The sequence below is a fragment of the Lolium rigidum genome, chromosome 3 (assembly GCF_022539505.1).
Source record: "Lolium rigidum isolate FL_2022 chromosome 3, APGP_CSIRO_Lrig_0.1, whole genome shotgun sequence".
NCBI lineage: Eukaryota > Viridiplantae > Streptophyta > Magnoliopsida > Poales > Poaceae > Lolium > Lolium rigidum.
The window spans coordinates 276,741,664-276,813,752 of record NC_061510.1 but is presented as its reverse complement, the minus strand read 5'-3'; the positions used below and the strand labels follow the sequence as shown (position 1 = coordinate 276,813,752).

The window sequence follows — 72,089 nt, the reverse complement described above, 5'->3', positions numbered from 1 at the left end:
CTGGCTCGCACGCAGGCACGGTAGGGACGGGCACCCGGCGGTAGCTGAGCCGCCAGCCGACAGGCAATTGCACGCCCGACCAGGCGTCGCACGGCGTCCAGTTCCCGTGCACCAGCCTCCCCACCGTGACGGGCATCAGCACCCTCTGCGTCCGCTCCCCTTCTTGGTACCGTTGCCGGACGCCTTGAAGTCGTTCTTCTTCTTTCCCATGGTGCTGCGGCGGCGCCCGGCGGTGGAAGTGGGAGTGGAAGTGTAGGCGAGGGCAAGAACTGTGCCGGTCGACTTTTAAGGCAGCCACGTGCGGGATACGATGCCATTGAAGGCGGCGCAGAAGCCAAGCCGCCGCCCGCCAGTGCGCGCGCAGAACAGGCAGCCGTGACATTGAAGGCGAAGGCTGCGGCGCAGACGCGGAAGCGCTGACCACGGAAGCACTGGCCGCAGAAGCGATGCCCTTGATACGGGGTCGATGCCAGGCGGGCCCATGGGGAAGCGAGCGGACGCTCGGCGTGACCGCGCAACGTCCACGGAGATGCAAACATGCCGCATATTTGCGCCGCGTTTGGGTCACGGTGAATGCCCCGGACACGATGCGTCGCCCCGCTGGAGCTGGGTGCAGACGCATTTCCGGTCAGCGCGGACGCAAACGGCCGCACATCGCCTTTTCATCGCCCCGCTGGAGATGCCCTTATATCACAGCTCCAAAACGTGTTAAAAATCATAGGTGGCGGCTCAAAACAGAAACTAACATTAGAACCCCTACACACTCAAATACTCCGTTGTACTTTGGATCCTAAATTTAGACCATAAAACCAAGCCTTTCAACTCCCAATAAACCAAATACGTACTAAACCTCCATTGTACTAGTTCTAAATTTTACTCACACGGAAACAATTGATTGAATCATGGACCTGACTACCTGGCGGCGCCGCACAACTAGCGCTTCCGTGCGGCGGGTGGTAAACCAATTAAACTCAGCGAATAGCGCGCATGCGTGTTGTGACAGGCTGGCAAGCTTTTGCAGGCTAGGCTAGAAAATCACGCAATGACTTGGAATAAACAAATCACCACATGCAAGTAGCAGCGCATGCATGTGAGTTTCTCATGCTTAACTCCATTGGCTGTCTGACGGGCATGCAAAACGATTAGGGCATCCATAACTTTTTTGATGAAAAGCTACTAGCTCTTATGAAACGATGATCAGGTTATGTAATATAACTATGCAGATTAATTTAGAGGGTATTATTCATGTTTTTTATGCAACTGCCAGATTTAATGTAACTATCAGGTTTTTGGAGGGCAGTTACTAGATTTTAAATTTGGCTACATGTTATTTGACTCAAGTGCGAGCTTTTCCAAGAGCTATTACAAGATTTGAAAATATTAAATTTATTTTATTATGCTACCAGATTAATTTGACTAACCTATCGTGTTATATTGAGAGCAACTGCCAGATTTTTAAATCGACTACCAGATTAATTTGACTCAACAACTGGATTTTTTAAGTGCAACATTCAACAGATTTTTATCGGCTGCCATATTAAATTAACTCAACTATCAGGTTTTTTAGAGCAATTATCAGATTTTTAAATACAGCTCTAGTTTTGGAGAAGAATTATAGATTTCTTTTCGCAGCTACCAGATTTTTTTATACACCTACCAGGTTTTAACAATCCAACTCTCATGTTCTATGGTTACTACAACATACATGGAGCACAAATTTTCCATTGTAATAACAATCCAAAAAAATAACCTTTATGCTCGTACCAGGTACAGTACTAGTCTATTACATCTGAAAATATAATTAATAAAGTATTCTAGTTTAAACACTAATAGTAATTCTAGAGCTATCAGCTATGGACGTTAGGAAAGGAAATGGCATGCATGCCTACTACTTCACCCCACATGCTCCAGCTTTTCCTCCAGCGCACTGTTTACAGAAGAGGCACAATATAGCCAGCGTAGCACTGCAGAAGCGAAAAATAATCTGAACGGGACGCTCATGCCGCACACAAAAACGCAGGTGCTGCCCTTGTACATAGCGACGTACGCGCCAGCGCCTTATGGGCGCGATGCGAAGACGTGCAGCCGCACGCGCAAGCGACTGTGCGGCGCCTCTCCTTATCATTTTCCTTGAATCATACTACCTCCATTTTAGTGAATAAGACACACGAACTTTGACCAAGATATTAATTATAGTGTATGTTAATTAGTATCTTCGGATTTGTATTGGAAAATACTTCCTAATGATGCTAATTTTTTGTGAGTAATGTTTATATATTTAAAATATTTCTTAATTAAAAACACACAAAATGATAACGCCTTATTCATTAAAATGGAGGGAGCAAAATTTATCTGGGCTATCTCTTCCAACGGATGGCACGCCGACCATAGTATGCTAATCTCAGCCAGGGGCATGCAAGCAAATCACCAATAATAGTACAGGTGGTGGCATCTATCACGCTCAGGCATTATACAGTCCAGTATGGCGCACCAATCGTGTATTCATAATATGATAAGGACGCGCGCGAGCATCAATGTATGGATGTGCTCTTCAATAGAATGCGATTGAGATCACAATTAGGTGTGAACCGTTCAAGCAAGATGCAATTTCTCGAAGTGAATCCAGTAGGACCATTCCATAATTGATCGATATATCAATGTCGGTCTTCTGCAAAGCCCACAAGGATGAATTCGGCAACAAGATCTACATTGATATTTTCCAAGAGAATGCAACCTTTTTTTGTCACAAAAAACTACACATATTTCTATCATATGGTTGTCCATTGTTTTGTCAACATATTTTGTGAATACTTGTTCGAATATGGCATGCTTAAAGATATTTTACTCAATATGTTAATCGTATGATTCCTCTTGTATTGTGTTAAAACCTAGGCCTTTCGCATCGATGAATTTTTATCCGCTTCTTCATAACGTGGAAATGGTAACAACATTCCTCCACGTGTATGACCTAGGATTACCACTTTAGCGGTCAGTTTCACGTGAAACACTGATGACGTTGAGACTCCAAGTGTAGAGTATTGTGTCAGCAGAGAATTTTTTCCCCACAAGAATGACTCAAGGGTTTATATCAAACTCTCGGGGAACTGGGCAAAGAGCATTCTCTCCCTCTCTTTTTCTAGCAATTCTGCAAAATAAAATAAAAGCCTTGTGTCCCCAACTCCGCTGTGTGGTTGTAAAGCACAAGGTTCACGTAAGTAAAAACTAGATAGAATAAAGTAACTAAGTAAAGTAAAAGAAGTAAAAGGGTTGATTGTTTTTGGTGTTTTGGATGCAAATAAAAAAATATTTTTATATTTTCAGATTAAAATAGTGCAGCAAATAGAAAACAAGATAAAAGCAAGATAAATGTGTTTCTTATGACAAAAAGTGGACAGGGTTCATGGGTTCACTTGACTATTGTCTCTTTTAATTTGTAGTGGACAATAGCAATTCATCAATGAGATATGAGATGCAAAATAATAACATGTGAAAGATACACATTCATATGGGCATCACGCCATAAAATAGAGATGGTGCAACACATCTCTCTTATACTCCACAAGAAAGAGAAAACTTCATGCAATTTTGTATTAAAAATTAACAGATCATTGCCATAATTACTTTGATATGATGTTTGAATATCAAATAGGCTACTTTCAACGAACAAGATCATCACTGTTGTCACGTGACAAACATAGCACATGTATTCACTTTATCCCTAGTGAGATAGCAAAAGAAAAGGCAAAACCATAATAGATCATGAATTTGTTGTCACTATCCAATCACTAAAGCCATATAACTCTATTTAATACACACATCACCCCACACACACTCTTGAATATAAGTTGGATCAGAATACATACTGAAAAACGGGGTACATAATATGCATCTATCAATACTTCTTGCACATAATATGATTAGATCTCATAGCGCAATATTATAGAATAAGGATCCACTACATAGGTATTACAAATATAGTCATACATGTAGGGAAGCTCAAATGGCACTAAGAAGTATGAAGAACGTCAGAGAAATAGATCAAGCTACAGCCACAAACCCGTAGTCCAGAGGTGGACTACTCCCCCTTGATCATGGTGATAATGATGAAGACGCTGGAGAAGGTGGAGATCCCTCCGACGGTGATACCGGTGGATTTTCCTCCTCCAATCCTCGCTGTTGCAGTCTCTGTTTACGTGTGCTGCGGCGCTCTCCTCCCGAGAACGCTTCGGGGCCATATATATTGTGATTTTTAGGTCAAAATACACCGGTTGGCGAAAAAATCAAGTTGATTGGACGATCGACGGTCGAAAGAGGGTGGGTGTGGGCGTGCCACCTGACCTCTTTTGGGCCTCATGCCCATCCAGGTGTGCTTCCAAGTTCCAGGGTGCTTCTCCCGATGAAATAGTGACGCTCTAAAAATCTCAGGTCAATTTGACTTCGTATAGGTCTCTGAAAGTGAAAAATACGAGAAACTGGGAATTTCTATTCTACAAAGTTATAAACTAAATAAAGGGGATCATTGTAAAACATGTCATTATCATCATATATGTTGCAAATATGTGAGAATTTAATATCATAAAGAACAAAGTTCATGTATGCATTTTACATGCATCAAACACGTGATGAAACATAAAATAGGTACATAATCGATCGGTACAACAACTTGATACTACTAGATCCAACTATATAAAAATTTCGTCGCTTCATGACAAAATATCTCAGAATTAGATTTGAACCTAGGTTGGTTTCGATAGCCAAACACAATTTTATAACTCTAGAGATAGAAATAAATGTGAGTTTGGAGATGGAGTGAAGATGAGATGGGATGAGCTGAAGCTATCATAAACGGATCCTTTATGTCTATGAGTCTCTAGTGTGGACATAACACGAATTTTGCAAAATAACTTCTGTCTCCTAGCATGATTAAGACCATGTACGTGTTCAAATATGTGGCTAGATTGGAGGACGGCATTATTTTTTCATGAGGAGTACTTGGACTCCATGGTAAGGAATATTTACTATGCTAGCTATGGAGATGGAAGGAGACAATGCTGAACAAGAGTTTACTGCCAGAATATATCTCAACTGGCTTTTGGTTGAATGCAGAGAACTACGTGCCATCATGTGATAAATTACTTCATGCACGGGAGAGATACGTGACGGCTAGAGGTGTAAACGGATAGGATAATTTTTGTACCGAAACCAGTGCTAAACCCGTTTTAAGGTATCCATATCCGATTTTAAAGAATCCGGCGGATAAGGATATCCGATTTCGATGTGATGCTCCGGATATGGTATAGGATACGATATAGCAAATAGCATGCGGATATGAATTATCCAAAATTTAATTAGGATAATCCAAAGATTTAAAACCGGATAATCCGATTTTTGAGTCAAAAGCAAAGGCTAATCTTGGAATGTTAGTAGTTATTAAGTTACCAAATTCGTTTGGCGAGCATGTTTATATCTTAATTCCTAACAATGCTTGAGTTTTAGTACATTATGTCTCTTTCTTCTTAACTGCACAAGACTAAAAGTTTAAATCTCTCTCAAGGTTTGCAAGAACTATAACTACCTATCGATTAGACCATATATCCGACTATTTTTTTTCGGGTCTGAGTCCGCTCCATTTTCGATTCGAATCCGCACACCGATATATCCGCATTCGAATCCGAAATTGATCAATATCCGCTCCAATCCGAAACCGAGAAAAAAATATATGGTAGAGGATATGGTCAAGTTGCTGAGTTGAGAAAGAGATGGTTGAATCAAAAGAATTCCTTTTTTGAAGAGCAAAATACAATCCAATCCGTTTACACCTCTAGCGGCGGGTAACAGCGAGGAGTAAGATGGAGCAGGACAAAGAAAATGAATAGCCTGGGCATGAATACATGGTGAGTTGAAAGCCAGGTAGAAAAGGCAAAAAGAAGAAGAACTGTGTTCCCTTGGAACCAAATAAAACTTTTTTGCATAGTCACGTTCCACTCCTGTCTGGCTGTCCAACAATGCATCAGTGTTGAAGTTCTTTAGATTTTACCGTCAAATTTTTGACATGTTTTTTCTTGGCCTATTAGATCAGAGGAATACCAGTGGCGCACCAACACCCGTGAGCGGCTGTGAGCATAGACCGAATTATTAGCTCGATGATTTCTCATCCATGCCAAGCAGAGCTACCAGACATCACATCAGTCATTGATATAATAGTGATTGCTTAACAACATGCTAGTAACGCATGCGATATTTTCTTGGTTTGATATACTCATCACAAATGACCACATAATATGGACCTAATAAAGTATTATTCCCTCGGTTCACAATTGTCTCCCAAATAAATAGTGTTATTTTGATTAGTTAAAGAACATTTTGATACAAACCAGGGGTATCGCTCGCGGCCAATGTAGGTAGTTGCGGCTAGCAGGGCCAATGAGACTAGCAAACCCAGGAGATCGACCTACCCATCATGTCTTATTGGTATACCATGTCTAGCGATCAATTACATGCGAGGAGTTATATACTCCCACCATTCGCAATTATCTCACATTTCTGGATTTAGTTAGTGTCATAAAGTTTGACCAAGAATAGAACAAAGAAATATCAACATTCATAATATTAAATGCATATAATTTGAAAATATACTTCATTGTGATTTTAATACAATAAGTTTTATATTGTAAATCTTGATATTATTTTCAAAATATTTGGTTAATTTTTATAAAGTTTAACTTCAACAAAACCTAGAATGCGAGGTAATTGTGAATGAAGTAAGTAGGGAAGACAACGTGGTACCAGTAGGAATGATTTTTTCATTATCTACTAGGGCTGATTTATGGGGGCGGTCCTATCAGAAATACGGTCCTATCAGAAATACCCACTTAATATGACAGCTCCAAAAGGTGCTAAAAATCACATATTTCGGCACAAAACATGAAACCAACATTGGAACCGCACATTTCTACTTGCAGAGCTGAAGCTTGTTTCACTTCAAAAGACAAACTTGGTTTCAACTTTGACAATGATGTACCACTCTCAACTTTGAACCACAAAAATCATAAAATTCACCATAAACCCAAACCTTTAAACTCTAAATAAACCCAATATAACTCCCCGTAGAACTACTTCTAGACTGGATTTCCTACACACACATAACATCATTATATCTGGGCTATCTCCTCCAATAGAAGGCACACCAACTATGGCATGATCTCGGCCTGGGGAGTGAAAACAAACACACCACCGATCGAATAGGTGAGCAGCATCAAGCGAGGAAGCAATGCTTAGGGTGTTATCGGCACAAGCTTGACCGGTGTCACAAAATGAGACCGGTGACAGATTTAGACGTGGCATCGATGCGCAGAGAAAATGTGATGCATGATGGGCCATGATATATTTAAGAAGTAATGATGGATCAACCGATAATGATGTCTTAAGAATTTTCTTTAAAATTGAATTATTTGTTAATCATTTTGCTTAGACATATTTATATAAGTTGATGGAGAGAGCTGAATTTTGTATACCATTGGATAAACATGATATATTTGGGAGCATATGAAGAACATAAATAGTTCTGCATACCATCTTGATGATTATTTTAGAACTAGTAGGAGATACATGAGTATAGACATGCCAACATATGCATACACCGAGGACCCGCTTCACGGTAATGCAGATTAAACATACCGTGTGACACTACAAGGACACTTTTATCATGATGTAACTTGGTCTATAGAACAAAATTCATACTCTTAGCCATGTTATTATCCTATGTATTAGACTCTAATGGTTTACTGCCAGATGTTACACATTGATATATAGGATGTGAGCGTACCTCAGACGCTTGATGGAGGGGATTTATAACCCCACTAACAGGGTAGAGATCCGCATAGATACAAATTTGGTTTCCTGTTTACACTTAGCACTAGGACGGTGCTTCCTCTATAGTTTTCATTCGAAAGAAAATGTTACTCATTGATGAAAAAATAATTCTTAAAGGTCATTTTTCTATCATGGAGTATCTGGTGTTACGTGCTCAACGCATAATTGCATTCTTGTTCTGTGCGCTGTAATTTTCCATGATATAAGCCAAAATGATGACTAATTTTGCATCAAAACAATAGTACTCATGATAGATAACTAATGTTAAGAAAGTATCTAATTGCACTTGCACCATGAGATTCAATTGCAACTAATCTTACTCTGAAATAATCCCGGTGGGACGTGTCTCAACTCCCCCTTTCAACATACACATACATGTAGAGAGAGATAGCCGGAGAGGTAGATAGATAGAGACACTAGTAGAAAAAGAGGCTTCCGTCCAGCCCCATTAGTCGCGAAAATATAGGAACCGCGACTAATGGAGTCTTTAGTCGCCGTTCGGGAGGCGAACCGCGACCAAAGGCCTGGGCCCAGGGCGCTCGGTGGCCATCTGGTGGACGGTAGGAGCTTTAGTCGCGGTTGGCCTGGCCAACCGCGACTAAGAGTGCCGAAGGCCTTTAGTCGCGGTTGGCCGGGCCAACTGTGACTAAAGCCCCACCCCTATATATACCGTTCAGCCCACTGCACTTAGCCATTTGGTGCCACTTCTCTTCACAAACTTCACAAGGGGGTGTTAGGTTTGCTTTTGGCTCCTCTTATGCACACAAAGTGTTTGATGAAATGCCCCAAGAGCATGAAACAAACATGATATGAAGTGTCGGAGCCACACTTGAGCTTCCTCATTTATTTTTTCCTCCTCGATCGCGGTTAGCAACTTGAACCTTTCATATGTGTCATTGATAAAAGAAAAAAGTTCATTTTTCGTCCTTCAACTTTCACACAAGTTTACTTTTGATCCCAAATGTTTCATTCCGTCCAAAAGAGACCCTAAACTTTACCAACTTGTTCAAACGTCTGGTTCTGCCGATATTTTTTTGGAAAAGATACGAAACATAATCAACCAATATGAAAACCATGGTGAAAATACCCAACCTTTTGCCAAAATAAATTGTACCTAGCCGGTTTCAGCCAAAATAAATCCACAATCCTCTGGCTTGAGTAGGTCATCACAATTTATCTATCTACTCAACATCGGCATCTGTCGCTCGTCTGACATCCCAATTGTCCATTGCGATGCCCACCACTAGATCAAGTTGGATGTAACGAAAACGCACAACAATCTTTTAACTACCATTGTGGTTGAAAATGGAGATGATGTTCCTATCAGTCTGCAATTGTGATGAACAAAGCAGTTCAACCTCTCACTCCCTTTCTGCCCTCACATACGCCTAGTGGGTGCATCCGGCCGGGCGATATGCTGAGGTTGATGACGGCGCTACTAGGGTTGTTGCTGCCCTTTACGTGAGAATCGCTGAGCGGCAGAAAGACGAGGCTGCCAAGGCAGGTTAGTTACCATCCTATTTTTCTTTCTCACGCGTGAGTGGGATTCAAGGTTCTGGTGTAGCATTAGTTTTGTTCCGGTCTGATTTTTGTTCTTTCTTCAACCTGGTCTACATCTACGAAAGAAAATCAGAAGAACAAGACATGTGAACGGGATGACAAAGTTTAGGGTCTATTTTGTACCAAATAAAACATTTAGGACGAAAAGTGAACTATGCACAAAGTTGAAGGATGCAAAATGGACTTTTTTCTTGATAAAATATGCATGTGTGTAGTTCATTGTTTAATTTCTATTGTTTGTAGCTAGTTAGTTTAACAAATGCATGATGGTTAATTATATATTTTATATTATAATAATGCAAATGAATCGGCAATGGATGTACGGTAACCGACTCTCCGGCGAGTTCACTACGGGTTTGAAAGATTTCCTCGTAGTGGCTAATGCGAACAAGCAAAAGGGTTTTGTTATATGTCCATGTGTTGATTGTAAGAATCAGAAGGGTTACTCTTCCTCAAGAGAAGTTCACCTGCACCTGCTTCGGCACGGTTTCATGCCAAGCTATAATTGTTGGACCAAGCATGGAGAAAGAGGGGTTATAAAGGAAGAAGATGAAGAAGGGGATGATTTCATCGATGAAAACTATCTTGATCATTTCGGTGATACTTTCATGGAGGATGCTGAAGGTGAAGGGGAAGGTGAAGGGGAAGGTGAAGAAGAGGCATGTGATGAGCCCGTTGATGATCTTGGTCGGACCATTGCTGATGCACGGAGACGCTGCGAAACTGAAAAGGAGAGGGAGAATTTGGATCGCATGTTAGAGGATCACAAAAAGTCGCTGTACCCCGGATGTGATAATGGTCTGAAAAAGCTGGTTGCACACTGGATTTACTGAAATGGAAGGCACATGAATGTGTAGCTGACTCAGGATTTGAAAACTTGCTGAAAATGTTGAAGAATATGTTTCCAAAGAATAACGAGTTGCCCGCCAGTACGTACGAAGCAAAGAAGGTTGTCTGCCCTCTAGGTTTAGAGGTTCTGAAGATACATGCATGCATCAACGACTGCATCCTCTACCGCGGTGAATACGAGAATTTGAATGAATATCGGGTATGCACTGCATTGCGTTATAAGATCAGAGGTGATGACCCTGGTGACGATGTTGAGGGCGAGAAACCCAGGAAGAGGGTTCTCGCCAAGGTGATGTGGTATGCTCCTATAATACCACGGTTGAAACGACTGTTCAGGAACAAAGAGCATGCCAAGTTGTTGCGATGGCACAAAGAGGACCGTAAGTCGGACGGGGAGTTGAGACACCCCGCAGATGGAACACAATGGAGAAAGATCGACAGAGAGTTCAAAGATTTTGAAGCTGAGCAAGGAACATAAGATTTGGTCTAAGTACAACATGAATCCTTTTGGCGAGCAGAGCTCCAGCCATAGCACCTGGCCCGTGACTCTTGATACGTCCCAAACAAATCTATAATTTCTTGTGTTCCATGCTAGTTTTATGACAATACCTACATGTTTTGTTCACACTTTATATCGTTTTGATGCATTTTCCGGAACTAACCTATTAACAAGATGCCGAAGTGCCAGTTGTTGTTTTCTGCTGTTTTTGGTTTCAGAAATCCTAGAAAGGAAATATTCTCGGAATCGGACGAAATCAACGCCCAACATCCTATTTTTCTCGGAAGCTTCCAGAGCACCGAAGAAGGGCCAGAGGGGAGCCAGGGGGGCCCCACCCCACAGGGCGGCGCGGCCAAGGGGGGGGGCGCCCCCCTAGTGTGTGGGCCCCCGTGGGCCCTCCGACTCCGCCTCTTCGCCTATTTAGTCGTCCCTGACCTAAATCCTCGACACCGTTCGACGAAACCAGAGAAAACCTTCCAGAGCCGCCGCCATCGCGAAACTCCAATTCGGGGGACATAAGTCTGTGTTCCGGCACCCTGCCGGGACAGGGAATTGCCCCCGGAATCATCTCCACCGCCGTCTCCACCGCCATCTTCACCGCCATCGCTGTCTCCATGATGAGGAGGGAGTAATTCACCCCCGGGCTGAGGGCTCCGCTGTAGCTATGTGGTTCATCTCTCTCTTTATGTGATCTAGTTGAATATCATCTATGTGCTACTCTAGTGATGTTATTAAAGTACTATATTCCTCCTCCACGGTGTAATGGTGACAGTGTGTGCATCGTGTAGTACTTGGCGTAGGTTATGATTGTGATGTCTTGTAGATTATGAAGTTAACTATTGCTATGATAGTATTGATGTGATCTATGCCTCCTTCATAGTGTGATGGTGACAGTGTGCATGCTATGTTAGTTCTTGGTGTAATTGTGTTGATCTATCTTGCACTCTAAGGTTATTTAAACATGAATATTGAATATTGTGGAGCTTGTTAACTCCGGCATTGAGGGTTCGTGTAATCCTACACAATTAGTGGTGTTCATCATCCAACAACAGAGTGTAGAGTGGTTCTATTATGTGATCATTGTTGAGAGTGTCCACTAGTGAAAGCAGGATCCCTAGGCCTTGCTTCCAAGCATCGAATCTCCGTTTGTTTACTTGTTTTGTTGCATGTTTACTCGCTGCCATGTTTTATTCAGATTGCTATTACCACTCATACTCATCCATATTACTTGCATCTCACTATCTCTTCGCCGAACTAGTGCACCTATACATCTGACAAGTGTATTAGGTGTGTTGGGGACACAAGAGACTTCTTGCATTGTGATCGCAGGGTTGCTTGAGAGGGATATCTTTGACCTCTTCCTCCCCGAGTTCGATAAACCTTGGGTGATCCACTTAAGGGAAACTTGCTCGTTGTTCTACAAACCTCTGCTCTTGGAGGCCCAACACTGTCTACAAGAATAGAAGCACCCGTAGACATCAAGCACTTTTCTGGCGCCGTTGCCGGGAGGAAAGGTAAAAGGCACTCATACTCCGGTCCCAGGTATAAGTACTTTTCTGTTGTCATTGTGTGAGTGCTCGAAGCTATTTCCTTTAGATCCTGCAATTGCATCTTTTTGTTTCTTGTTAAACACTAGTAAGGCATAATGGAAAACATCTGTGAGCTTTTTGTACTATTTCCTGAGTTAAGATATGAATTGTTTGATGTGAAAATTAAAAAACCTATGGAACCTTATCTGCATGATAGTAGCAATGTTATTAGTATGAATGCAATTACTGCTAATGCTATGGAAAAGTATAAGCTTGGGGAAGCTAGTTTATATAAAAATAATCTTTTTTGCCCCTCAGCTTTGGAAGAAATATTTTGCTCTGATAATGCTTTATCTCCCATATGCGATAACTCTAATGATGCTTCTGATAGTTTAAATCCACCTACTGAAAGTGCTTCATATAAAATACCTATGAAATTATTGAACATGTTATGGATAACCGCTATGAAGGGGATGGAACTGTCCATCCTGGAGATCATTTACTGTTTTTGCATGAATTATGCGGGTTATTCAAGTGTGCAGGTATCTCTATGGATGAAGTGAAAAAGAAACTATTTGTCGCTGTCTGGTAAAGCGGCGCATTGGTACAAACTGCTGAGGGATGGGAATTCTCTTGATTGGAAGGATATTGTGCCTCTATTTTATTCTAAATTCTATCCTCCAAGTGAAATTCACAAAGACCGGAACCGCATATATAATTTCTGGCCTCATGATGGAGAGAGTATTGCCCAAGCATGGGGGAGATTGAAGTCTTTAATGCTCAAATGCCCCAATCATGAGCTTCCTGGTAATATCATTATTGATAATTTCTATGCAAAACTTTCTTTTCAGGATAAAACCTTGCTGGATACTACTTGTTCTGGATCATTTACACGCAATGAAGAAGAGTTTAAAAGGGACCTTCTTGATCGGATTCAGGAGAACACTGAAGGATGGGAGAACAACAAAGGTAAAGAGTCAGGTATAAATTATGATTATGAATGCATTGAAACTTTTATGGATACTGATAAAATTCGAAGTATGAGTGCTACTTATGGTCTTGACTCTCAAGTTGTTGCAAATCTTTATAAAGCTTTTGCCTCTCATTTTGAATTGCCTAGGAAGAATTTTGATAAGTATCATAAACCTTTTAAAGACACTTGCATAAAGGATGATTGCAATGAACATGCCCAAACTTTTGTTTCTTATAAGCATGTTAATTTTTGTGGAATGCATAGACCCTGTGGAATTAATCAAATCAAAGATGAATATTGCATCCATCATATTAATGAAAAAACTAGAAAGTGGTTTAGGGCTCTAGATGATCTTGGTAAAAAAGTTTGTGCCCTCTATCCTTTTATTTGTGAACTTTGCCATGGAGTGGGTCATTTTAATTTTCAATGCTCCTCCAATGATAATTTGAACCCCATGAGTGCTACAAATTTGTATTGTGATGATGAAATTACTCCTAATCAGCATGATGAACTTACTTTATTTTTGTGGTGTGAAGAGCTATCAAGAAAAATCTCTTTGTTACATATGAGTGATCTTGATATTGATGATGTCCTGGATGGGTGTTTTTCTTATTGCATTGATAATAGCCATACAAATACTTACATACAAAATATTTTAGAAGATGACACCTTGCCAAAATATGATAGGACCGTTGTGTGTTTTGAACTAATTAATGAAAAAGAGGAATCCTCCCAAGTTTCTTCTATTGTTTCTGAAAGTAAATCAGGTTATGCGGACAAGCCACCCTTCAAGCCTCTTCCTCCTAAAGAAGGGAACGAGGAGAAGGAAGAGAAGAAGAAGAAGAAGAAGAAGGGAACGAAGAAGAAGAAGAAGAAGAAGAAGAAGAAGAAGGAGAATAAAGAGAAAGAGGTAATGGCATATCCCCGCGTGAATGAGATAACGATAGGTAACCGTAAGTATGTTGCTCCTAATGATTATTATGATAATGAATCTGAGTACAATGATCTTCCTATGCCCTTTACCTACATTAGTGATCATGATTTGAAAGAGCACACTACTTTTGATATTGCAAATCTCTGGGAAACTAATTCTGAAAATGATGATGATAATAATTGCCATAGTATCAGTGCTATCCATGCTTCCTCCCATAATGATATAGAAAACTCTAAGCTTGGGGAAGAGGTGTTTGAAAATCCTTTTGCTACTGATCATTATGTGTTTGATGCATCTCCTTCTTGCAACAATGATGGTATGGTCACGGATGAACCTACTTGTGAAAGATAACTATTCTATTTCTTATGACGACATTATGCCTCCGACCTTTGATGATTATTATAAAGAATGCTATGATATAAGTTATAACTATCCTTATGAAACTTGTCATAGTTATGATTGGATTGCCAAAAACAATTCCCTTAATATGCAACTTGTTTACCATGTTCAAATTCTTGATAATAATCCTGCTCCAATTACTATTAATGAGAAGAATTCTTCTTGTGCCAAAATTAATGATACTTCTATGCATATGAACCATGATAAGAATGTTTTAAGTGATGGGTATATTGTGGATTTCATCAATGATGTTACTGAAAGTTATTATGAGAGAGGGAAACATGGTTATAGGCATCTTAATAATATTAAGTTTCCCATCTTTATGTTGAGAATCTTGAAGCTACTCGTGTTTTATCCTCTTATGCTTGTCACTTTGTTCTTCATGAATTCATTTGTGTACAAGATTCTTTTGCATAGGAAGTGGGTTAGACTTAAGTGTGTTTTGAATTTTCTTCTTGATGCTCTCTTTTACCTCAACTCTTATTTCTTGGGAGTGCATCATTGAAATTATTGAGCCCATCTTAATGGCTATAAAGAAAGAACTTCTTGGAGATAACCCATGTGTTTATTTTGCTACAGTAACTTTGTTTTATATTTGAGTCTTGTAAGTTGTTACTACTGTAGCAACCTCTCCTTATCTTAGTTTTGTTGCATTGTTGTGCCAAGTAAAGTCTTTGATAGTAAGGTTCATACTAGATTTGGATTACTGCGCAGAAATAGATTTCTTGCTGTCACGAATCTGGGCCTAATTCTCTGTAGGTAACTTAGAAAATTATGCCAATTTACGTGAGTGATCCTCAAATATGTACGCAACTTTCATTCAATTTGGGAATTTTCATCTGAGCAAGTCTGGTGCCTCTTTAAAATTCGTCTTTACGGACTGTTCTATTTTTACAGATTCTGCCTTTTATTTCGCATTGCCTCTTTTGCTGTGTTTGATGGATTTCTTTGTTCCATTAATTTCCAGTAGCTTTGGGCAATGTCCAGAAGTGTTAAGAATGATTGTGTCACCTCTGAACATGTGAATTTTGATTATGCACTAACCCTCTAATGAGTTGTTTTGAGTTTGGTGTGGAGGAAGTTCTCAAGGGTCAAGAGAGGAGGATGATACAAGGTGATCAAGAAGTGTGAAAGCTCTAAGCTTGGGGATGCCCCGGTGGTTCATCCCTGCATATTTCAAGAAGACTCAAGCATCTAAGCTTGGGGATGCCCAAGGCATCCCCTTCTTCATCGAAAAATTTATCAGGTTCCTCCCTTGAAACTATATTTTTATTCAGTCACATCTTATGTACTTTGGAGATCTATGTGCTTTTATTTTTGTTTGTGTTTGAATAAAATATGATCCATCATGCTTGTATGGGAGAGAGACACGCTCCGCTGGTTCATATGAACACATGTGTTCTTAGCTTTATTCTTGATGTTCATTGCGAAAGTTGAACTACTTCATTCATTGTTATATGGTTGGAAACAGAAAATGCTGCATGTGGTAAATGGTATAATGTCTTGAATAATTTGATACTTGGTAATTGTTGTGCTCATATAGATCAAGTTTAAGCTCTTGCATCATGTACCTTGTACCCATTAATGAAGAACTACAAAGAGCTTGTTAAAATTTGGTTTGCATGATTGATCTCTAGAGTCTAGATATTTTCTGGTTAAGGTGTTTGAACAACAAGGAGACGATGTAAAGTCTTATAATACTTACAATATGTCCAAACTAGGAGTAGATGCAACAATTTCTAGTATTTTCGTTAGTCTCTAACTACACTTTATCTCTAGTCAAATTACTTACCCGTGGTCAAACTTCCCGGTCGGTCACCCATCCTCACACTACTCCCGCACTAGCACGCTTAACTTCCGAGTTCCATCCCGTTCCACTTCCAAGTGCTTCGCGCGCATGTATGTGATAGTACTATCATATCAATCCTATTAACATGTTGGTCGATGTCACACTTCTTTATTGTTTAAAATCCAAATAATTCTTTTAATAGACAAAAGTAATGATGTAATAATAATGTTGAATAAATAAATTAAATTAAATTTTATAATTTGTATTATTTTTAATTATTTTTTAAAAAAATTAATATTTTTTTGCCAAACCTAAAACCTGAAAATTTGAAAATCTTATAATTTGCTAAAAGTAATAGTAATATTTTAGGACTCAAAAAATCTTATAATAATTAATTTTAAATTTTTTAAAAATAAAGAATATCTAAATTTCTAAATTTCTGGAAAAAAACTAAAATCTTCTTGCTTTCATATTTTCATTTGGAATTTTGAGAATCTAAAAATTGGCTAACCGGGTAAACCCAGGTGAATTCGGATGTAACTTTTTCTCGCGATGATTTTGATATATTATACGCATTTTTCCGACGTCGTATGCAAAAATTAATGCGATTTTACCATTTTTCAAACTTTTTTTGCAAAAAAAGTCAAAATTCGAATTTCTTAATTTCACCGAATAGTAGGTTGCATAACTTACAAGAATCTGAAAACATTTTATTTTTTGAATTTTCTTTCATTTTCATTTGTATTTTACAAAGCAAAAAAGGCGTGGGGAGCAGAAAAACCTTTAGTACCGGTTCGTGACACGAACCGGTACTAAAGGTCCTTACAAACCGGTACTAAAGGCCTGAGAAGTGCAACCGGTACTAATGCACCCTTTAGTACCGGTTCGTAAGGAAACCGGTACTAAAAGTCTAGACGGAAGCCCCTTTTTCTACTAGTGCAAGTGGCTTGTGGGAGTGGTGTGGTCTTCGAGGATTTCGTCTGGATGTGGGATCTTAGGATCATCAAGGAGCTTCATCGGCAGTTTTTCCTTCTTCTTCGTCTCTAGGGCGGATGTGGTATTTTGGACCCGTTCGGCGACTTTCCGTCTGTAACCAACAACATTAGGCCGACTCAGGGAGGAGCGGTAGCTGCGGTGTGTCGTCGACACGATCTGGAGATTGAAGATGAAGGGCTTCTCAAAGATCTCGTTGTAATTTTCGTTTTTCTTGGGGTGCTTTGTACTGTTCGTTGTTTCTTTTAATGCCACAGTCCTATTCGTAAAAATAAATAAATTACTCAGAGCATCTCCAACAGGCGCGCTATATAGGCCGTGCTGCAAAAAAACGGCTGGTATACCGCGCGCGGGAGGGAATCAGGCGCTCCAGCAGGCGCGGTAAACGGCGCAGCGCTGTAAAATTTTTAGGGCGCGCGGTGTTTTGCACAAACCGGAGCGGCATATGTGACGCGTCGGCTACAGCGCGCGGCAACGCTCCGCGCCCGCACGAAAAGCCAACGGCTGGAAATTTCCCCCACCCGCGCCCTCATTTCCCCACCTACCGCCGGCGCGAAATCCAGCCGCCGCCGGTCGACTCCGTGAACGCCCCCGCTGTTGCGCGCCGCCGCGGCGTAGATCCGCCTCGCCCGCACCCCCTCCTGGCAGCGGCGGCCGCTCCGCCGCACTGTGACACTCGCGCCGCCGCCAGCGACGGGCTGTAGTCGGCGCTCCTCCTCCGCGCCGCCGTCGACATGTCGCCGTCGTCGTCCTCGAGCTTGCTAACAACATGGCGCGCCCATGGTGCTCGCCCATTTGCTCGCAAGGTATGCACCTCCGCCGGCCGGCCTCCATTAGCATGTGATTTTTACTCACCAATTAGCTACAATAGTTAGTTATAGTTAAGTAATTTCATATATATGTTTGTAGAGTTCATCGTACGATTCATCGGACGACGAGTTTGACCAAGAGGAAGAGGAGAACATATCGCTACTATTAGCATACCGGGCCGTTAAGAAGCCAAAATTTGGTGGATCGGTGTTCGGTAGACAGAAGTTGTGGAGAGAAATGATTGAAGGGCATGAAAAGTTGATGCGGTCGTACTTCAATGAGAATCCGATATTCCCCGAAAGCTATTTTCGGCGACGTTTTCGGATGAGTCTCAACTTGTTCAAGCATATTGCAACGGAGGTGACCAAGTATGATCGCTTCTTTGAGCAAAGGAGAAATGCCGCCCGAGAACTTGGTCACAGCACATATCAAAAGGTGACCGCCGCTTTGCGTATGTTGGCGTATGGTATACCGGCGGATCTAGTTGATGATCATTTGGCCATGGGAGAGAGCACTTCTATCTTGTGTGTGAAGCGCTTTGTAGTTGCAATTGTCAATGTCTTTGGCTCCACATACTTGAGAGCTCCCAATGCTCAAGACACGGCAAGGCTTTTGGAGATCAACGCCAACCGGGGGTTTCTCGGTATGCTTGGTTCCATTGATTGTATGCATTGGAGTTGGAAGAATTGCCCAGCGGCATGGCATGGACAATTCAAAGGCTACAAGAAGGATGCCACCATAGTACTTGAAGCGGTGGCCGACCAAGAGACTTGGATATGGCATGCTTTTTTTGGAATGCCTGGATCTTGCAATGACATCAATGTTCTTCAATGGTCACCACTAATGACAAGACTTGCAATGCGAGAAGGTCCATTGGTGGAGTTTGAAGCAAATGACCACAAGTACAACTATGGCTACTTCCTCGCCGACGGTATATATCCAAGGTGGCAAACATTTGTGAAGCCGATTATTCAACCAAAAGGTAAGAAGCAAACTCAATTCCACAATGTACAAGAGGCGGCTAGGAAAGATGTAGAGAGAGCATTTGGGATTTTGCAAGCCCAATTTGCCATTGTTAGAGGACCGGCTAGATTTTGGGACCAAGAATGCCTTTGGTATATCATGACCGCGTGTGTCATCATGCATAATATGATTATAGAGGATGATCGCGGAAAAGATGTGGATCATACCCACTACGATTTGATGGGGGTTCCCGTGCAAGTGAGGAGGTCCGCACATAAATTGTCCGGTTCATTGCCTCATACCATGCTATTCGGCGCAACGACACACATGATGAGCTTCAAAAAGATCTGATGGAAGAATGGTGGAATTGGAATGGACAACAATAGTTGCATACTTGTTGTATTTGTTTGAAAAGTATGTGTTGTATTGTCTCAAAACTATGTTGTATTGTTGTATGTTGGACGTGTTGTATTTGGTGTGAAGTATTGTTGTGAACAATGTATTGTATTTGGATGGTACATTTTATTTGTGAATTTTTATATAATTGTTTGTTCTTGTTGGATGCATAGTTGTGTGTTTGTTGTTTGCGCCGCGCCCGCGCACTGCAAAATGGCGCGTCCGGTGAAGGTGCTATTTTACCGCGCCAACGCGCACTGCAAAATGGCGCACCCCGGTGGGGGGGAAACCGCTCCGCCGCGTGGCAACGGTTTACAGCGGCGGCATCGTCATATACCGCGCAATGTTTAAAATAGCCGGCTACAGGATATAGCCGCTGCCTCCCAAAACAGCTATAATCTGGCTATAGCCTGACTATAGCCGGCTATTTAAGGACTTTAACACCTTTTAGCGGGCTAATGCAGTTAGCCGCACCATGCGGGAAAGGCTATAGCCGGCTATTTTAAACTATGATACCGCGCCAACTTATAGCGCGCCTGCTGGAGATGCTCTAAGTAGTGTTTAAGCTCATGCATATACTCCCTCCGTTCTCTTTTAATTAACTCAGATTTAGTACAAAGTTGTACTAAATCTGAGTCAATTAAAAAAGGACGGAGGGAGTATAAGTTAAACAGCTATAATTCGCTCTAGCAAAGTGAGCCTTCAGTGGACATTCGTTCGGTTTTCCTATAAAGCTTACCCACAGAACCAGGCAGACCTAACCTCAAGTCGTCACCGTATAATCTCCTATGGCTTACGCCATTGTTGTGCTCGGGGCACTAGTTGCGTCGCTGGTACCTGCAATCCTCCTACTCCTCTACAGACGCAACAGGTACTACTCAGCCTACAACCTGCCTCCCGGTAGCCTCGGCGTGCCGATTATCGGCAGAACCTTCTCCCTGCTCCGTGCATTCCGCAGCAACACCGACGACCAATGGTTCAGAGACCGGATCAAGAAATACGGCCCTGTCTCCATCATGTCGCTGCTGGGCTCGCCGACGGTCCTGCTGGCCGGGCCGGCGGCGAACCGGTTCATATTCAGCAACGACGGGCTCATCTTGACGCAGACCACTGCGCTGAGAACCCTCGTCGGGCGGTCGGTGCTGACGCTCACCGGCGACGAGCTGAAGCAGGTCCGCGGCGCCCTGCAGGGATACCTGAGGCCGGACATGGTGAGGAGATACGTGCGCAAGATGGACGACGAGGTGAGGAGACACATCGAGCTCAACTGGGTCGGTCGCGACTCTATCACGGTATGAACGCTTTTCATATGAACGCTTTTCATATGGAATATATATTTCTGTTACTTGAACAATTTGTATGGGTTACTGGGAAATTACCAACACACTTATATAAGTTCAAGCTTAGCTAGATTTAGACAGGTCCTCGGCAATAGTAATTTGTGCACCTATTTTTCTTTGTATGCTTTTCTCTCCACTATGATATTTGTATATTTATATATGTAAGAGCTAGGTGGAAATTACTAACATATGTATTTTTCAAACCGGAAAATTTGATCGTCTGTTACAAATTTAATCCTTACGAAAAAACATCAGAACAACTGGGATCCTATACAAAAATCAGTGTCCATATTTGAACCGTTTTCATGTTTCTGTTACCTACACAAAAATCTTCTACTAATATGGATCCTATATTGGTAGGTTTCCTTAAATGTGTTCTCACATTATGTGTACTTCCCACATAAGCATGTGCACAATTACCTTGTTAGCGCTGGCATAACTAGGGTAAGACTTGGGGTACCAAGCTTAAAATCGGAGCCATGATTAGTCCAGCAATAACTCGTTGGGTCTCGACTCTGTGCTACATTATTTGCTAAAATGTAGAATAGCAATGTGGGGTTGGGTATTGGTTGATGAAAATTTAACTAATCATTTATTATCTATTATCTATTATCTACTAAAAGCAATATATGGATGTCAAATAGAGCCCGCACGTTAAGCCACATAAGCTTAAAATATATGCTACATTGATCTTAATTTTAGTGGTTAAGATTGATAATGTACATGTTTACGTAAAAAAGTGCCACTTACAAGCCTATTATGGACATACACTAGCATAAATAGGCATGCTCGCAGAATTTTTCAAATAAATAAAATAGGGAAAAAGAAGTGGCTCATGTGTTACATGCTTGTCTACCACATGTATCGGACATAACACGTCGGCAGAATTCGCAAAAATAAAATAGAGAAAAAGAAGTGGCTCATGTGTTACGTGCTTGTCTACCACACATACTGGAACCAACACATCTATTTTTATTTCTTGAATGGGACAATGCATTTAATTGATATTTGATCAGCGATTGACAACATAAAGAAGATTCTAGTTGCGTCATTTAATGTACATTAGTATGCTCTACCAGGGTCCGTTAAAATAAGAAATTGCATACGCAGTGCATGCGTTAATAAAAAATACTCCTTTTCTTGAATTATTTATTGCAGATTTGTCTAGATTATTCAGGTTCATTTATATACTAAAATGTGTCGCGTATTTAGATAAATCAGTGGCAAAAAAATTCATAAAAAATATAAGGATCTCTAATATAACCACCACCTTAAACCACATAAGCTAAAAATATATGTTACATTGATCTTAATTTTAATGGTTATGCTTTAAAGAGTACATGTTTTACAGAAAAAAGTGTCACATACACTAGTAGAAAATCGCTCATCAATACCGGTTCCAGAGGGTCTTTTGTACCGGTTAAGCAACCGGTACAAAAGGTTCGGTACAAAAGGCCCACCCTTTGGTACCGGCTCCTTACGAACCGGTATTAAAAGATCCTCCATGTGGGCACGCAGGAGAGCGCAGGGCGAGAGAGCTTTGGTACCGGTTTGTAATGTGAACCGGTACCAAAGGTTGTCTGCCGCGGCAGAGAAAATGCAGAAATCTCTGCCGCGGCGGAGAATTTAGGAGGGGTTTAGGGGTATCGGACCGTTTCATATCGCTTCGATGCGCCTGCTACGCGTTTGGGTTTAGGTAGTACATGAAGATAAAGGTGATGCATAGCAACTTGGTGCATATAATATAACACATGTAATTGCGTAAGATCGCAAATTAAGTAGTACATGCATGAAGATCGATCTTCATGCATATATATAGTGGTACTCTCCGAGGCATACTATCTATTACATGTAGCATAGTGGTACTCTCCGAGTCAAACTATATGTTACATGTACATCTTCATTCATAGTGGAACTCTCCGAATGGTGGTATGACGTCCCGAAGGAAAAATCCCGCCAATTCATCACTAATTGCTTTGAATCGGTCCTCGATTGAGATCCTGTCCCGCTTTCTTGCCAACTGCAAAAGAATGAGATACAAATGAATACATGAGCTATGTGTGTGTGCATATATATATCAAATCACAATCAAACAATTATTACTGAAACTAAGCACAACTTATGGTAACAAAATAAATTTGTGAATATTGTTTTCGTACCTCTTTATTTCTTTGATTATTCGTTCTCTCGCTGATAATTCTGTGGATGTACTCGCAAATGTAGTATCCACATAGATTAGTCCCCTCTGGTTGTTGCGGGTATTTCTGCACAAGAATATAATTCAATCAAACAATAATCAAGTATGATACAAGTGTGTGGACCTAGGTAGTACTACTTACTTTGTTCGCACGTCATATCAGCTTTGGTCTCCATTCACGGGACCGATCTTCCTTGATGAATATTTCCCATACACTGCCCGACAAAAGAAAATGCATAAAAGAGTTATCAATTAGTTGATATCAGGAAATTAACGAAAAAACCCGATAAGAATTAAAATTACTTTTTGAGCATAAAAAAGCCGTCTTGTATAGTATAGCCTCTTTGCTTTGTGAGTCAAAGACTTCAACCTCTCCTTCGTACATTTTAATGACGATAAGAATAAAGTGAAACATGCGCACATTTAAATATGCAGTGTCATATATATAAGTCATCAGTTAAAATTTGAACATCTCATGATCAAAATAGAATGTGTTATAAGGCAGTAACACTCACTTGAAGTTGTAAGGCCAAAGTATTATCCTTTTGTCAACGTTATCGCTTCAAAAATCTTAGCAAAGTCTCCGGTGTATCCCTTTTATAGATGGGATCCTCTATGGTTTTTCATGCATTGTATCCAGGTCAATGAACCCAATGTGCTTGATTTCATCCCTTTTGCATTCAAGCATCTTCGATCTGCATAATATAGCGCACAAAAGATTATAATTTGCAGACAATGAACGAGCTAAGCTAAAGACTTCTCAAATTACATAAATAAATCACTTACAGACAAATAGCAACTGATGATTGTTTTGTCGAGGGCCCGAAGATTGTATAATTGAAAAAGTTCGCAGAAGTCAACGCTCACAGAGTATTCTTGGAAGTAGTGCTCTTCCTTAACTCGCACCATGATAGACTCGATCCCTCTCTTTGTGGCATTACTGTACCACGCATGCAAATTACGCATAATTTCTGGTAGCTTCCTGAGATTCTCGACCAAATCTTTCCCTTGAACAAATTTATATTCTACTTCAGTGAAGGGGTAATCGATGTATTGTCGAGAACTTTGAACGGCCTTCTCGTCAAACACCATAAGAGGGGGGACCGATTGAACGAGTTGTTCTCCGAGCTGGTGCACTTGTTGTTTCCCTTTTTTCGCTGTGACACCCGATTGATTGCGTTTTTTCGCCTCCACCATCTCGTCATACGACCTTTCAATAGAACGTCTATAGTCAGATGGCGGCGATGGTATAGGGTTATATAGATTCTCAATGGTACGCACAACTTTCACCGGATCTAGTGTCTTCTCAAAAGGTATCTCTGGCACTTTCTTAGCAAAAAAAGATTTCAGCTGGGAGTTACATGTTTGCTCATTTTCCTCGATACTCATTTCCCAAGGTAACTTCTCAATAGGCGGCACTGGTTTCTCCTTTCTAGATCTCTTCCTAGGCGGTGTACCGTTCGCTTAAAGGATGTTATCTTACGCGGAGGATCTCGAGATGGTGGACTCACGCTGGGGTCCCTCTCATGTAGGTGTGGACTTTGCTGCTCCTGTGGACTGCTACCAAGAGGAGTCGATGGCCTTTGCTGCTCATGTGGACCGCTACCAAGAGGAGTCGGTGGCCTTTCCTGCTCATGTGGATTGCTACGAGGAGTCGGTGGCCTTTGCAAAAGGATGATGTATTTCTTGGGCCATAGGGTGAAACCGTGCTTGACATCGGCCATTGTCTTCTCATCGTCACCTCTAGGAAAATCAAGCTCCACTGTTTCAAAAACTGGAACAACTTCATCCACCCCGACACGAACACAACCAGGTGGAATGGACATATGATGGTGCGTTGCTCCATCTTCATTTGGGTAAACATAGCTGACCGCCACCTTAACAGACGCGTTCCTGAATAACATATGTAGCTCCCAATCTGTCTTCTCCGTGACATAATCCACGGGGTAGCTTCCTCCACATCCGTCAAGATGCGTGGAACCCACCCTATTTAACAATTCCGTTAACCTGTCTGACTCCTTCTTCTTCTTTCGTGAACGGCTTCTATAAGTGTCAGCGCACTCCGGCCACGCTTCCTTCAGGGTCTGACCTGGGCGACATCGAACCCATCCAACGTGTTCAGGATTCCCCAAAGCGAGTGTCAACTCGTCATTCTCTCTATCAGGAATGTACTCTCCCTTTCTGACCTTTTAAATTGCATCTACAAGCTGCTTCCTGATTGCTTCAATTTTGTCCTTCCATTTCCCCTGCGCAACGATCTGCCTTGTCTTTGGGTCCAACCCTGCCCCATGCGCGAACAACCAGAACTTGGACCGGTCGGGCCAGTCCCATGTCTGTGGAGTGATTCCTTTTTCCATCAGTTCATTTTCAAACGCTGTCCACTTCGGAATGGCAGTCTTGTAGCCACCTGACCCCAAATGATGGTAAAGTTTATTTTTTGAAGCATTTTTCGTATTTGTGACTGATCGGGACACAACAGTAGACGATTGTTTATACCTCTTAAATGCGGGCCAGTGATCTTTTATCTTCACTAGATTATCATCGACTACTGGATCTTCATGCTTATATATGTCTCATAAATTTTTCTTCCAGGTCTGGAGTTGTGTGGCCATCTTCTTGAGAGTCCATTCCTTGAATTTCTTCTTCTGGCCTTCCGTCATGTCTTCCGGTAGGCTGAAACGTGTCAGTAGACTGTCCCAAAGAATTTTTTTCAGCGTGTCGTTGACATAACTAGCTTCAGTCCCCGCGTTCTTCGGCTTATGCCACTCTTGAATGCTGATCGGTACATGGTCCCTAACAAGAACTGCAACTTGATTTGTAAATTTGCGGCAGTGCTCTTTGGGATGCACCGGTTCACCATTATCCTTAAATGCAATGAGGGCTAACCTACCCTCGCCCTTTAGCAGTTTTGTCAGGCCTCATTTTGTTTTAACAGACTTGCTCGATGATCCAGAAGGCTAAAAGAAAAATGATTCGTTAATAAGTGCAATACAAATAAATGAACAAATCTACTGATGAACATAGACTTGATACATAAATATACACCTCGGCGGAGTATGTTATGGACACTTCGTTGTCTCTTCTAATTTCTTCATACTCAAGTCGCTTACCGACATCGTTCAGAAATTGTGTGAACTCATAGTCATCTCCATCAGGTTCCGGCCCACGGGCACTCTCAAATATCAATTTCTGCACGGCTTCTTCTTGATCCTCATCTCGGACGAAGGTGCCATCCTCCATAGCTCAATGTCACTACAAAATTAAGAAATCAATTATTTCATTCATCATGTCATGATCATAACAGATTGCTAGATGGATAACAATTGAAATGAAGAAAGCAATAACCCTAACACTCGGCGCTCCTCCTCTCGCTCTTCTCTCTTTTTCTCGACCCTAACCCTAACACCCGGCGCTCCTCCTCTCGCTCTTCTCTCTATGTCGCGGTGGCACCGCCACGGACTCGGCACCACTACGGACCCTAACCCTAACACTCGGCGCTCCTCCTCGCTCTTCTCTCTTTTTCTCGACCCTAACCCTAACACTCGGCGCTCCTCCTCTCGCTCTTCTCTCTATGTCGCGGCGGCACCAGCCACCCCACTAGCTCCTTCCCGAGCTCCACGTCGCCGCCGTGCACCCTGCACGCGTTCAGCAGCGCGCCCAGCACATACGAGTCGGGCCTCATCAGCATCGCCCGCGCCAGACCCACCGCCTCGGCCAGCAGCCCCGCGCGGCAGAGCACGTCAACCATGCTCCCGTAGTGCTCCACGCCGGGCTCGACGCCGTGGACGGTGGCCATGGTCCGGAATATCTCCTTGGCGACGTTCACGAGCTCGCCGCCGGCACGGGCGCACGCGCTGAGGAAGAAGATGAAGGTGACCTTGTTGGGGCGCAGAATAGCTCCACAGCCTCACCGCAGCGGCCGTGGTCCGACAGCCCCGAGATCATGGCCGTGTAGGCGAACACGTCCCGCTCGCGCTCCGGCACAACCGCGAACACCTGCGTCGCCGCGTCCAGGCTCCCGCACTTGGCGTACATGTCCACCAGCGCTGCGGCCACCACCCCGTCCATCCCGCTCCTCCCGGGGCCGGCGACGAGGGCGTGCACCCACCGGCCCTGCTCTAGCGCCCCGAGCGCGCCGCACGCGGCCACCGCGCCGACGTCGGCCGCGTGGTTGGGTCGGACGCGGGCTCTGAGCATCCCGTAGAACACCTCGAGCGCGTCTGCGAAGCCGCCCGCGCCGACATGGGCGTTGAGCATCGCGCTCCATGCGACGGGCGTCCGGTGCGGCATTCCGTCAAACAGGGCGCGCGCGTCGGCCAGCTGGCCGGCCCTGACGTAGGCGGTGAGGAGCGCGTGAGGTTCAGGAGCAGGCGTCCATGCTATAGTTGTGGTTGAAGACGCCGCGCGCGGAGGCGAGGCGGCGGTTGCTGCGGCGTAGGCGGCGGCGGCCGCAGCGGCGGGAGGCGCTGCCGGAGGAAGAGGGGACAAGGGGCTAGGTGGACGTACCTCTTGTTGCCGGCGGAGGGGGGAGCCGCCGGTGACGGTGACGGAGTGCAGGGGACGCAGAGACGGCGTGGTGCGGCTTGGCGGTCACGACGGACGGCGGCGACGGCGTGGTCCTCGTGGCTGGACGGCGAGGGCGTGGAGCTAGCGCGCCGCGAGGCTGTGCGTTTTTTAGCAGTGATTTGGTGCCGCGTGCCTAAGGGAACACGGCGACCACCCTTTCGAACCGTTTGGTTCCACCAACCGATACGAAAGACCTTTCGTACCGGTTGGTGAATCAAACCTGTACCAAAGGGTTTTTTTGTTTTCTTTTTCTTTTGTTGTTTTCTTTTCTTTTGTTGTTTCTTTTCTATTTCTTTTTTCTTTTCTTTTCTGTTTCTTTTTTCTTTTCTATTTTTTTCTTTTTTCTTTTCTTGTATGTTTCTTTTCTTTTCTATTTCTTTTTCTATTTCTCTTTTTTTCTTTTCTGTTTCTTTTTCTGTTTCTTTTATGTTCCTTTTCTTTTCTATTTCTTTTCTTTATTCCCGCCGTCTGTAGGCCATGACGCTACAACGCAGGCGGGAGCCACTGTAGGCCATGACGCTCTGGAGAGTCTGACCGCACCACCACAGCCGACGGCCGGCCTCGTTGAAGTTCGAACGAGGCGGGCCGTCCTCCTCGTGCCTGGCAAGTGCACTCTCACGCCGATTGATGAAGAAGTTGTCCCAAGTTGGGCTGTAGTCGGGATGCCACTGGGGATTCCTCCGCTGCTCTGGCGTGAGCTCGAAGTAGTAGTGGTTCGTGATGGCCATCTGGCGTGCCACACCTAGAGGGACAGGAGGGATCGGTACGCCTCCGACGCTCAGCAACCAGCCGGTCGGGACGCGATAGCCCGGCGGGCAGGGGTAGTTCAAGGTGCAAAGCGCCTCCGCCTCCCGGGGGGTGAGAGATACGATGGAAGCCATGGGAGAGAATGATGAGGTTTGCAGACATGAGTCTAGATGTGATATGTAAATGGAGGCCAAGCCTACATATATATAGTGAAAAAATGGCGGGATGACGGAGGCGGGAAGACAGAGGCGGGAACCGGTGGAAAGCGCGGGAATAAAATAGGCGGGAACGCAATGGCGCGGGAAACTTTCATCCCGGGTGGAGGCTCAAACCATGACAAAAGATGGGGGGGTCTTATCTGGGGGGAGGCTTATCTGGGAGGGCCTTATCTGGGGGGTGGGTAAAGTTTAGTACCGGCTGGTGGGTGCAGCCAGGACTAAAGGTGATTTTTTCTGTCATCTAACAAAACTGTTGGTGGGATAAGGACGCGTCGGTAACCTTTAGTACCGGCTGGTGGGTGCAAGCGGTACTAAATGTGGTTTTTTTGTCATCTAACAAAACTGTCGGTGAGATAAGGATGTGTGGGTAACCTTTAGTACCGGCTGGTGGGTGTACCCGGGACTAACGCTGTCGGCAGGATAAGGACGCGTGGGTGGATGCACTGCTCGATGGGATAAAGCATGTAGCGCACGACGCCCTGTCGGAGGAACAAGACAAAGCAGAAGCGGCGCCGTGCCTATAAAAGGAACACCGATACGCCTTGGCAAGTAGATCAACAAGCAGATCAACAAGCAGGTAGGGAGAGTTTCATCCCCATGGATGGAGGAAAGGGTTGGGAAATCTCCCGTGGCGCAGCTTCTCGAAGATGTTGTTGGTGCACACGCCCTACGGCATCTTCGGAAACTGCGCCTCGGAAAAATTTCCCTGCAAGCCCGTGAAAGACTCCATCTCCTCTAACAGTGATGGGGAAAGGGTTGGGAAATCTCCCGTGGCGCAGCTTCTCGAAGATGTCGTTGGTGCACACGCCCTACGACATCTTCAGAAGCTGAGCCTCGGAAAAATTTCCCTGCAAGCCCGTGAAAGACTCCATCTCCTCTAACAATAATGGGGAAAGGGTTGGGAAATCTTCCGTGGCGCAGCTTCTCGAAGATATCGTTGGTGCACACGCCCTACGGCATCTTCGGAAGCTGCTCATCGGAAAAATTTCCCTGCAAGCCCGTGAAAGACTCCATCTCCTCTAACAGTAATGGGGAAAGGGTTGGGAAATCTCCCGTGGCGCAGTTTCTCGAAGATGTTGTTGGTGCACACGCCCTACGACATCTTCGGAAGATGCACCTCGGAAAAATTTCCCTGCAAGCCCGTGAAAGACTCCATCTCCATTGTTAATATCTTACATACAGTAACATCATTACACAAAAGTGATTTCCATATTGAGATACACAAGTTATGATCCCTATCTAGCTAGTCTTCTGAGTTTTCTTCGTGTGTTTCCCTTTCTTCTGATTGCGACGCAACCATGGACAATCTTCATTATTTAAGATGATGCTTGGGTAAGTTTTTACCTTGAAGGGTGGAATATCATCAAACTTATTATAATCTTCTGACATGTCTGTCTTGTCCTCTACTCCCACGATGTTTTGTTTTCCTGAAAAAACTATGTGGCGCTTTGGCTCATCGTATGATGTGTCCTCTTGCCTTTCTTTTCTTTTTTTTCGGTTTTGTAGACATGTCCTTGACATAAAAAACCCAAGCCACTTCACTGGCTAGGACGAATGGTTCTGTATCATACCCTAGATTCTTCAGATCCACTGTAGTCATTCCGTACTGCGGGTCTACCTGTACCCCGTCTTTCAGGTTGAACCATTTGCACCGGAACAAAGGGACCTTGAAATTAGGTCCATAGTCAAGTTCCCATATCTCCTCTATGTACCCATAATATTTGACCTTCTTCCCATTGTCCTCTGTTGCATCAAAGCGGACACCATTGTTTTGGTTGGTGCTCTTTTTATCTTGGGCGAACGTGTAAAATGTATTCCCATTAATCTCGTACCCTTGAAAAGTCGATATAGTCGAAGATGGTTGCTTGGCCAACAAGTATAGTTGTTCTTTATCAGTGACATTCATGAGACGTGTTTGCAACCAACCGCCGAAAGTCTTCATGTGTTCTCCCTCAATCCAATCTTCACGTTGCTCCGGGTATTCAGAGCGTAAGATATCCTTGTGTTCCACTATGTACGGAGCCACCAAGATGGAATTATGTAGAACTGTGTAGTGTGCTTGAGTGAAAGAATCTCCGTCCATACACGTTGTTGCTTTCTTTCCTAGCGTGCCTTTTCCACGTAGTCTCCCCTCATAGCGCGACTCTGGAACACCGATCGGCTTAAGGTCAGGAATAAAGTCAACACAAAACTCAATGACCTCCTCTGTTCCATAGCCCTTGGAGATGCTTCCTTCTGGCCTAGCACGGTTATGAACGTACTTCTTTAAGACTCCCATGAATCTCTTAAAGGGGAACATGTTGTGTAGAAATACAGGACCGAGAACGCCAATCTCTTCGACCAGGTGAACTAGGAGATGTGTCATAATATTGAAGAAGGATGGTGGGAACACCAACTCGAAGCTGACTAGACATTGCACCACATCCTTCTGTAAATTTTGTAGAGTTAGTGGATTGATCACCTTCTGAGAAATTTCATTTAGGAACGCACATAGCTTCACAATGGTACTCGAACATTTTCCGGCAGAAGCCCCCTCAATGCAACCGGAAGTAATTGTGTCATAATAACGTGGCAGTCATGAGACTTTAGGTTTTGAAACTTTTTCTCTGACATGTTTATTATTCCCTTTATATTCGACGAGAAGCCAGACGGGACCTTGATGCTACTCAGGACTTCAAAAAAGATCTCCTTCTCTTCTTTCGTAAGAGCATAGCTGGCAGGACCATGATACTGCTCAAGATTCAGGTTGTTTCCTTCGTGGATATTTTGCTGGTCCTGCCGTGCATCCGGTGTATCTTTTGTCTTTCCATACGTGCCCAAGAAGTTTAGCACGTTCACGTAAATATTTTTCGTCACATGCATCACGTTGATTGCAGAGTGAACCTCTAGGAATTTCCAGTAGGGTAGCTCCCAAAATATAGACTTCTTCTTCCACATGGGTACGTGTCCGTCAACATCATGCGGAACAGATTGTCCGCCAGGATCCTTTCCAAAGATCACTTTTAAATCCTTGACCATATCATATATAACATCCCCAGTAGGGCGGGTAGGCTTCGTTCGGTTATCTGCCTCACCTCTGAAATGTTTTCCTCTCTTTCTTACGTGATGTTGTTTTGGAAGATATCGATGATGCCCCAGGTACACATTCTTGTTTCCCAAATATATATTGTCAGTCTCACCTAAACAGTGTGTGCATGCATTGTATCCCTTGTTTGACTGCATTGAAATGTTACTAAGAGTAGGTCAATCATTGATGGTTACAAACAACAATGCTCGTAGGTTAAATTCCTTTTGTTCGTGCTCATCCCACACAGGTACACCTTCTTCACGCCACAACTGTAAAAGTTCTTCAACCAATGGCCTCAAGTACACATCAATGTCGTTGCCGGGTTGCCTCGTGCCTAGGATGACCACTGTCATCATAATGAACTTCCGCTTCATGTACAACCAAGAAGGAAGGTTATAGATACATAGAGACACTGGCCAGGTGCTATGACTGGAGCTCTGCTCCCCGAAAGGATTAAAGCCATCTGTACTTAGACCAAATCTTAAGTTCCTTGCGTCATCTGAAAATGACTTGAACTATCTATCGATTTTTCTCCACTGCGACCCGTCAGCGGGGTGTCTCAGCATCACATCTTTCTTACGGTCATCTTTGTGCCATCGCAACAACTTGGCATGCTCTTTGTTTTGGAACAAACGTTTCCACGGTGGTATTATAGGAGCATACCACATCACCTTCGCAAAGAACCCTCTTCCTGGGGGTGGACTCGCCCTCAACATCACCAGGGTCATCTCGCCTGATCTTATACCTCAATGCACTACATACTGGGCATGCATTCAAATTCTCGTACTCCTTGCAGTAGAGGATGCAGTCACTGATGCATCCATGTATCTTCTGCACCTCTAATCCTAGAGGGCAGACAACCTTCCTTGCTTTGTACGTACTAGAGGGCAATACGTTCTCCCCTGGAAGCATCTTCTTTATTATTTTCAGCAAATTTTCAAATCCCTTGTCAGAAGTACCATTCTCTGCCTTCCATTGCAGCAATTCCAGCGTGGTACCTAGCTTTTTCTGGCCATCTTCGCAATTTGGGTACAACCGTTTGTTGTGATCCTCTAACATTTTCTCCAACTTCAACCTCTTCTTTTCACTTCCGTAGTTTATCTTCGCATCAAGAATGGCCCGACCCAAATCGTCATCGGGGTCATCAAAAATCGGCTCATCAAAAATGGGCTTTTCTTCAGCTTTGTCTTCCCCCATTCTACTATCACCGTCTTCAGTGAACATAGGATAGTTGTCACTATCCTCTTCTTCTTCGTTGTCTTCCAATATAACCCCTCTTTCTCCGTGCTTGGTCCAACAATTATAGCTGGGCATGAAACCGTTCTCCAGTAGGTGGACGTGAAGGGTCTTTGAGGTAGAGTAATCCTTCATATTCTTACAGGAACTACATGGACAATAGATGAAACCATTCGACTACCTGTTTGCCTCAGCCAGGTTGAGAAAATAATGCATGCCATTAATGAAGTCGGGATGGCACCGGTCACCGTACATCCATTGTTGACTCATATGCATTATATATGTATATCAAAAAATCATTAATTACACAACGTCATGGATATATGAGTGACCAACTTAATTAATATTCAAGTTCATCACATAAAACTAAGTTTTTTTTATAAAAAAGAAGAGGCTCACCGAGGTGGTACGGTGCCGGCTAGGGGACGACGCTGGCAATCGACGGCGGTGAGGACGGGGATGATACTAAAACCAACAAAACATACTATAATTTCAGCTCAAATTGCATATAAAAAAATAAAATCCCTAACTTAGGCATTTCATCGAACACCTTGCTAGCACTAGAAAAATAATACGAGTTAAACTAGCAAAGAAATGAGCTAAATTAGGAACGCCGGAAGAAAGGATGATATTGCTAACCCTTGGATAGATGGATGTCGTTGAATCGTGTTGAGATGGTGCAGAAATTTATAGAAGATTTGCTGAAGAGTGAGAGGTGCAATTATTAAGAAAGGATGCGAGAGAGAGGGCAGTGATCATATAGAGGCACCCTTTAGTACCAGTTCTTTAGATGAACCGGTACCAAAGGTCCAGCCCTGGCCCCACCCCGCGCCTGAAATTCGGGCTGAAGACCTTTCGTACCGGTTCCTAACACGAACCGGTACGAAAGCCCCTAACGAACCGGTACGAAAGCTCCTCGCCCGCCTGAGCGCCCGAACCGTTACAAATGACCCCTTTAGTACCGGTTCGTAAGAGAACCGGTACTAAAGGCTTAGACGGTTGCCCCATTTTCTACTAGTGATACAAACATATATATATATAGCCACATCTGCACATAAAAGTAAAAGTAATTTTAAAAAATGGAAAAATAAGTGGCTCATGTGCTAAGTGCATGTCTACAACACGATATCGGACACAATGAATCTATTTTTTTACTTGAATGGGACAACTCGTCTAACTGATATTTGTTTGGCAACTGACAATAGGAAAAAAAAACTCTAGCTGTGTCAGTTAATGTACATTAGCAAGATTCTACCTGGGGCTGTTAAAATAAGAAATAGCACACACTGTGCGTATGGTCAGAAAATTACTCCTTTTGTTATGAATTAGATGTCCCATATTTATCTAGACTTGTATTTATTTATATACTAAAACGTGTCTAAATATATGCGTATCTAGATAAATTTGCAACAAGAAATTCGGGACACATGGAGTATGAAATTACTCTAGCTAAGTTAATCATGTGTTAGGAGACATAGTATAAACTAACATATGCATGTGCACGTAGTAGAGTATATCGACACATACATATTCATGTTCAGCATAAGAAACCAATTTAAGTTCAACACAAAACATAAAAGATATAGAGATGTTTTCAAATACAGGTAAAAAAATATAAATATTGTCGTTGTATCTATGCATGCACATGGTTGACTATACAAAATAATTAAGATGCACTCACATTTCTAAATAGAGTAAAATTTTTTAAAAAAGTTGCTGTTTTGAAATTAATTTAGTAATGCACTATTTCTCTCAGGGCTGCATGTCTTACTCTCAGCAAATTAAAATCTTGAACAGAACAATCAAGTGACAACTCAATTTCTAATTTAATAGCAAAATAAAATTTCTCTCAAGGCCGCACATCGTACTATCATCATAGTAAAAGTTGATAGTTCTACATTGATATAAGAAATAATAATTGCAACTTTTAATATTAGTTTAAAGCATGAACCTTCAATTGACTTTTATCAATTAACCTTCTAGTCCCAACAATAATACATTGAGCACAATGATTATTCTTAAAATATAGCCAGAAATTACCACTTAAATGTACCATAAACTATAAATTCTTGACTTTATCTGGCTAAAATATAATAATATACGTGTTTCAAATTATAGGATATACTTATAGGGCATAAATATTTATGAGGTTATGGAACCAAAAGAAAGACCAAATTTAATTTCAATTTCTTATACATATTTGGAATGAGATGATGTATTATTTTGTGAGTGTGGTTTACTTATAAATAACGTAGAGTGAAAATGTGTTAAATAGAGATAAACATGAAAGGGCATAAGTATACACATGCCTTATACTATAAAACCAGACAATAAATATAGTGATTGTTTGTTTGTATTCATGTATCATGTTTCATTACACTTTAATTACATTTTATTGATTTAAAACCTTTTCTTCTATTAATTATAAATATTTAGCTAAGACTTGCGTGAGTTCAAACGTCTCTACGATGTATTGATTGGTAGAACCAACTGCTTTGATGATGTATTGACCATGGATTTGTTGAAACAAAAAATTTCATAATAAAAGATGGATCCCCATTATATATGCAACCAAGAATATGAATGCAACCTCATCTTTTCCGTGAGGACAATGGGAACAGAGAAACTAAAACATATACATGCACAAAAAAAAGAGAAGCATACTACCAACAATCATAGAACAACTTATCTAGGAGAAGTTGTTAGTTTTACCGGTGTCCTCGGAACTCCACGCCTAATCGATAAACATTTTACCGAATGAAAAATATTCACTATCATTTTTTTCTTATAATATTTGTATTACTTATTAGTAATATAATCACACACGAAATGAAAATTTATATGTCCAAAATATTGTCTACCATTCAACAAAGGGGCAACTGGATAAAAAATAATAATATAAAATAAACAAGTAACACTAAGATGGTGCCCTCGCAGTGCTAGTTCAACCAAAAAAACACAGTCAGTATATGACACAATAGCATTTGTTCCTAATGAAAATACTCATCATTGGTGATTTTATCAATGTTTTAATTGCCCTTTCGGAGATATGGAAAGTGAGAAGAAATGCGATTTATGAAGAGATTTTCCAAAGACCTTTCAGTACTTTTGGTTTCACCATAAATTTTATCTAGGAGCTAGGAACTTCTAGGAGTAATTTAGGGGCAACAAAGAATTTATCTATTCCGAATTGCAATCGAGGTTGGATTAAGCCATTTGCAGGTCATGCAAAACTGAATGTATAGGCTTTGTCGACAAATAAGGAAGCCAGAGAGCGGTTGACATCATTATTCGAGATGGTCATGAAGTTTCCATAGGTGTTTTGATGTGAACTATTCATGGTGTAAGTTCACATCTGGGTTAGTCTTAGCAGCTAATCTGTCTAGCCAAACTAGAAGACCTCTCCCTCTCACTATTCCTTATGACATCCAAACTCACCCAAACTCATTTATCAAGAAAATTAAGGATAACATCTATAGTAACAATCTCATTGTTTGCATGTCATACAGAATATTAAGAGGGAGAGGTCTTGTAGTTAAATTGTTGTTATCAAGGAAATTAAAGATAACTTTGGGGATTTTGGTGATCTTTTCTGAAGCATAAAGGCATGGATATCAATGGAAAGGCACATACTGTATCTATAAATTCTAATGGTGATGATCCTAGGCTTGACATGTGGTTGACCGAGCCTCCTGAATTTCTATGTTTGGACATTCCTGGTGAATAAAGCACAAACTAAGCCCTAAAAACCTATGAAAAAGGACATGTGTTATAAAGTGTCTACGTCGAGAAGGTGCACACACAACCTTAAAAGTGCATGATGGAATACACCATGAGAGAACAAAATGCATGGTCCTCCAACACAACACCTTCAAGAAAGGTAATTATTGCAAGTTTGAATTTTTCTTGTTTAGATTAGGACCCTAGGCAATATATTCATGAAGGCTATGATGCATATATGCCGATGTGATATAATTGGTATTTACTAAGAAAAACATATACTTTTTCTAATAAAACATACTTTATTACTCTAAACAGCACGAGGATACACTTTAGAGCTTCCACCTGGCATACACATAGTTAAAATGCACAAAACAGTAACTACTAAAAAACTGAAATACGAGATTCGTGTAGAACTCATAGACCACCTATGGATCTATAGACGCTACATACAAAGATAGCGTTGCCAGCCATGATACTTCAAACGTGTAGACACATGTATAAACAAGTCCTGATTCTCCATATACTATAGAGACGACCACGAACGGAGCAATTAATTAAGTATATCGGTAGATAACATACATAAGAGAACAATTCTTAGAATAAAAACTATGTCATTTATACATAGCAAAAGCGGCAGTATTATGAATAGCAGTCCCACCCTAATAAGAATCCCAAACTTATGATCAACCACATAACCTGTGGCCAGAAATATTTGCAACACTACATAACAAATACAAGTTAAAACTATTTAATGAATAAATATATATCATGAAAAAATTTACACCGAAGAAGAATACACCTCGTGCTAGCCGGTTCCCAATACAAACAAATCATTGAGCATGATAGTGATAAATAAACTACCAATGGTAGGTTGAGGAAAATGGACCATCACCCAAACTACAACTTGTTGCTTTTGTACAACCATCAAGCCCCGTCATATGCATTAATTCATCATAGCAAGATCTTCAGACACCTGCCATGACAATGTGCCGCCTCAACCCTAAGAATCACTGGCTTGAAAACCCACGAACATAAATCTTGTCCCAATCTACATTGTGTTATTGGTTGTTGAAGGTCCACTTCATCATGCCACGACTGACACAAGCAACAGACTCGATACAACTTTCCCACAAAAATCCAAAAGGAACGAAAGGTCGTATTTTCCTCAGTAGCTCCTCCGATAAAGACAGAGGAGGGAAACTAGTCCTACTTGTAGCTACTAGTAATGTGCATCAATTTGTATTAGCTACTATAGTTCCTACCAAAGTTTCCAGCAATTTATTGCTAGGCGCCATATGAAAGAAGTAGTAAAACATACTTTATTATAAGATAAGAGGCTGTACGCATTGATCGATGTAGAGCATGGGGTTGCCCCTTTCGGGAAAAACGTGCCATGTATTTTTGATGACTTTCCGGCGGGGAAAGAGTAGCTTCTCTAGAGATGACCAAATCTTCAAAATTGGTAAGCAGTAATAAGCCCTTTCTGTCAAAGCTATGTGACCTATTTCATATATATTTTTTAATATTTTATATGATGAATGTCATACCAGTTTAGAAATGAACAGTCTAATTTTACAGGTCCTACCAACAGTGAGGAGACTTACACTTGGTATCATATGTTCGATTGTTCTGGGCCAAGAGGCAGCTCCTGTGAAAGAAGGCCTTTGCACAGATTTCGTCACTCTTGGCAAGTCAATCTTATCATTTCCAGTGAAGATACCTCTCACTCGCTTCAGCAGAGGTATGACAGCAAGTGCCAAGATACGGAAGTCCATTACAAACATTGCCCGGAAGAGAGAAGAGTCACTACTGCATGAATGCATTGGCACATCTGATAATGACTTCATCAGCTACATGCTTATTCTGCGCTCTCAAGGTGTCCACTCCCTCACTCTAGAAGACATTGTGGACAATGCAATGGGACTTATCGTTGGGGCGCACGAGACGTCCTCTGTTCTTATAACCTTCATGATCCGGTATCTTGCTAATGAGACAGAGATCCTTGACAAAGTTACTAAAGGTCTATAAATCATTGTGGTGCATTGCTTCGATATTTCTTTCAAATAAGAATTCTTCTTCAATTCCATGGTATGGAAAATAATATTATCAATTATGCCATTTGATCTCCCGCAGAGCAAGATGAGATTGCAAGCAATAAAAAACTAGGGGATGCTCTGACATGGGATGATGTTGCAAAGATGAAGTGTACATGGAAAGTGGCGATGGAGACACTGCGAACAGTTCCTCCTGTGTTTGGGAGCTTCCGAACAGCGACCAAAGACATTGAATATCAAGGCTATCATATCCCTAAAGGCTGGAAAGTAAGTACTCATTCATATAAATGAACTTGTTCACACTCTTCACTAAAAAAACAAGAACCCTTACACGCTTTAGTTCCTCGAAACATGCAGGTCTTCGCAGCACAAAGCGTCACGCATATGGATTCACATTTCTTTCATGAACCTAGCAAGTTTGACCCGTCTCGGTTTGAGAAACTTATACCACCGTATTGCTATATGCCATTTGGTGGAGGTTCGAGAATGTGTCCTGGGAATGAATTTGCAAGGGTAGAAACCATGGTAGCCATGCACTATCTAGTGAGGCAATTCAGGTGGAAAATGACATGTGAACAAGAAACCTACATGAGGGACCCAAAGCCTACACCGGATCTTGGACTTCCTGTCAAACTCAAGCCGAGAATTCTCCCCAAAGACTGCTCAACATTTAACTCTGATTAATAGCACGACATATAATACTATCGGGCTCAATATGAATTCAAGGTCAATCATTCACAATCTAAGTATGTGTTACTCATAAAAGTCATTGTACTTCCTTTTTACGATTTTGAGAAATACTCTATTGTTACTCACATCTTTTTTTATAGTGTAAAGGTGTATCTCCGATGTTGTAAAAATTAAATTGCGAATAAAATATTGAAAGTGAATTGTTCTCTATTAATATATTTATGTATCAATGGTAACCATTTAAATTTATGCTATAAACATAGGAAGCAAACACACCTACGCTAGTAGGAAACGAGCTATAGGTGGAATGACTTTTTGTGGCGCACCAACTCTCAATGCGTCACAGAAATCTGGTGGGGGCCCGCAGCCAATTATTAAGTTGACCCATTCTGAGTATTCCTGTGACGCATGGAGCCGGATGCGCCACAGAAATGTCGTTTTTCTGTAGCTTTCAAAAAATCACGGAAAATTATAAAAAATTTTAAAAAATTCCTTTGAACTGTACTTATATTAAGTGGTATACTTGTAGGGGAAATTAACAAATTTGAAATTCAACTTTTTTTTGCAAACAAAGTGGGGGAAATGGTAAAACGGCTTTTCTAGTTTGTATACGAAGTTGGAAAAATACGCATAATATATTAAAATGACCGGGAGAAAATTCTAAACTCGAATTCAACGGCCTTTGGCCATTCTGAAATTTACAGAATCGACAAATTTGAAAACAGTAAAAAATTACGGAAAAGTGAAGACTTTTTTCCTGCAAAAATAAAAAAATTGAAGAAAAAAGTTCTGTGGTGCACGAAATGCACATGTGCCATAGATTTTTTAGGATGAAATTTGAATTCCGGCGGCGCCCTTCTCCCTCTATCTTTTCTCCTCCTCCTCTTCTCCTCCACTTCTCCTTCTCCACTTCACCTTCTCCTCCACTTCCACTTCCCCTTCTCCCCCACTTCCACTTCCACTTCGCCTTCTCCTCCACTTCCTCCCTCCTCTCCTCCACCTCCACTTCTCCCCTTTTCCTCTCTCCTCTCCTCCACCTCCACTTCTCTCCTCCACCTCTAGCTTCCTTCACCACCCGGTGACCTCCTCCTTCTCCACACCCAACGACCTACTCCTCCTCCTCCTGTCGCGACCTTCTCCTCCTCCTCCTCCTCCTCCTCCTCCACCCACCCATCCACCACCTCCGGCCGGCCTCCTTGGTCTCCTCCTCCACCCACCCCACCCTGCGTGCACTACTAGGAAATCAGCAAAATTTGCAGGCAACTCATGATCAACCTCCGCAAGAGGGCCTTCACACTCATAGGGACCAACATGTGACTAGACATGATTCTTGCGGTCATCCTCGATGATCATGTTGTGCATGATCACACAAGTCTGCATCACCTCCCACATTTGGTCGTGAGACCAGTTTAGAGCAGGGTATCGAACAATTGCAAATTGAGCTTGAAGCACACCAAATGCCCGCTCGACATCCGTCCTGCAAGCCTCATGTCTTGTAGCAAAGTGGGAATTCTTCTGACATGATGGATTTGAGATTATTTTGACAAAAGTGGCCCATTCTGGATATATACCATCGGCTAGATAATAGCCTTTGGTATATTGGTGGTCATTGATCTCATAGTTGCATGGTGGAGCATGCCCTTCCACTAGTCTACTGAACACCGGAGACTGCTGCAACACGTTGATGTCATTGTGTGATCCGGTCATGCCAAAGAAAGATTGCCAAATCCAGAGGTCATAATCTGCCACAACTTCAAGCACCACACTATAATATCCATGACGTCCTTTGTATATATCTTGCCAAGCAAATGAGCAGTTCTTCCATGCCCAGTGCATGCAATCGATGCTTCCAAACATTCCAGGAAATCCTCTGGCAGCATTTTGTGCCATGATCCTTGCAGTCTCTTCCTCAGTTGGTCCTCTCAAGTAGTATTTGCCAAACTTTCCCACCACAGCTCGGTAAAACTTGTACATGCACTCAATGGAAGTAGACTCACTAATGCGAAGGTAGTCGTCATGTGTATCGGCAGGTGCTGCATATGCAAGTATTCTCATGGCGGCAGTGCACTTCTGAATCGACGAGAACCCGACATCGCCTACAACATCGTGCTTGAGCTTGAAGTAGGGGTCGAACTCTCAAACGCCGTGGAGGATATTCATGAACATATCCTTGCTCATCCTATACCGGCGCCGAAAATTGTCGGCATGTGTTGCGTCATCTGCGAAGTAGTCATTGTGCAGCATGGTATGCCCCTCCATCCTCTGCCGGGAGTTCGACTTCTTTCTCCCCGGCCTTGATCCTCCGCGGTGCGGCCTCTTCCTCTTCTCCGCCTCGGTGTTAAGCACGTCCTGGAGGGCCGCGATGATTAGGAAATGCTCCCGGAGGTCGTCGTCGAAGGCTTGCTCGTCCTCCAGCAGTAGGGTAATCATCTCGTCATCGCTATCCATGTCTGAAGCAAAATCAATGGTTAAAATTGCGCCGCGGCAGACGACGCAACGAACAACGCCCAATCGCGTGTAACTGGCAAGTCGTCGAGCACCTTGTGTGCGCGGAGGTGGGGCGGATTTGAACGCCGCGTTCTGGGACGCGCAGGCGAAGCGGCAGTGGCGGGACGACCGGCGAGAGTGCCAACCACGACAATGGTGTCGACTCTCAGAAGAGATCAGTCGTCAAAACGGCCGGCAAATCCAGCGGCGGCGGAGGGGTGGGAGGCGCGGGATGGAAGGAGCGACGAGAAAAAAGGCGCGACCCAACGGTTTATGGAAATAGTCGCCGACCTGTGGGACCCCACCTCGCTTTTCGTTGTGTCCGGCGTGCCTGGTGCGTCCCCCGTGGGGCGGGGATGGGCTCGGGGCGCCGGACACCGTATCGGGGCGCGCTGGACAAAAAGCTGCTTTGGAGGACGCAGCTGGGAACGTCTTTTTGTCTGGCGCGCCCCAAATCCCTTTGGGGGACGCGATTGGAGATGCTCTTAGTTACTATCGATGTGTGCCACAAACAATCGGCGAAGAGGGAAAAATGAATATTGAAACCCTCATTGTTGGTGATGTAAGAGCGTCTTGACCGTCTGCTACCACAAGTGTACTATGTGGGCTATTTGACAGCCAACAAGGATTTATGCTTCAGCCTAGAGTGCTTAAGTAACCGGAATGGAGTGAGAATTGTATGAAAATGCCAAGGCCTGCAGGTAGAGATGGCAATATACGGTTGTCTACTAGATTCACCACGTTAATCCCCAGTACACAAATCTTTTTATTAATTGGATTTAAAATTTATTTCTAGGATTTAAGATGAGAATAATAGCTACACAACTATTTAATAAATCAATCCGTACCCTATAGTCTAGCACGTAACGTTGTCACGTCCAAACGTGAGATACATAGCCGGACACGTGCGTGCATGTAGAGTTCAATATAGCACGTAACTTTTCCACATCCAAAAGTGAGATATATGGTCTAAGATCAACAAAGGTTAAGTTATTTTCTATTCACTTTATCACAAAAATATATATACTCCTACAAGAATCGTCAAAAATACAAATTGATAAGTTATCAAGCGAACTAATATTCATACAGCCGCGAGTCCCCAACTTGGCAAGAGCAAACGGAGAGGCCAGCAAAGATGATGTCTTCGCAGGGGAACGACGCTAATAGCCGCCACCATCATCCGCCAAGAATAAAGTCAAGGCTCGGTGTTCACCGGTGACCCCTTCGCCGCTAGCTCGTCGTCGACTAGATCTTCATCGCCACCCCAGCAACCAGCCGACCTCCTCTGGCGAAGAATAAGACCGCCTCCACCGTGGGGGAAACCCTAGACCCAGCCAAGATCGGACGATGACGGCGCTTCCTGCGTCGTGCTACCTCTTGGGGCATCAATTTTGGAGCAGCGGCTGGATGGAGGTGGCGTTTGGTGGAGTGGTGTTCACCTACCACGTTGTCGTCGATGATTCTCAACGGTGTGAAGCTGCGGGCCGGGGTATCGAAGATGGACGAGGATTGCTGGACGCGGGCAGCATGGTGGAGCTGTTTGGTGTTATGGTGACATCGACGGCAGGCCTGGCATGGTCAATACGTTGATCTCGCTTGGAGATGGGTTCGAGATAGATGGCGGTTACGAACTCTGCGACGTGTGCAATGGCACACCCTCAGGGTTTTGCTTTTTGGATGATGTGTGTTGGTGTACCATCAGGGAGTATGGCCTAGTTCATGGTCCCCCCTTCATCGTAGGTATATCGAGTTGTCGCTAGGAAGGAGGCTTCGAGATTGATCTTTGTATTTCCCTTGTACGGCATTGCGAATAATTTAATAAAGAAGAAAGTTGTGTGCATCCTTTGGATGCAGAGGTTGGGGCTATGCTCCTTGATTGGAAAAAAAAAACTAATATTCATATAGTGTTATATTTTTAACGAAGATGTTGTCCTTCAAAAAGACACACTAATAGCCCATGGCAGAAGTAAAATACTCTTCCCATAGACACTGCAACCAAAACGGATGTTCGTAAGTGTATGGATCTTTTTAAACCTTCTTATTAACTAGCAAGAGCTAAGAAAACTATTCATAAGTTCTAATAACATGATTGGATTGTTATGCATATGATAGGCCCTATTGTTATAACAGACCCACATTCAAGATATCTGCATAATTGTCCCTACAAATGTCATCTTGAAATTGCTTTGGTAGACTTAAATTATCATTTAGATCACAACATATGAAGTTGTGATTGTACAAACAAGCGAGAAGCTATGGATATTTGGCAGAGCCAAGTAATTTGAAGACTGTAGCTCAAGATGTTTCTCTCAATTTCGATAGCATGCTATCAGAGAATCTTTGATACATTAGTTTTATCATAGTTTTATCAGTGTCCAGTAAGGGGACACTAAAGGATGGTGCAGTTACAGTGCGGTGAACCGTGGGTGACCCATCCACATATCTCGTTTCTTTGTTGTGTCACTTTTCTTTGCCGTGTGGCTTTTATTCTGGAGTTTGTCGAGTCTGCTTCTTGGCCAAGTGCTTTTACCGGATTTTGCTGAGTTCAATTGTTTGCCATGTGTTCATGTTTTTCTTTTTGCTTTCATCGAGTTCTCAATCTCTGCCGTTTGTTTTCTTAACGGCACTCGGTAACGCCAATATTTTCCTAGTTCATGGCCATTTTAGGCCTGGTAAATATTGGACCACTCGGCAGCAACGTTTTGTCTGCACGTAACTTTTTATTATGTGTTTCATATCCGAGTTGCATAGCAAAAAAGTGAGACTCCTCTTATATATTAACATACAACTAGATCATGACAGCGCGTGTTGCCGTGCCTGTTCATTTTCAAAATAAACTATAGAAATTTCCAAAAATATACTGATGTTGGAAAGTAATCAAAGAGAGTTATTTAATCCGTTCGCCGGAGAAGGCATGTGGCAATGTAAAGTATATGGGCTTCGTCGGTGATAGTTGAGTAATTCATCCAGTTTATTGTGCTGTGTTGCATCATATTTATGAATACATTGCTGAAATGGAAGGCAACTCTAATTGAATATTTTCTGTTACTTCTGAATGTACACAATTCTAGGCTATAATTTATTTTAACCATACAAATCGAACTGTATGTTATATTACCATACGAGACTCGGTTCCATTGAAATGGGTTTGATAGATTGCAACCAATCCAGATATTGCCGGTATGATGTGGTATAGGCCCGAATATATTTGCTAGAAAAAATTTAGCAAGTTGTTTGAACATTTTAGATTGTTAGTTCCACAACAGTTTTCCTTCAGCCGTTTGTACATGAAGGTTCGTGTTAATATCTCTATTATGTTTATTCGACCGTGGTTCCATCTCAAGAAAAGAACAAGAGAAATAAATTTAAACCAAAGATATCAGGCAGTACTTTGAACACATATAATCTCATTGGCTTACTGTCGCTGACCATATATTTGGTTTAATGAACATTGTGATACAGTGTAGACAAAATCAAACAGAATCATGTTGCCTTTATCTGCTTTCTCAGGGGGTGTTTGTTTGGGCTTTTTCTGGCTTTCCATGAAAATAAGCCAGCCTAACGAGCCAATGGCTTCGCTTTGGGCTTCGCCGAAGCCACCGGGTAGAATAGGCAGACAAGGAAAAGCACCTCTGGAGGTGCTTCCCGCGGCTTTCTCTTTAGCGAAAGAATCGTTTTCACGTTGGGGCATTTCGTTTGAGAGAATTTACGAGTAGACTGCCACCCTGGATCGCCCGTTCTACTCCTTGCCCCGAAATGTTATGGAAAATGATCCAATCCCCCCGGGGGATAAGACGCTCCGCAACCTCCGGCTCCGTGGCCGTCGGATGAAAGCCATCGCACGCGCACGCGCTCTTGTCCCAGCAAGACACGTTATCGGTGGGCCCCCCACCACGACCTTATCCCCTCGTCTCTCTCCCGGCGGCCGCTCCTCACTTCTCCCTCCCATCCCGTGCTGTGAGACACCTCAGATCCGGCGACCACCAATCCCCGCACCCTCGGCGGTCTCGACGGCGACGGAGGCCCGCCGTGAGCCTCCTCAGGTCCGGCGACCACCAATCCCCGCGCCCTCGACGGTCTCGACGCCGACGAAGGCGCGCACGCGCTGGCTACGGCGCGAGGAGGAGGCTGCGGGGAGCGGCGGCGCGAGGCCGGGAGCGGGGAGCGAGAGGGCGCGGCCGGCGAGGGAGCCGAGGCGGAACCCCCGTGCGAGGGAGCCGAGACCGGAGCTCGCCCACCTCGCCGCGTGGAAGTCGCCGCCCTTCTCCGCGTCCATGCCGTGGGGAGGTCCAACCTCACCACGCAGCTCCGGCCGTCCCCGACTTCGTCCGATGTCGGTGACACCTAGCGGTGCCCCGCGTGTGCCGCTCCTTCCTCGACCATCTCCTGCCGCGTGGTGTGGCAAGGTGCTGCCGGGGGTAGGCCGGTGTTGCTACCGGCGGTGCATGGTGGTGCTGCAATAGTGCACGCTCGCCGACAAGGTGGCACGGCGAGTGCTACAAGTCGGGCGGAAGGAGTTTTGCTAACAAGGTGGTACTCCTCTGATTCGTTAGGAGTTTTGTTGCTTTAGGCTTGTGTTGTTGCTACCGCGGATACCGGTTTTGCTATCCGAGGTCTCCGGCATTGCTACCGGGGAGGGAAATTTTTGCTACCGGCGGAGGCCTACTTTGCTACCCTAGGCGTAGGGCGTTGCTACTAGCGGCTTTTGGTTTTGCAATCTTGGGCGGATGGAGTTGCTGCAAGCCTGCAACCTCGAGCATCGCGCTGTTGTACCGCTACGAGCGAGGTCTTGGTTGATGTCTTATAGGATTTTGCAACATATGAATAAACAAATTTGCTACAATTTATTTACGATTTTGCTACATGTGCACAATATGTTTGCTATGGGGTATATGGCGAGATGTCCGGTGAGTTCTCCGGCGAGTTCCCCCTTGATGTCTCCGACGATATCTTTTTTCGCTACAATAGCATATTTTGTTTGCTACAAGCTTTCCGGCGAGGTCTCCGGCGAGTCTCCGGTGTGTGTCCGGCGAGCTCAGCCTTTTTTGTTTTATTTTGTGGGTGAACCGTTTTTTGCTACACTGAAGCAAAATCGAGATTTTTTTGCTACCCGGCAGCAAAAAGGACACGTGTCAGCATGGGAACCCGGGGGCTGGGAAATCAAATCCCCCGGGGGACGCCCAGCACTGTCCAAATGTTATTTGTCCAGTTATCCTCTCTCTATCCCGTTAAGCGCCACCGGTACCTACCACCGCCGCTCCGCTATTACCGGACCCGCCACCGTCCGAATATCCATTATGCGCTCGATTCCCGCCGTAGGTGACCCAATCCCGCCGTCTGCGCCTGGCTTCGCCACCCGTCCGCCACCAGGCTGTTCCAGCTCCACCCCGGTCGAGTCGCTCACCTGATCTGTGCGCCGTCCCGTTGCCTAGACGAGCGGCAACTCACCTGATCTGTGCGCCGTCCCGTTTCCACCATGGACTAGCTCCCTGACGTGATCTTGATTTACGTGTGCTAGTCTCTGACCTGCAAAGAAAACGAATCTCCTAGTTTGATGATGTTTTCGTGGATGGGGTGTCTGCAGCGTTTCGGCCGCTTCTGATTATTCCGATGGAGACTGTAGTAGGCAACGAGCTTTGCAATTGATAGTAGGTGAGAGGTGGAAAAAATTCACCCATATTTATTGTAGAAACAGTCATCTGCTATGGGAGACAACAATCATTATTTATTGTGGATCCAATTAATACCTAGGAAATGTTAAGTTTAATCATTTTGATCAGGAAAAACCATATTCGATCAATTATACACTTAAGTTAGATAGTATTATAAATGTTCTCGAAATTCCAGGGTATTTCAGACAATTCCTCATCATACAGCTAAACAACCAACAAGTTAGGCAAACAGTGAAACACGGAACAGCAGCTTTTCCTATACAGCAGCTTTCGCTGCACAACAGCTTTTCCTGAACAGCCAGCCAGCCACAGCCCAAACAAACAGGCTTATCTGTTTTCCTTGAGTTGTGTAGGCCGGACAATAAGGTTTGCTGAACCAGCAAGACAGCAATATGAAGCTTTAAAATTTCCCGCTTTAAATTGTAATAATCAACTTAAACCATAAATAAACCAGTAAATTCATAATTTACCTTCTGAGCTACAGGCACAACATCACTTTGGGTGCCCCTAGCAGGAATGATGCACTGGAACTCCTGCAAGACATGCAAGGCGGCGAATCCCTCTCGCGACCCACGCCGCCCCCGCGGCGGCCGGGCCGCGCCTCTTCCCCAGCCTCCCCCGGCCTCCTCCTCCGCCCTCCCCTACCGTCGCCGTCGGTGTGTGCCGTCGGGCGTTGCCCGTGCGGTGCCGGCGGCGGCGGGGATGACTCTACCCGCCACGAAGTTGGGGGCGCGGGTACCTCGGGCTGGCGGCGGTGCTCTTCGGCGGGCGTCGGTCCGGCGTGGCGGCGTGGAACCTGCGCGTCGGGTGGTAGGAGGCGAGGCGGCGCGGCGTAGGCGGCGCCATGGCAGGGCCTGCTGATGCGTGTAGCTGACACGTCCGTTGGGAACCCCAAGAGGAAGGTGTGATGCGCACAGCGGCAAGTTTCCCTCAGTAAGAAACCAAGGTTTAATCGAACCAGTAGGAGTCAAGAAGCACGTTAAAGGTTGATGGCGGCGGGATGTAGTGCGGCGCAACACCGGAGATTCCGGCGCCAACGTGGAACCCGCACAACACAACCAAAGTACTTTGCCCCAACGAAACAAGGTGAGGTTGTCAATCTCACCGGCTTGCTGTAACAAAGGGTTAACCGTATTGTGTGGAAGATGATTGTTTGCAAGAAAACAGTAAAGAACAAGTATTGCAGCAGATTTGTATTTCAGTATTAAAGAATGGAATGGGGTCCACAGTTCACTAGAGGTGTCTCTCCCATAAGATAAAAGCATGTTGGGTGAACAAATTACAGTCGGGCAATTGACAAATAGAGAGAGCATAACAATGCACATACATGTCATGATAAGTATAGTGAGATTTAATTGGGCATTACGACAAAGTACATAGACCGCCATCCAGCTGCATCTATGCCTAAAAAGTCCACCTTCAGGTTATCATCCGAACCCCTTCCAGTATTAAGTTGCAAAACAACAGACAATTGCATTAAGTATGGTGCGTAATGTAATCAACAACTACATCCTCGGACATAGCATCAATGTTTTATCCCTAGTGGCAACAAGCACATCCACAACCTTAGAACTTTACTGTCACCGTCCCAGATATCAATGGAGGCATGAACCCACTATCGAGCATAAATACTCCCTCTTGGAGTTAAGAGCAAAAACTTGGCCAGAGCCTCTACTAATAACAGAGAGCATGCAAGATCATAAACAACACATAGGTAATAACTTGATAATTAACATAACATAGTATTCTCTATCCATCGTATCCCGACAAACACAACATATATTATTACAGATAGATGATCTTGATCATGTTAGGCAGCTCACAAGATCCAACAATGAAGCACAATGAGGAGAAGACAACCATCTAGCTACTCGCTATGGACCCATAGTCCAGGGGTGAACTACTCACTCATCACTCCGGAGGCGACCATGGCGGTGAAGAGTCCTCCGGGAGATGAATCCCCTCTCCGGCAGGGTGCCGGAGGAGATCTCCAGAATCCCCCGAGATGGGATTGGCGGCGGCGGCGTCTCTGGAAGGTTTTCCGTATCGTGGCTCTCGGTACTGGGGTTTCGCGACGGAGGCTTTAAGTAGGCGGAAGGGCAACGCGGGGGGCCACACGAGGGCCCCACACCACAGGTCGGCGCGGCCGGGGCACGGGCCGCGCCGCCCTATGGTGGCGGCGCCTCGTGGCCCCACTTCGACTCCTCTTCGGTCTTCCGGAAGCTTCGTGGCAAAATAGGACCCCGGGCGTTGATTTCGTCCAATTCCGAGAATATTTCGTTACTAGGATTTCGAAACCAAAAACAGCATAAAACGAAGCAATCGGCTCTTCGGCATCTTGTTAATAGGTTAGTTCCAGAAAATGCACGAATATGACATAAAGTGTGCATAAAACATGTAGATATCATCAATAATGTGGCATGGAACATAAGAAATTATCGATACGTCGGAGACGTATCAGCATCCCCAAGCTTAAAACGATAACAAAGATAATTTCTGAAGTGACATGCCATCATAACCTTGATCATACTATTTGTAAACATATGTAATGAATGCAGCGATCAAAACAATGGTAATGACATGAGTAAACAAGTGAATCATAAAGCAAAGACTTTTCATGAATTGTACTTCAAGACAAGCATCAATAAGTCTTGCATAAGAGTTAACTCATAAAGCAATAAATCAAAGTAAAGGTATTGAAGCAACACAAAGGAAGATTAAGTTTCAGCGGTTGCTTTCAACTTGTAACATGTATATCTCATGGATAATTGTCAACATAGAGTAATATAACAAGTGCAATATGCAAGTATGTAGGAATCAATGCACAGTTCACACAAGTGTTTGCTTCTTGAGGTGGAGAGAGATAGGTGAACTGACTCAATATAAAAGTAAAAAAGAATGGTCCTTCAAAGAGGAAAGCATCAATTGCTATATTTGTGCTAGAGATTTTATTTTGAAAACATGAAACAATTTTGTCAACGTTAGTAATAAAGCATATGAGTTATGTAAATTATATCTTACAAGTTGCAAGCCTCATGCATAGTATACTAATAGTGCCCGCACCTTGTCCTAATTAGCTTGGACTACCGGATCATCGCAATACACATGTTTTAACCAAGTGTCACAATGGGGTACCTCCATGCCGCCTCGTACAAAGGTCTAAGGAGAAAGCTCGCATTTTGGATTTCTCGCTTTTGATTATTCTCAACTTAGACATCCATACCGGGACAACATGGACAACAGATAATGGACTCCTCTTTAATGCATAAGCATGTGGCAACAATTATTATTCTCATATGAGATTGAGGATATATGTCCAAAACTCGAAACTTCCACCATGAATCATGGCTTTAGTTAGCGGCCCAATGTTCTTCTCTAACAATATGTATGCTCCAACCATTAAGGTGGTAGATCTCTCTTACTTCGGACAAGACGGACATGCATAGCAACTCACATGATATTCAACAAAGAATAGTTGATGGCGTCCCCGAAACATGGTTATCGCACAACAAGCAACTTAATAAGAGATAAAGTGCATAAGTACATATTCAATACCACAATAGTTTTTAAGCTATTTGTCCCATGAGCTATATATTGCAAAGGTGAATGATGGAATTTTAAAGGTAGCACTCAAGCAATTTACTTTGGAATGGCGGAGAAATACCATGTAGTAGGTAGGTATGGTGGACACAAATGGCATAGTGGTTGGCTCAAGGATTTTGGATGCATGAGAAGTATTCCCTCTCGATACAAGGTTTAGGCTAGCAAGGTTATTTGAAACAAACACAAGGATGAACGGTGCAGCAAAACTCACATAAAAGACATATTGTAAACATTATAAGACTCTACACCGTCTTCCTCGTTGTTCAAAACTCAATACTAGATGTTATCTAGACTCTAGAGAAACCAAATATGCAAACCAAATTAGCAAGCTCTAAGTGTTTCTTCATTAATGGGTGCAAAGTATATGATGCAAGAGCTTAAACATGAGCACAACAATTGCCAAGTATCAAATTATTCAAGACATTTTAGAATTACTACATGTAGCATTTTCCAATTCCAACCATATAACAATTTAACGAAGAAGAAACTTCGCCATGAATACTATGAGTAAAGCCTAAGGACATACTTGTCCATATGCTACAGACGGAGCGTGTCTCTCTCCCATACGAATGAATGCTAGGATCCATTTTATTCAAACAAAACAAAAACAAAAACAAACCGACGCTCCAAGCAAAGCACATAAGATGTGACGGAATAAAAATATAGTTTCAGGGGAGGAACCTGATAATGTTGTCGATGAAGAAGGGGATGCCTTGGGCATCCCCAAGCTTAGACGCTTGAGTCTCACTACAAGAAATCTGGTCTATTGCAACAATAATTATTGCAATGATCAGTTTTTGTTGCAATATAATGCAATATTACCACGGAATTCTTGTTTGTTGTAATAGCCTCCACATATTGCTACAATATAGTTTTGTCGTAGTAATTACATTTTTTGTTGCAATAGAGGACGAGTATTGCAACAAAATACACTAGCGTTGTAATATGGTGCGCCTATTGCGACAATTACACTTTGTTGCGTGAATTTGTCACCTTGTTGCAATAGAGAGTAGCTAATGCAACAAAATCAAAAAACACGTGGTAATATTATCAAATATATTGTAACATTTGTGCATGTTGCGCTAAGTACTCATATTGTTGCAAAAAATTATCTTGTATTGCAACAAAATATTTTTTGTTGTTATACCAGTTTTTTGCCTCAACCCCATTGTGTTGCAATAATTACTGCATATTGCGATAAGTTATGTATCCATGGCAATATGTATAAGATACTGCAAAAATCATGGTTTTTTCATTGTTTATATTTTTATCGCGATCTGATTAAAAATATACAATAGTTTTTTAAAAATAGGTATTATTGTCGTTGATTGATTCCTTTTCCTTTTTATTATATGGGCAAAATTTAATTTCAAATGATAGATTTTGAACCTTGCACCTCCCATGTGCAAGCAGGCGCCTCTAACCAACATGCTAAGGCTTTTTTGTTGCATTTAGTAGAGACAAAGCTCTTTTGTAGTTAGTCTACGCGCTTTTTGCAACAATCATGATTTACATTGTGGCGAAACTTAATTGTCCAAGGACAGAATCGAACCCTGAACCTGACATGTGTACAGCTGGAACGCGCCAATTACCTTCCGGTTCATTCTTAGTTTGTCATAAAAAAATCGAGACAAATATCTTTTATAGTAAGTCTGCAGTCTCCACGCTATATTTTTTTCAGAACATGGCATCGAACAAGCACGTTTCAGTTTACATTTACTTCAATAACATGACGATCAAAATTTATGTACTGCAATAGTTGAAGGCAACATATCCTGTGCATCCGGGCAGTATTGTGCATACGTGTATCCTTTTGCATTAACCCCCTTAACTCTCTAGATTCTAATCCGTAATGAAACCATACCCCAAAGATACTTTGCACCAAATCGATGGCTCCTGGCCTCGATTTCCCCTTCCACCGGTGAGACCATGGATGTCGTCCTCCCCTAGATCCCCGCACATGACATGAAAAAGGCTGGCGCCGCCTTTGACGTGCTCCGCAAGACCCTTCGGTGGCGCAGCGAATCGAGCCCTTGGCGCCAACCTGTTCTCCCTCCGCCGACCGCCTCTGCCTTTGTCACGACAAGCTCCGGCCTCACCTCGACGTCCTCGCCCCGTGCTCGCTCCGCTGCCCTCGCTGTGGAGGTGCTCGGGCCTTCAACAACCCCGTCCGCTGGGCCAACATCTCTGCATCCGAAGCCCGCCACCGTGCTTGCTACAGCCGCCCTTGCTCGCCGCAGGTTAGACCCAGCTGCTGGTGGGCAAATGCGTCGTACTCGTCGCTTCTGCAAGCCTGCGTTGGCGTATCCTGCTGTTTTTCGCCCTCCTTGCGAAGAGCTACGTGACCCTGCCGTGGTGGTTGAGGGTCTCGGTTCTCTGTCGCTGCCGCCGCTTGAGGTGTTTCCCCAAGCTCCCTCACCGTCGTTGCCCGTCATGGACCGCGATGTCTCCGGTGATGCCCAATGCTCCGTTGATGTGTGCGACGGGGGGAGGGCGCCAGAGAAGGTGGCGGGTACGTCGATGTGCGCTCTAGATGTCGCCTGAGAAGATGGGGATTCGTCTGCAAGTTCCGGCCGTTGTGGGGCTCGGGTCCCTATCGCCGATACCAGCTGCCTCGGGCGGCGCTGTTTCTACCGAGGTGCCTTTTCCTGCTGGTGCTGCGATGCCGGCTCCGTGCATGCTCTGGGTGGATTCTTTGTGCTCCTGTGAGGACGACGAAGATGAAGAGTTGGCCCCGTGGACGCCATCAGCCTCCACCAACGGCATTGTCCCTGGCTCGGTTTGTGATGCCGTTGATGTGCGCCATGGTGGGAAGGCGCTAGAAGAGCCACCCGTGCAGTCCACCTTCCGGGACTACCACCAAGGCATCCCCACGAATTCAAGCCCGTGACTTGATCAGCACACCGCAACCCGAATTGGACAAGGTAGAATGACACCATAGCAGGGACGACCCGGAGCGAGCGAAGCGTTTTTTTCTCAATTCATAACGCTCTGAAATGTTATTTTTAGCAGCATATATATATTTCATATTGCTCTGGAATATTATTTTCCTAATATATTCATTATTGTAAAAATTCCCTCCAAAAGAATTACTTTCCCGCAACCTAAATTAGCGCCTAATAATTTAGTTTTGGCCAAAAAATTTAACCTCCCGCTAAACACCTCATTAGTCTCCGTCCAAATATTTTTGTTCCCACCCAAAAATAGCCTATTTAACCTTCCAGGCAAACAACTCAAACCTACTCCCGATTAGTACTCTAAACCAAATCACGGCGTCAACACGGTGGCCATTGGATCTCAGTTCTCGTCTTCGTCTGTGCTCATGGCGTCATCGCCGGCGTCAACACATAGAAGCACGCCGGGGTCAACCTCAGGTTAGTTTCTCCGAAATCTCCCAATCCCCTCCCATCATAGAACCACATCTTCGAGTGCCGCCGTGCCGCGTGCTTTTTCCCATCGTAGAGCGGCACCACGTCGGGGTTCATCCCCAATCGCAACATGAGCGATCCGGAGGTGGAGACGCTGCGAGTCTGCGATCCCATTCATCAGCAAGCCACATCCCTGTGATCCCCTGTTTCTTCACTGTTTTAAATTAACAACTCTGTTTCTTCACTGTGGTCGCAATGTTAGATCCATTTAGATCCCCCGTGAGCTAATTCAAATCTTTTTTGCAGTCGTTTGCATTACTTCTATTGCAACCCATCTCAACATATCTAATAGATTTAAATCGCATTGTGAATCTACCAGTTACTTAATGGAGCTACTTATCACACACTAGCGGAGGACGCGGTATGACGAGGTCGGGCGCTCGCCCTAACTTCATTCTGGCCGTATGCGTTCAGGCGTTTGTTAATCCCTGGATGGTTAGTAACGCTGCTGGATCATTTGGAGGCAGAAAAAAGAAAGGGGAATGAGAGTTGAGCACTTCTTCAGTAGGCACTAGCGCAGGCTGGTTCTGTTTCACACTTCGCCGTCGCTGCTTCTGTTTACATGTAGTATAAATTAAACAAGATCAACAAGAAGATAATTGAGCCATAATCTTGAAGGAATGGCTGATCGCAAAAACCTATCCTCTAGCATTACCTTCTAGATTGCATGAACATAAAGTTGAAAAGATTGGTAGTGGATATACACTGATACTTTCATACTCCTTTTGGTCTTTTAAGTGCTAATTTGAAGTTAGTGGTAAATATTTACTATAATTTGTTGCTTGATTTTGTATTTGGGATCTCTTTACTCCCATATTAAAATTATAAATCTTATTAAAGTATAACAGTATTTATTTTAGAGTTCGCCTTACCTCAATTCTTTTTCGTCCTCCGCCACTGTTATCACATATCTAGTTTCAGCTGTCTTATTTTGCTTGTATCATGTAAGTTTGTGGCCAGTAGATTATTCACCTTTGCAGTTGCAACTCTGTATTTAGTTACTCAATACTGAGTGATCAGTTCCAGTTCCTTTATCTGAATGAATTATAACATGACACATGACTCAATGTAGTATGGGTTCATTCAGAGCCTGATCTCAGTTAACTCTTGGCTTGATGCTAATGTCTATTCAGTAACAGTAGCAAGAATGATAAAAGAGGATACGGATATGTTTTCGTTTGTGATCTGCCTGTAGGTTTTTCCAGAGTTAAAATTAGATGTTTTTAATACATTTTTGTGCTATCTGTCCTTTTGTTTTTTTGTATCAGATTAATCTTGCACTTCAAACCTATTCCATTATAGTTGAACATTGTGTCGAGTGTTAGAGTTGATATGTCTTGTTTAAAGTTCTGGCACTCTGTCTTATTCTTTCAGAAATATCATTAGCCTCTGATGTCTGTTTAGCAAAAAATGAATCTTAGTGTACAGTAAGGAAAGGCTATGTTGTCTTTACAAGGATGGAAAGTATAACAGAATACAGAAATAAACGTGGACAATCCAGATCCGGTAATTTTTTTCTCAATTAAGTTGTCCCTAGCATTTGCTATAATGCATAAAATCCTTGTATGAGTAAAATTGCTAAATCTTTAATACTGCTAAATCTTGTACAGGTACTCAAGGGCAATCTGATACTCCAGTGTCTGCTAATGACATGTGTGTCCTCGATGAATGGCCATCCCATGCTGCTGCTACTGTGCGCACCTACATGATGGTACTTGCTTTCCTTTAAATTTGGATCCTTTGTTCTTGCAATCCAATAATCAAGTAATGCAATACTTTTTTCTATGATTTGGGTTGTAGAAGCAGATGGACAGAACAAGAAGAAACGGCGAGGTGTTCTAAAAGGTGTTAAAGCAGCTCAGAAGCATTTTGCCTTCCCAGTATGCTCAGAATATAGGCTTGTAGTAGCAATACTTTTGTCCAATCTCTTCAGTAATTAGTAACTTAGTCTCATGTACCAATTGTATTTGCTGGACACTTGATGCTAGTTTTCATGTACAATTGCTTTTGTCCTTGTATGGCATGGAAAACATTTAACTAAAGTTTATCAGGATGGCTGCATGCTTAATTACTGTCATGGCATGTCCTAGGTTAGTAATTAAAGATATTGCGTTACATCATTTCACTTGGTATTAGCTTGTTGACAGAACTTGGCTTGCTTTCTCTTAATATTTAGTTGGCTAATTTTTTCTTTCCATTTCTTGATTGCAGGAAGCAAAGAAATAGCTGGAGAGGGTACAAGTAATGGGAAAACACACCTACACATACGTACTATACTGTACATCATGGATAGTTTAGTCTTACACTTAATTAGGATGGCTACCCATTTACTTGAGCTTCCTTTGATGAATATTTGCTATGAGTATTTTGATTTGTATGAACCTACATATTATATGTATGGTTTTAAATTTGTAATTTAAGTGCTCTTTTTATGATTGCGATAGGCTATTGTCACAACTCACTTTCCGTTGCCTTAGGTTAGCACCATGAAAAATAGTGTTGCGTCAAATCTTCGCACCACTACTAAGTTGTCGCAGTAGCTTGTTGCTACAAACAGTTTTCCGGTTCCGGTTGCAATAAGTATTTGGTGCCACGAAACTGAATTTTGTTAAAATAGAGTATGACCACGAAAATATTAAATTATTGCAGTAGCTTCTCGCTACAAAAAGTTGACCGTTGCCATAATTATTTGTCGCCATGAGTGGAATGTTTGTTGCTATAAGTTAATGCCACAAACATAGCGTTTATGTCAAAATGCCTAATGCTATGAAACAGGGGGTGTTGACATAGGCTATTGCCACGATTGTCTATTGCCACGAAAAAGCATGCGCTACGAAACGTGGATTGTTGGTAGATGTTATTGCCACAAATGTCTGTTGCCACAAACTATCAAGTGCCACGTTTTGTTCGCATGTTGCATTAAGTTATCTCCACAAACCAAATTGTGGAGATAAGTGAGCATTGCCACGGGAAAAAATGTGGCAACTTCACACATGGTTGTTGCAATATAATACTTTATTGCCACAATTGCGTTTTTGTTGCAATAGCCTATTACCATGTGTCTAGTTGCAACGCTTCCCAACGAACGCTATTTCGTGGTAATAGGTACATATTGCCACAAAACGGCATATATTGCGACAATTTTTTTCGTTGCAATAGACCCAAATCCTTGTAGATATACAGGGGTGAACCACCGGGGCATCCCCAAGCTTAGAGCTTTCACTCTCCTTGATCATATTGTATCATACTCCTCTCTTGATCCTTGAAAACTTCCTCCACACCAAACTCGAAACAACTCATTAGAGGGTTAGTGCACAATAAAAATTAACATGTTCAGAGGTGACACAATCATTCTTAACACTTCTGGACATTGCATAAAGCTACTGGACATTAATGGATCAAAGAAGTTCATCCAACATAGCAAAAGAGGCAATGCGAAATAAAAGGCAGAATCTGTCAAAACAGAACAGTCCGTAAAGATGGATTTTATTGAGGCACCAGACTCGCTCAAATGAAAATGCCCAAATTGAATGAAAGTTGCGTACATATCTGGGGATCATGCACGTAAATTGGCTTAATTTTCTGAGCTACCTACAGGGAGGCAGGTCGAAATTCGTGACAACAAAGAAATCTGAAACTGCGTAGTAATCCAAATCTAGTACTTACTTTACTATCAAAGACTTTACTTGGCACAACAAAACTCAAAACTAAGATATATAAGGAGAGGTTGCTACAGTAGTAAACAACTTCCAAGACTCAAATATAAAACAAAAATACTGTAGTAAAAACATGGGTTGTCTCCCATAAGCGCTTTTCTTTAACGCCTTTCAGCTAGGCGCAGAAAGTGTAAATCAAGTAACATCAAGAGATGAAGCATCAACATCATAATTTGTTCTAATAATAGAATCATAAGGTAACTTCATTCTCTTTCTAGTGAAGTGTTCCATACCTTTCTTGAGAGGAAATTGATATTTAATACTCCCTCCGTGCGGAAATGTAAGACGTTTTGAGTTTCACGGTCAAAAATTTCAACGCTACGCACTTTTTGTACTTTCCTGTTTTGCCCTCCGTCGCGTCGCGAAGTCTCTGCACACTCGCTCCACTCGGCTCCTCCTCTTTGCTCCACCGACGGCGCCGCAGCTTTGCTCTACCGACGGCGGCCGTATGCCACCAGCCACCTCCCCACCCCACCAACCCCGCGCCGCCGGCTGGCTCCTCAGTCGACGCGCCATACGCGCCGGCTGCCCCTCCCCACGCCTCCTCGTCAATCTCCCTCTTTCTCAATCTCCAGTGCAAGTCTGCAAGATTAATTTTTTCCCGTCGGTGGTGCTCGATTCATCGACGGTGGGGCTGGATCCGTCGACGGTGGGGCTGGATCCGTCGACGGTGGGGCTGGATCCGCGCGGCTCAGTGCGAGCGACAGGCGAGGGAGGCTGCGCACGTTCAGCTTTGGGTCCGCGTCCGCCAAGGCCGCCTTCTACGGCGGCCGCGCCAGCTTCTCACGGAGCAAGATCTCGAGGCGGCTGCGGAGAGTGGCGTCCGCTGCGGACATCCGGCTGCGGAAGAGCCGGTCGGCGTCCGCGGCGCAGACGGCGGCTCCTGCCCAGTTCTCGTCGCCGCTGTCCAGGCGTGACGACAAGCTCCTCGAGAAGCAGGACGGCATCGCCAGCTTCATCACGCACTGCAAGGAGTTCATCCACCGTGGTACGTGCCCGTCGTCATGAGCTAAGTTCGTGTCCATTAGCAGTGAAACAGCATAATCAGTCTAACTCTAACTTCTGTTGGAGTGTTGGGTGGATGAGTCTGGAGATTTTCTTTCTCAGATCACCACACGTAGGATGCAGTTGCTCACATTTGTGCCTTCGTGCTTACTCTAACTCTAACTTCTGGTGGGTGGTGGGTGGATGAGTAGTAACTGTACAATTCATGCACTAATACAAATTTTTGCTCGGAATTGATGTTGCTTTTGGTAGGGATTGTACCCCTCTTGTTCTGCCAAATTTGACTTTAGGAAGCAGTAGCACCACTTAAATTACACCCGGGCTAATGTGTTGTGATGACATTTAAGCTATTTTCACTTGTATGGAGTAGATTTTAAGTTCAGTCCTAGTAGATTTAAATGAAGTGAAAAGTTTAGTCATGCACAAACTAGTAACCGTTCTAGTAGTTCAGTTAGTTCAGTTCAGTGCAGTTCTTCTAGTAGTTCAGTTAGTTCAGTTCAGTGCAGTTCTTCCCACATGAGGCTTGCTCAGCTCATTTCATCGAGAAACAATGGCTTAACATTGCATTGATGTGTCTTGCGTGCTCACGTTTCCTCTCAGTGGTTTAGAAATAATGTAGCCTACCTACCACTATAATACTGTATGAGTATCTAAGAAAGTGTTGGCTCTCTGCAAGTGGTGTTAGTCTGATTGGTGTATATTGTTTTACTTGTTTCTTTTCGTCAGCAAAAGACATTTGTCTTCTTACTCTCTGCAAGTGGTTTTAGTCTGATTGGAGTATTTTTTTCAGGACATGTACGATTTCTGGAACTGGTTTGATGATAGGACATGGTAAGAGCCTCATACACTGCTAAATCATTTATACTGTACTGTGCAAGTTATTTGTGAAGTGGAGCATGCACTGCGAATACATGGCTGAATTTTCTGCTGCTGCTTCTGTTTTAGGTATCCCCTAGGTCGTGTGATTGGTGGCACTGTGTATCCTGGGTTGGCATTGACAGCTGGAAGCATTTGGTGGTATGTTATCATAGCAACACCCTCCCTCTGTAGAACTGTTTCAGGATCCTTCTTTTCCCCCAATGTGTCACAGGTTTAGAAATCTAATGCAGGTTGTATCCTTTCACTAACACAGCCCCATGCGGTGGCATAGGAGTGGGTGTGGGTATGGAGCGGCGCAGCCTCGTAGAGACCAAGAAGAGGGCGGTCGAGGACTGTGCCGGCGTTGGAGGTGAGCACAAGAGACAACCATATCTCTGAATATTACTGTGTTGGGAAGTACCTCTCTAGAATTAGCCTTGTTCTCAATTCTGCATAGTTTGTGTAATCTGACAACACCAATACATTAGCAGTAGTTTGTGTAACAACAACAACGACAGTAGAGTAGCACTAGCAGTAGTTTGTGTAACAACAACAATACAGTAGCACAAGCAGTAGTTTCTGTAACAACAACAATACAACAGATCAATAGGTACAAATTCCAATAGGTTGCTTCCATTGCTTGCTTGCAACAAATTCCAGTAGCTTTTTACTTGTGCTTTCTTCCGCTGTAGTTATTTCTGCTTGCTTTTCTTTTGCGCGAGCTTGCTTTCTTACTCCTTCTGCTTGCTCTTCTTTTGCTTGCTTTCCTTCTGCTCTCTTGCGCTTGCGAGATTGATTGCTTTTCTTTGCTTCTTCTCTTGCTTTCTTTGCTTCCTCTTTCTTTCTAGCTTCGTCTTGCTTCGCTTCTTCTCTTGCTTTCTTTGCTTCCTCTTTCTTTCTAGCTTCGTCTTGCTTCGCTTCTTCTCGAGCTTTCTTTTCTTGTTCTTTCTTTCTAGCATCTTCTTGCTTCGCTTCTTCTCTTGCTTTCTTTGCTTCGTCTTTCTTTCTAGCATCTTCTTGCTTCGCTTCTTCTCGTGCTTTCTTTTCTTGTTCTTTCTTTCTAGCATCGTCTTGCTTCGCTTCTTCTCTTGCTTTCTTTGCTTCCTCTTTCTTTCTAGCATCTTCTTGCTTCGCTTCTTCTCGAGCTTTCTTTTCTTGTTCTTTCTTTCTAGCATCTTCTTGCTTCGCTTCTTCTCGAGCTTTCTTTTCTTGTTCTTTCTTTCTAGCATCTTCTTGCTTCGCTTCTTCTCGTGCTTTCTTTTCTTGTTCTTTCTTTCTAGCATCTTCTTGCTTCGCTTCTTCGTCCGCTTGAAGTGCCTTTGCTAATGCCTTTAGGGCATTTTCATAAACTATAGCAGGACAAGCAATGCTGGTAGGTAGCAGATTTTGGGCTTCTAACGATAACTTGCCCACATGAGGGATGTTATACCCATTGCCTCCACTATTGTTCAATACTTCAGTCATACAAGTTTGAAGAGATATGAAAATTCTATTCAAGGTAGGTGCATCATATGCAGCAAACTCTTCCTGCACATCACGAATGAGGTCATTTAGTGTTCTAGGGCTTCTGCGGTCTGTTAGAGATTCTATGGAGTTGAAGAACCCTAGATCATTAACATTCAAATCTGGGCTATTCGCTGGCTGCTGCACCAGCTGGATGTCCATTCCAATTTTAGATACAGCATCTTTGAATTCTTGATCGTTAGGCAGTATGTGAGGCTTGGCGTTATCTTGCTGTACAAAGATAGTCTGTCCAGCATCTTCTGCAGGCCAAGCATCTCGAATTGCTGGTAGAACCTTATCTATTAGGAACTCCCTCATAACATCCCTAGTGACCTTGATTGACTTAGTTTCTAGGGTCCCTTTAGGCCGATTATCGCTTTTCCTTTGCGCTGGCAATTGCTTAACAAATGGCCACACACCAATCTTACCGTAAAAGTCACATTTTTTGCACTCGTCGAATCTTGGTCTTGCAACTCGCTGTAAGAAACATGACCTTACCAATGCACTCGTTTGTTTGTGACTCGCTCTCATTGGTTCCTCCTCTTCCGGTAGCAAGTAATACTTTCGTTTTTCTTGGTGAGATTAAACCACTTTTCATCTATATGTACATAATTGTGCATACTTTTGAAAATTGGGTTTCCCTTTTTTGTCTTAGTCTCACCAATCATTGAGAGGCAAAATTGGAGTCTCGCCAACATATTAGCTTCTGTTAGTAGTGGCTTCAGAGAGTTTGAGATCCTCTTGATATGCTTTGCTTTGAATCTTGTGAATAATGTACTGGGGCTGACTCCCAACTGCCAAGCTAATGATCTGATAGTTGACCTTTGATTTAGAGGTATACTAGGAACAATGGACAAATCAATATTTTTCGGTTTTCTTCCACACCTTCCTTTCCTTTTGTTAGAAACGTCTACTTCCAGACCATCAGCTATTTGCTTCATAGCCAGCCTCCAGATTCTTTGCATGACTTGTATATCCGATTGGAAAAATGCAGCAACATCTTTTTTGTCATTTTTGTCGAACTTTCCACCGTTTTTCATGCAAAGTGAATGCATAGCTACATAAGCAGCATATTTTTGATGGTCAGGGAGGACTTTTCGACGTCGTAGTGCTTGATGACCACCTGGTTCTTCCCCGTTATAGTGTTGATCTTGCTCATCCATTTCTACTGCATCTTGCTTTTCATCTACTGCATCTTCTACTTCATCTAGTGCAGCTTCATAGAGATTTTGTTCGTACATTTCATCATTTGATTCTTCATCATCATCTGCGTATTAATAACAATAAAAGTAAATTAGTTATAAATGGATACTAATATTATTTTTGTTCTTCTAACTCAGGAAAAACGATTGGATGAAGTGTGCCTTGAGAGGTTTCAACAATACAACAGAACATACATCCGAGTCATGGATCATTCGTGGTTAGCCCAAGAAGCGAGGTGAAAGCCATCACAAGTGGCAGATATCAAGACAAGGAGTTGCAGGGTGCGCGAAGAAGAGCAAGAAACGGTCAAGGCTGCCTCCGCTCAACCCCGGCCTCTTTTGCGCTGATGCTCGTGGTACGGATTAAAGCAAAATCAGCACTCCGGTATGTAGTCTGTCTCCATATTCGGATGCCCTCTCTCTTCTCTCGGCTTGTGTGTGGGTGTTGCTCATGTGATCTTTTCCCGTGTTGCTATATATCCCGAGTGCATCGTAAGCCAGGCTGCTAGGTAGCTAGTTTCTCTACTGGGAGAGGCAGAAAGGTTTGGGGTTCTTGAGGATCCTCCTCCTCATCATGTTCTTGGCTATGGCGGCTTCCATGGCGGCGCCATTCCCAACCACTCCATGCCTTCCGCGACCTTCTTGTAAGAAAAACCTTTCCCCCCTCTCCGTTTTCTTGCATGATCAAAATGCATTTCTCACGAGTTTCAGTTTCGCTAGACAGTTTTCTCGTGTTATCATCTAAATATACTACTCACTATGAATGATATCTTCTGAAGAAAGGTGTGATCATACCATTTCATCGAAGTTTTACAACGCTAAAATAAAGATTATGGACTTATGGTTGATGACAACTGAGGAGTCCCTGACTTAAAATAAACCTGAGAAGAAGCCCACAGAGATTCAAGTCTGTCCTGTATTTAGTTAATCCCTGGTCAATTTCTGAATCTGTTAGGAAACTAGCATTGTAACTTGTGGTCAGAGGTTTGAATTGTTGCCTCTGAATTAGTGCATCAGTTGAGCGCACGACTAGGCATGGATAATTTGGTTACGTTACATAGCTAGCCAAATAAGGTTCAAGATCTCAAGAAGGTAGAGAGCTGTTTGGTCTGTGTTTTGCTAAGACTTTGTTGGGCATCCGTTTACATTGGTGGATCCCTATTCTGTTTTCCGCAACCAAGTCGAAGTGTATATACAAGTATAGTACTCTGAATGCAGAGATCAGGGTTAAATTGTTTGAGTAAGCAGCATGTAGATGCTCATGTAGGTTTACTTAGTTTCTACTTCCTCTGCTCCAAATTAGTTGATCCAGTTTTATCTAGATACCGATAAAAACCATGGAGTAGAAATTTGTGTCTTCCGGTCAATACTGCAAGGTTACCAGATACTATCTCTATTTCCAAAAATAAGTATTACAACTTCGTCTAGATGCAAATGTACCTAGACTCATTTAGCAAAAGATTCGTCAGGTGCTTATTATATGTGTTGTCCCCATGCTACGTAAGTATATGAGCCGTGCTATTATCTTAATACCATCTTATCTGAGCATCAATATGTATAATCTACAGGAGGAGAATCGTGCCAGGGATCTTTTCTATGCTCTCTGGATTCCTGATTTTGTTTCATAACTAGGCGCAATACAAATCTGCTTGTTCCGTTAAATTCAGAGATAATGTAAACTATAACTTTGTTTTGCATTAGATAATGTACCTGCATGCTCTCCTTCAGATATATGGACATCGCCTTCTTCGGGTGGAGTGAAATTCAAGTCTCGGGAGCACCATATTGATCCGATTGCTGCTGGTTCTCTTTGTTCAGGTATGGGGCTGCTATTTTTGTAATCTGCTGCTGCTCTTTTCTTTGTTCAGCATAGGTTCCGATGTATACTGATCTGCGTTCGTGCGAGACAAACCTAGGCGCCAGTCGTCGACAGCCTAGGCGAGGAGTTGCTTGGGCCGGGCAAATAATCCTCCAGGAGAACTTGGGAGAGGAGATGCCTGGGCCGGAGGAGATTGTTCTCCAAGAGCACCTGGATGAGGAGATCGTCCTGGGCTGGAGCACCTGGGGGAGATCAGCCTCCACGAGCTCCTGGCCGAGGAGCTGCCTGGCTTGGAGGTGCAGGGGACGGAGGAGGAGCTGCTGCGGCCGGAGGAGCTGCTGGGGCCGGAGCTAGAGCGCCTGAGGGAGGAGATCGGCGTCCACGAACATCTGGGCGAGGAGTTTCCTGGGCCGAAGGTGGAGCTGCTGGTGCCGGAGCCCGGAGGTGCGGATGGCGGAGGGCGGATGGCGATCGAGGAGGGAGATGGCGGATGGCGATCGAGGAGGGAGATGGCGGAGGGCGATCGAGGAGGGAGATTAGATCTGGGAAGGGTACCGATTCAAAATGTGGAGGGGTAGAGTTGTCTTTTTTACGTTTTTCACCTGGTCGGAACCAATCGCTAAACGTCTTACATTTCCGCACGGAGGGAGTATTATCTTCCTTCATATCAATAGTAGCCCCAACGGTTCGAAGAAAAGGTCTTCCCAATATAATGGGGCAAGATGCATTGCATTTAATATCCAAGACAACAAAATCAACGGGGACAAGGTTATTGTTAACCATAATATGAACATTATCAACTTTCCCCATAGGTTTCTTTTTAGCATTATCAACGAGATTAACATCCAGATAACAATTTTTCAATGGTGGCAAGTCAAGCATATCATAGACTTTTTTAGGTATAACAGAAATACTTGCACCAAGATCACATAAAGCATTACAATCAAAATCATTGACCCTCATCTTAATGATGTGCTCCCAACCATCTTCTAGCTTTCTAGGAATAGAAGTTTCAAGTTTTAGTTTCTCTTCTCTAGCTTTTATGAGAGCATTTGTAATATGTTTTGTGAAAGCCAAGTTTACAGCGCTAGCATTGGGACTCTTAGCAAGTTTTTGTAAGAACTTTATAACTTCAGAGATGTGGCAATCATCAAAATCTAAATCATTACAATCTAAAGCAATGGGATTATCATCCCCAAGGTTGGAAAAAATTTCAGCAGTTTTATCACAGGCAGTTTCAGCAGTTTTAGCAATTTCAGGTAATTTTGCACGCTTTGCACTAGGAGTAGAAACATTGCCAACACCAATTATTTTATCATTAATAGTAGGAGGTGCAGCAACATGTGGAGCATTAGCATTGCTAGTGGTGGTAATAGTCCAAACTTTAGCTACATTTTTCTCTTTAGCTAGTTTTTCATTTTCTTCTCTATCCCACCTAGCACGCAATTCAGCCATTAATCTTATATTCTCATTAATTCTAACTTGGATGGCATTTGCTGTAGTAACAATTTTATTTTCAATATCCCTATTAGGCATAACTTTCGATTTCAAAAGATCAACATCAGAGGCAAGACTATCAACTTTAGAAGCGAGAATATCAATTTTATTGAGCTTTTCCTCAACAGATTTGTTAAAGGCAGTTTGTGTACTAATAAAAAATTTAAGCATAGCTTCAAGTCCAGGGGGTGTATTCCTATTATTGTTGTAAGAATTCCCATAAGAATTAGCATAACCGTTACCATTATTATAAGGATATGGCCTATAGTTATTACTAGAATTGTTCCGATAAGCATTGTTGTTGAAATTATTATTTTTAATGAAGTTTACATCAACATGTTCTTCTTGGGCAACCAATGAAGCTAACGGAACATTATTAGGATCAACATTAGTCCTATCATTCACAAGCATGGACATAATAGCATCAACCTTATCATTCAAGGAAGAGGATTCTTCAACGTAATTTACCTTCTTACCTTGTGGAGCTCTCTCCGTGTGCCATTCAGAGTAATTAACCATCATATTATCAAGGAGCTTTGTTGCTTCACCAAGAGTGATGGACATAAAGGTACCTCCAAACAGCTGAATCCAATAAATTCCGCGAAGAAAAATTTAGTCCTACATAGAAGGTTTGGATGATCATCCAAGTAGTCAGTCCATGGGTTGGGCAATTTTTAACCAAAGATTTCATTCTTTCCCAAGCTTGAGCAACATGTTCATTATCCAATTATTTAAAATTCATTATGCTACTCCTCAAAGATATAATTTTAGCAGGGGATAATATCTACCAATAAAAGCATCCTTGCATTTAGTCCAGGAATCAATACTATTCTTAGGCGAGAGATAGCAACCAATCTTTAGCTCTTCCTCTTAATGAGAAAGGAAACAATTTTAGTTTAATAATATCACCATCTACATCTTTATACTTTTGCATTTCACATAGTTCAACAAAATTATTGAGATGGGCAGCAACATCATCAGAACTAACACCAGAAAATTGCTCTCGCATAACAAGATTCAGTAAAGCAGGTTTAATTTCAAAGAATTCTCGTTGTAGTAGCAGGTGGAGCAATAGGTGTGTATAGGAAATCATTATTATTTGTGGTTGTGAAGTCACACAACTTAGTATTTTCAGGGTTGGCCATTTTAGCAGTAGTAAATAAAACAAACTAGATAAAATAAATGCAAGTAAACTAATTTTTTTGTATTTTTGATATAGTATGCAAGACAGTAAATAAAGTAAAGCTAGCAACTAATTTTTTTGTGTTTTGATATAATGCAGCAAACAAAGTAGTAAATAAAATAAAGCAAGACAAAAACAAAGTAAAGAGATTGGGAAGTGGAGACTCCCTTGCAGCGTGTCTTGATCTCCCGGCAACGGCGCCTGAAATTTGCTTGATGCGTGTAGTCGACACGTCCGTTGGGAACCCCAAGAGGAAGGTGTGATGCGCACAGCGGCAAGTTTCCCTCGATAAGAAACCAAGGTTTAATCGAACCAGGAGGGAGTCAAGAAGCACGTTGAAGGTTGATGGCGGCGGGATGTAGTGCGGCGCAACACCGGAGATTCCGGCGCCAACGTGGAACCCGCACAACACAACCAAAGTACTTTGCCCCAACGAAACAGTGAGGTTGTCAATCTCACCGGCTTGCTGTAACAAAGGGTTAACCGTATTGTGTGGAAGATGATTGTTTGCAAGAAAACAGTAAAGAACAAGTATTGCAACAGATTTGTATTTCAGTATAAAAGAATGGACCGGGGTCCACAGTTCACTAGAGGTGTCTCTCCCATAAGATAAAAGCATGTTGGGTGAACAAATTACAGTCGGGCAATTGACAAATAGAGAGAGCATAACAATGCACATACATGTCATGATAAGTATAGTGAGATTTAATTGGGCATTACGACAAAGTACATAGACCGCCATCCAGCTGCATCTATGCCTAAAAAGTCCACCTTCAGGTTATCATCCGAGCCACTTCCAGTATTAAGTTGCAAAACAACAGACAATTGCATTAAGTATGGTGCGTAATGTAATCAACAACTACATCCTCGGACATAGCATCAATGTTTTATCCCTAGTGGCAACAAAGCACATCCACAACCTTAGAACTTTCGTCACCGTCCCGGATATCAATGGAGGCATGAACCCACTATCGAGCATAAATACTCCCTCTTGGAGTTAAGAGCAAAAACTTGGCCGAGCCTCTACTAATAATGGAGAGCATGCAAGATCATAAACAACACATAGGTAATAACTTGATAATTAACATAACATAGTATTCTCTATCCATCGGATCCCGACAAACACAACATATAGTATTACGGATAGATGATCTTGATCATGTTAGGCAGCTCACAAGATCCAACAATGAAGCACAATGAGGAGAAGACAACCATCTAGCTACTGCTATGGACCCATAGTCCAGGGGTGAACTACTCACTCATCACTCCGGAGGCGACCATGGCGGTGAAGAGTCCTCCGGGAGATGAATCCCCTCTCCGGCAGGGTGCCGGAGGTACACCTGGGCAAAACTCGGGCCGGGCCGGGCTTCGGGCCAAGCCCGAAAAAGCCCGAACTTAAAATGCCAAGCCCGAGCCCGGCCCGGCCCGACCGTCGGGCCTATAAATTGAGCCCGAACCCGGCCCGAACAGGCAAAAAGCCCGGCCCGGCCCGAGAAACCCGGCCCGAACCTGCCTAAAGTGCGAAAACTGTAAGCCCGAGCCCGGCCCGGCCCGACGTTTGGGCTCAAAATACAAGCCCGAACCCGGCCCGAAGTGCAAGCCCGACCCGGCCCGGCCCGGGATTTTCGGGCCGAATCGGGCCGGGTCGTCCGGGCCGGGATTCCCATGCCCAGCTGTAGCCGGAGGAGATCTCCAGAATCCCCCGAGATGGGATTGGCGGCGGCGGCGTCTCTGGAAGGTTTTCCGTATCGTGGCTCTCGGTACTGGGGGTTTCGCGACGGAGGCTTTAAGTAGGCGGAAGGGCAACGCGGGGGCCACACGAGGGCCCCACACCACAGGTCGGCGCGGCCAGGGCCTGGGCCGCGCCGCCCTATGGTGGCGGCGCCTCGTGGCCCCACTTCGACTCCTCTTCGGTCTTCTGGAAAAGCTTCGTGGCAAAATAGGACCCTGGGCGTTGATTTCCTCCAATTCCGAGAATATTTCGTTACTAGGATTTCTAAAACCAAAAACAGCGAGAAAACAAAGAATCGGCTCTTCGGCATCTTGTTAATAGGTTAGTTCCAGAAAATGCACGAATATGACATAAAGTGTTTATAAAACATGTAGATATCATCAATAATGTGGCATGGAACATAAGAAATTATCGATACGTCGGAGACGTATCACCTGCTCGGCCCAGATCTGGGCCCAGGTCGGGGCCCGGAGGACCTACGTGGTTGACCTGCGTTTGGCACGACGGCGGTGCTCCCTGGAGACGGAGAAGGCACGGCTGCGGTGGGTGGGTGGCGGCGGCACTTCGGCCGGCCAGCTGCAGCGTAGCAGCGGGGCTTTGCGGGCCATTTTGGGTCCGGCCGGGCCAGTTCGGGCCTGGTTTGCCTCGTTGCCTCGTCCGGTCGGCTACCGCGAAGGCGGTGGAGGCATTCCCTCCCGCGTGGCTGCGGTGCTGCTACCCCCGTCCCTGTTGCATCCCTTCTTTTCCTATAGGCCCTGGTCCGGTGACCACAGTTAGGCGGTGAGGATGGCTACAAGATCGTGGTGCCGTGTGCTGGTGGGCGGCATGTTAGGTGGAGCACGTCGGAGCGTCTGGGGTGGTCGGGAGAAATCCCTGTCGGCATGCTCGACACCAACGCTGTGACGCCTGCGGGTGTCACGTTTCCTTCCTGGAAGGCGTCGGGTGTACCTCCTCCTCAACCCCCTCCGCGTACCGGGGGAAACCCTAGGACTAGTCCGTGCAGCAGCAGCATCGTCGTTGTTTCCTTGGTGAAGGTGTTGCTTGGTATGCGGCGTCTCGGCGTGCTAGGAGCGAGGTGGTACTTCTCCGGAGGGCACAGCAGTTGCGGGTCATCGTCATTTTCTTCGATCTGCCGGTGTCGGCATTTGTTTTTCTTTCCTTTGTTTGCCTTTCCTTTTGGGCTTGCTTGTGCTGCGGCCCGAACATGTTCGTTGTATTGGGTGGTTTGATATATTAATATAGCGGGGCAAAAGCCTATTTCAAGGAGACATGCAAGGCAAAATGAGCAATCGGTGAAATTACATGATCGCAGGCAGATTGAGAATTTACAAGACATGCAAGGAATGATGCACTGGAACTCCTGGAAGACAGGAATGATGCACTGGAACTCCAGCAAGACATGCAAGGCAGAATGAGCAATCAGTGAAATTCAAAGCTAAACAAGAATAGATCTTTGGACAGAACTCATGTCTTCTTGTTTCTATATAAAATAATTAGCCAAAGGAAATGGAGCACTGTATCGACTGGTATGGATCTTCCCACTATTATTGATATAGCCAGATCAAATGCTCCAACAATAACATAAATCATAGTGTAACTCTAGCGAAAGAACCAAAATCTGAATGAGCTCCATACAAAATTAGATTTTCCATCCTGGCACCATGGCACTACTAGACGGAGATTTTTCAGGCTAATACACATGTAGAGTCGGTGTTGCAGACCAATCGGCTCGGCTAACAGTACATTCAGGTGGAGATAAACTCCACAATCAGTTCCTCCGTCTAGGGCTGCAACTGCAAGCGGCAGATTTTGGGGGGCAGTTTCTTGTCCGAACAGCACAGTTTAGTAAGATGTGAAATTAAATTCTTAGTGCAATTTGCACTGTTCCATGTTGCGGGATAACCCTACCTCCATCCCACTCCGCAAGCGGCACAATGGAAATCCATCAGACCCGGTCTTAGAGCATCTCTAGCAGAGCCCGTATATTTTAAAACCGAAAACGCCGAGTTCGGTCTCCCGAACTGGTGAGTTTAGATGGATTTTCTCACCCCGCATATCGGAAATCGAACTCGGGAACTTGAAAAACAAAAATCAAACGTCGCGGGAAAATCCAAGTCGCGATTGAACCCAGTTTGCTCCGATCAAGCTCGATTCATCGATAATTCACATTAATTTAGCCAAAATACATGATAGTTCGACCTACATTCGCTAATTAGAGACTTAAAATGACTACATTAGGCCCCAGATTGTCACCTGGGCGCTTCCCGTCGGCGGCGGAGGGTTTTTCCTCGTCGGCAAATCCTACACGACGATGAGCGCTGCCACCTCGAAGGCCGCCGCCTCCGCCGAGCTCCCGCAGGCTACAGGTGGCCCGTCGACGTCGTCGTTGTCGTTGCCGCACGGCGACCGGCTGCACGAGACGGCGGGGGGTGCCTCGGCTTCTCCTTCTTCGGTCGCCTCCTTGCGTGCTTGCCGGTGCGCGATAGCATGCGGCCACTTCCGGCCCACTCGCTTCCATCCGCTGTCGGAGCTCGTCCGCCTCGCGCGGACCGCCTCCGCCCGTACACCCGGCGGATGTCGTGGTTCCTTTCCGCCGCCGATTCGGCCCCCTCCCCTACCTACGCGTCTTAACCGCCCCATTGCGGATGGAGGGGTGGTGGCGGAAGCGGCGGACCGGCGTTAGAGGCGGCGGAATTGCTCGCCGGAGAGGAGGCAAGCGGCGGCGGTGGGAGTGAAAGCGGTGGAGGGGAGTAGGGTTTAGAAACCAAACTCCCCTCCGCGGCCCCTTTTAATACGGAGCAGCCGCGCAGTTTCTTGGGGGCCCGAACTCGTTATACGGGCCAGCCCGCGAGTTCTGGCTCCGTTCTAGCCATCTCCGAACCGAACCCTTGTTATCGCCGGAGTTTTTCAGTTACCGCCTCTTTTACGGGCTCTTACCCACGGCCGGGCAAAAGGAACGGCGTTTCTGAGCATTGTGGCT

At 43.7% G+C, this 72,089-nt stretch overlaps 1 protein-coding gene and 1 long non-coding RNA gene across 3 annotated transcripts; both read left to right on the top strand.

The window, feature by feature from the left end:
- The first annotated feature begins 20,250 nt into the window (after nt 1-20,250).
- Nucleotides 20,251-39,620, top strand: LOC124703449 (cytochrome P450 716A1-like). The gene is made up of 4 exons (XM_047235658.1): nt 20,251-20,858; nt 38,239-38,680; nt 38,794-38,981; nt 39,072-39,620. Exons 1-4 carry the CDS (start codon nt 20,355-20,357, stop codon nt 39,396-39,398), a joined length of 1,461 nt encoding a protein of 486 aa, XP_047091614.1. The 5' UTR covers nt 20,251-20,354; the 3' UTR covers nt 39,399-39,620.
- A 14,808-nt stretch (nt 39,621-54,428) lies between these two features.
- On the top strand, nt 54,429-57,030 carry LOC124703453. Of its 2 annotated transcripts, none has more exons than XR_007003118.1 (4): nt 54,429-54,540; nt 56,205-56,305; nt 56,395-56,439; nt 56,806-57,030. It is a non-coding gene; the product is annotated as an uncharacterized LOC124703453 (long non-coding RNA). The 2 variants fall into 2 exon arrangements; XR_007003117.1 differs by lacking the exon at nt 54,429-54,540 and adding an exon at nt 54,562-56,100.
- The last annotated feature ends 15,059 nt before the right edge of the window (nt 57,031-72,089 follow it).

Bases quoted from the DNA above. Each gene is read 5' to 3' on its own strand.
- LOC124703449 (XM_047235658.1), top strand. From the start codon at position 20,355: ATGGCTTACGCCATTGTTGTGCTCGGGGCACTAGTTGCGTCGCTGGTA. The intron at 20,859-38,238 runs GTATGAACGCTT...CTAATTTTACAG, and splicing joins TCGGTCGCGACTCTATCACG to GTCCTACCAACAGTGAGGAG. The intron at 38,681-38,793 runs GTCTATAAATCA...GATCTCCCGCAG, and splicing joins CCTTGACAAAGTTACTAAAG to AGCAAGATGAGATTGCAAGC.